Consider the following 72,089-nt stretch of genomic DNA (forward strand, 5'->3'; position numbering starts at 1 on the left):
GCGCCTTGGTCGACTTGGGCGCCTAGGCGGGCGCCTTGTTCGCCTAGTTGGTGTCGCCTTGAATTTTGACCCTCTCCACCGCCTTGGGTCGCCTAACCGCCATGACAACTATGATCTTGACTCTTATATTATTTTTAGAGGCTTACATATATAGAACTCATCATTAAAAGTTAACCTATAAAAAAAAACAGATGCTTAAATCTTTACAAGTCTTTATATCAGACTACTCACATCTGATGTAGAATGGATTGCTTTCATGAAAAGTATTTCGAACCTTTGTGCATAGAGAGCGAAAATTAATAATTAAACTCAATTCACTCATAGCATCAAATCACTATGGATGAAAATATGTTTTCCTACCTATGTACACGTGTGGAAACTTACTTGGCAGCACCCCATGACCTCATGCTTGGGCTCCATTTTGTGAAAATATTTTGGGGAACCGTTCTCTGCATGGGAGCGCAGGGGTCCTGCATACACAACAGCCAATGAAAGCACGTGTTGACACATTGGGAACAAAAATTCTACCATTCATGGGGGTGGGGCGGTCATTTAGGGTCCCAATGTGTCTTTGCGTAGCCCCTGTGTCCCATACAGTGAACTTATCTCCAAATGTTATATGAGGATAGAGACCCATTAATTCGATAGAGATCCATTATGGGACCAGAAACATTATTTGACAGGGATTTCTCTCTTGACTGATTTCTTAAACCACAAATTCTTTTTTCTTTTTAATAAAGGATCACAATTACAATACAACCACAATTACATTGCATGTTTTGTTTTTTGATAAAAACATTACATGTTTTGTCCCATTCAGAGTTAACGCCAAAAAACCGTTGGTGAAGTCATATACCCCTGCCGATAGCTTCTCCCCAAAAAAAAAAAAAAAACTCGGATTAAAATTCTCTGTAATTCTTTCATCTTGCGATGCTTTGCAGTTTGGGCATGAGAGCTCGACACGTGATAAATGCTTCATCCAATGATGCGAGCTTGATTGACTTAGTTTTTTTTTTCTTTTCTTCTTGAGCTCGGCACCATTGGATGTCGTATCTTCCACATGTCGAGCTCTGAGGCAAGAATTGCAAGGCACCGCAAGATTAAGGCACTGTAGAGGATTTTTTTTTTTTTTTAAAACACTCACATTTGTCCATTACAAACATTAATTTAAAGTGGAATTAATGGATCCATTTCAAATACCAATGAGAGTGCATGCTGACATCTCGGGTGGTGAGATTTTCATCTTTCATGGAGGGTAGGGTAGTCATTTTGCCTCCCATTGTGTCTTGGTGTGGTCTGCACCCTCGGCAGAGAACATTTTCCCATATATATAATCCTATCCAGATAAGGTAGGTGTGCTCAGTGCCAACTCGCAACAGCTGTTATTGACATATGTATGTGTTGGAATTTTTTCAATAATTGTGTGGACAGTTTTGGGTCATTCTTTGGTTCAATGTTGGCTTGGTTTTTTGGCTAAGGGACATGTATCTTTAAAGAAACATATCCATTTAGTATAGGTGCATTCATAGCACTTGGATTGGAGTCTTTCAAATCTAATCCATTGAACCAAGAGACACACCTACACCATGGGGTATCTTCAAGAGACACTTACATATAAGTGCTTGGATTAGAATCTTTTAATCCTATCCACTCATGTCAATGGACACACCCATTCCATGATGTGTCTTGAAGGGATACATCAACCACTATAAATAGAGGTGAAATAGACAACTCAAATCATTCAATTTTTGTGGTACGAATTCAGTCAGTCAGGCATTAACAAATTCTCAATTCTCTGATAGTTTCAAGTGATTACTGTCTCTGCAAATCAGTAATCAGTCCAACTTGTTTTATCTTGGGAGGCAGATTTGCTGCAACCTAGTACAATAATAGGGTGCAAATACTGTCTTAAGGACAGAGTGTTCTCGTTCGACTCAAGCTAGCTCTTTGTCCTCTTCTTTTGATATTAGTGTTTTTCTAACAGTATGCTTATTTTAACACATCACATCAATCTTTATTCTTCGAGACCATAACCATTGTTGATTGCTTTGTCAACCAACAACCATTCCAATAGAGAGAGAAGGTCTTGAAGGGTTGCTGAGTGTTTAATTCGATTCATCAAATGCTATTGATTTCACATATAGGAGTAAGGAGTCCCCGTCGTAAAGTGGTTAGTGTCTTATTCACTATATAAGGACTTGTGAAGCTTTAATTGCGTACCTTCCAAACATGTCTTTAGTGAATCAAACTAGGTTGTTGGTCACTAATCTAAGTTGAGGTCCTCTCTTGACTAAGAAGAGAATGGTAGTTGTGGTGAGTAGTTGGGGCTATTTGCTGATTGCGCTCATTATCTTATGTAGGGTAAGAGCTCTTGACTTGGTCGTATGGTCTCTACACAAGCGTCTGAGCTAACGGGTGAGCACACTTGGGTATCGACCCAGGGGGCAGAGGCGTCATCTCACGGTGCCTTGTGAGAGGGCGTAGGAAACACCACCTGGTAGAGATCTTTTTTCTATTATTTTATTATAGCTTCTCTTAAAGAAAAAAAAAAACAAAAAAAACTCCAAATGTTATTCCAATTCTATAAGAATCAAAATATTTGTACTGGCAAATTAGATGGGTTCAATTTTTGTTTTACAGTTTCTGTTAAATTTCATATGGAGTTTATCATGATAAAATAAACTTTGAAAAAACTGAGATGATATGAAAATTTATCGTGCATAGACATACATGGGAGTATTTGATTGAATTTTAATCTGAAGTTCGTCACATGGTCGATCCAAACCATGTTTTCTCTAAGGATGTCAATGGATATTCGAAAATCCGTATTCGATTCGCGTTCATATCCGTTTAGGAGATCCGAATCCGTCCGAAAACTAATCGGATACGAATATGATAATCCCCCTATTCGATCGATTATTATCCGATTCGTTTAGCAATCCGACAGAAATAAAATGTCTGAAATATATCTTTGTGTCCATCTATCGGATTAAGTTTTTTGGTTTTTAAAATTTTATAAGTTAAGATAATGTGATTCTTTTTCTAGATTTTCTATTGATTTATATATATTGTTTTATGCATTGTGATACATGGAATCACATATCTATTAAAATAAATACAAAATAAAATCAATAGTAGAAAACATAAGAAAATCAAAGACTAAGAAAAGTAGAAGAAAGAGTATTTGTTGAACTCTCAAGTTTCAACCCTAATCCTCATCAACAAAAGAATATTATATGAATCCGTCCGAAAACCAATAGGAATTATATATATATATATATTTATTTATTTATTTATTGCATTCATTCATAGAGGTGGTAAACGCCCAGGCAAGGTTGGGGCTTGGTTTTGGGTTGGCGGAGGAGGCATTTTTTTTGGGTTTAGTTTAATGTTTATTTAAATGATAATTTATTTATGCACCAATGAATAGTAGCCCAAAAAAAAGATGAGAAACTAAAGCAATGCGTATGGTAGATGTTGAGAGACGATGCGTACCTGATCGGTTAATTCGAGAGGGAAGGAAGAAGAGTGAGCGAAGAAAGGTTTGAGAGAGAAAGATAATTGGTGTGGAAGGATAGAGCAGAGCAAGTGTTGTTGATGAATTTGAAAGCATTCCTTTTCTTCCCATTCTTACTCTTCTTCAATTGCAAGGGATGAAGGGAAGACAATTTAAGTTACAGCTTTGATTTGTTTTGTTTTGTTTTTGGACATTTCTTGTTCCCCCACCCCACCCACAAAGACACACAGAGAGAGAGAGAGAGAGAGAGAGAGAGAAGAATAGTGTGGCTTGAATTAGAATTATCCGTTAATATTGTTCTTCTAGCGAGAGAGAGAAAGAAGTAACATCATAGGCAAGAGGGAATCTGTTTACAGTTGAAAGTCACTGATTCCCCGAGAATCCCTCAATCTTCCTTTGTTAGCAACCTCCCAACCCTATTGGAGATCTCAACTGCTTTAACAACCCAATCTCTCTCTCTCACCTTTGGAGGATAAAAATTCCATCCAAACACGTGTGGAGTCTATATATTGATCTTCATTCTCATCATCAGTGTATAGAGATGAAAAAGTTTTACTTGTATTTCTCTTAATGTCACCTTTGTAATACAAGGCAATGTTCACTTAGTCAGATGGTGATAGGAAAAAGACAAAGAAAGCACTAGAGAATTGGACAAAAGAGGGAAAGAAAAATAAGTATTTCATTTGTTGAATTAGATTTTTTTTCTTTCTCCCTTTTGTGGAAGGAGGGGAAATATTTTTTTAAATTTTTTTTTTTGAATATGTATATATACAGGTTTTATTTTATAATTTATAAAATATACACCGCAATTTTCTATATTTATTAAACGGGCGATCTACACACAATTTATGTATATTAGGAATAATTATTACCTCCGATTCGTGGGCACCTCCAATTCCTCTAATAGAGGGGAGTGGACTTTACCTTGGGCAATTCTTCTAAAAGATCTCTACTTGGTCGCATAGTCTCTACACAAGTGTCTCGATCAATGGGTGAGCATGCCTAGATATCTACCCAGGGGGGTAGAGGTGTCATCTCACTGTGTCCTGTATAAGGGCATATGAAACACCAACAAAGAGAGATCTTTTTTTCCTAAAATAATAAGATAAACAACCCTCCAACTCCTCGAAAGAAAAAAAATTCTAATTGAACAAGTGGAAGACTTCTTTTTCTTTCCCTCTTTTATCCAATTTTCTTGTACTTTCTTTATAGAGGTACTTTTTCTTCTCCATAAGTGAAGGAGGTTCTTTCGGATCCATTTGTTTAGAGGGGAAGGTGGGATGGAATTGATAAAAAGATACGATTCACCACTCCAAATTAATCAAACAAGATTCTACTGAAATTTTAAAATGTCACATTCAGTATTTTCCCACCCCCCACTTAAATCTCCTCTAAATAAACAAGATTCTACTGAAATTTTAAAATGTCACATTCAGTATTTTCCCACCCCCCACTTAAATCTCCTCTAAATAAACGAGGCCTCATGATGAACTTTAGATTGGTGGATGTTTCTTTCTCCAAACTTTCTCTTTCTTTATATGTCTCTTTCCTATCAACTTTACTTATATCATTGACATGACATTAAGAGAAGTACAAATAGAACTTTTCGTCTCTCAAACAAATTGATATGATAAAGAAGAATAATAGATTCCACAGCTGGCAAGCTTTTCCTGTAACTTATGTGACATGTGGCATATAGATGAAGGTAGGATGGAATTTTAATCCTCCTAAGATCACTTTGGGAGAGAGAGAGAGAGAGAGAGACATTGGGTAAGGGTTGCATATTGGAGAATTGGGATGGAATTGAGAGTGTGAGAAGCCGTGTACTACCAACAGTATATGTGTATACCTCATTTTTTATTACTAAAACACAATTAATCCGAATTTGGTATATACAAAAAAGGATTGAGTTTTCCTCCACTCACGGTGAATGGGATCGAGGTGTAGGAAAAGGCATCGAGAGAATATTTTGAAAACATATTAAAACTCTATTGGGATTTGTGAACTGTTGGATGATATTTTACCCAAAAAAAAAAAAAACTGTAGAATGATAGATAATTTAAAATATATAGAAATAATTGAATACAAGTTTATGATATGATTTAATTTCAAAATATAATTTTAAATATGAATAATTCATGCACGGTTCTAATCACCGATACTGATACTGTGCAGATACCATATCGGTAGTATGGTACGGACAAGGGGTTAAGTGGTCAAAAAACTCATTTTTTAAAGAAAATTTAAAGGTAAATTTATCCGATATAACCGATCCAGGCCAATACCGTATCGATATTGTATCGATTTTACGGGTTACTGATACTCATTTCGATACCATGCACTAAAACCATGAATTCATGAGAACCCTACCTGTATATATTTGAAAAGCAAAAGCCAAAAAAAAAAAAAACAAAAAATAAACAATATTAAGATTTGGACTTTACCACGTCGTATTTTTTTGGTCTATTCTTCAAGTTAGGTATAGAATTTTAACTCGACCCCAGCCGCCGCCCACCACCACCACCACCACCACCACATGCAGCACATGAAAAACGCCACAATATCACAGACAACTAAACTTTTAATTTTGGTTTTTTTGATAAAACAGATAACTAAACCAATACTTCATTATTGAGAGTTTGATTAAAAGGCAATCAAAATTAGGTAATCCTTATGGGTTTGACCAGACATGAATGGTATATAAATATATAAAATGATCCTAGCTTGGAGAAGAAAGTAGAAAGTAGAAAGTAGGTAAGAAGGGAAAGAGAAGAGATCTTTCTTAATTAGTACTTGTTTTAAAGACCATTTCTTTTTGGTGATTCAAACTAAAGCCAAAGGTTTATTGTGGTTATAGCTAGAGATTCTTCATTCAAAAGATCTCTGATTAGAGAAGATCTTATGATCTCAACCTGGTCATTTAACCATTAATTGAACTTCTAATTAATATATATTATATGGGAGAAGAACGCCACCTGATTTCTCTAGACACATCGCCTTGCGCTGTGCGACTGGATGGCGTTCTCTTTCCCATGTTATATACATATATTATAACATATGAATAATTGAAAAATAAATATATGATATTAGGCATAGCCACAAATGAATGTTTATATGGAATTATATATTTTTGTTTATTATTGATATTTATTAGATTTTATTGTTAGATAATTTAATGGGTGGTATTCTTTGTTTTTTTTATTTTTTTATATATTTGTTTAATTAGTTTTTATAAAATGTAATGTTATATACATTTTTTTTTTGGTAGAAACTTTTTTGATAAATATTGGAAAATACTTTATACTTTTTATCACGAAAAATAAGTGAAAATTTCATTAAATTATACTTAGCCACCTTATCCATTTATTCTGCAAAGAATGGGATTGTTGGAAAATATGATAAGGATAAAGAATCTATTTGAAAATTTTAATTATCATATTTGATAAGATTTTAAGATATTTATACGATTATGATTACAAAAATAATTTTTATTATTTCATATCCTTGACTTTATTCACCCATCTCAATCATATGTTCCACCAATGCATAAATATTCCTATTGTATAATTTAAGTTGTATGAATTAAAGTGCAGGGAGTGGAGTTAATAGGTAATGTTTCACTGTTTTGTACATTAAAATTAGGGGAAAAAACTAGGTCCGGGAGTGTGGTCTACACCAGCATTCTCATGAGTCTATCTCTCTCCTCCCCATATGAAAAGACACTTTTGTCCCTTTGTTTTGAGGAGGAGAGAGATAGACACATGGGAGTGTTGACGTAGACCACACTCCCCGACAGAAAATTACTTCCCTTAAAATTAATAGAACCGCATGATCGGATGACCAAATTAATGGAACCCTACCTGATCAGATGGCTAAAATACTCTTAGATCCAAAAATGAATGGATGGCATGGATCACTTTGTGATCCTTAGTTCAAGACCTTGGGCTCTAAGTACTTAGTTCTAATCTTGAGATACCTTGTAGACTTGCCAATCTATAAAAACAACTTCTAAGAAATTGTTGTTAGTTTTAAACATCAATTCTTCTAGCACTGTATATCAGCCTATCTCAGAATGTGGCCCCTGTGTCATCAAGACATAGACCCCAACAAAATGACCATCCCACCTTCCATGAAAGATGAAAATTTTGCCCATGTTGATGCTTCCTCGTGCTTCAATTGACCTTCGCCAGTCTGGCGCACAGAGGACACACTCCCAAACAAAAAACTCTCTCTCTCTCTCATATATATATATATGATAAACAGATTTATCTATGGTTATTGTTATCCATATCAACCACAATAAGGTATCGAGCTAGGAAGGTTCAAGGAATATTCAAGAAGATAGAATGAGGTCAGCCATTAGATCATATTTATGAACTAAATACCAAATGGGTGAAGCATGGAGCATCATTGTCGTCATGAAAGAAAGAAAAAATGTACACAGGGAAGTACCAATGGAACCACAGGAGTCCCATTCTAGCAGCTAGCCCGGCCCCATGAGTCATCCTCAAGAGATAGATACATGTGTATGGCTCAGGTGTCAACACCTGTCTCATTCATTAGAATGAAGAACCACTCCCGGCCCGGATGATCGAGCTCCTCTACCGCACAAGCACAGCATTAGAGCTTGCCACGTGAATGAACTCCCATTTGTATGGTGCCAATCAACATAGAAATTCGGATTTCAAAATTAAGAAATTCTCTTGTCCATCACACGTGCACCATGCTCAGCTGTGCTTCATCAATCCATACCATCTAAATGGAACCACATTCACATGACGAGCTCTGGTGTTACGGCAGAAGATGTCCGGCACACCTCTGCCCCGTCGAGGAGTCCGATCGCTCCTAGGCCATAGTCTTGCGATTTGACATTGCTCAGTCCAAAGGATTGGTCAGTGGATAGACTTTTTTGAAAGTGCCACATAGGTGCTTGGCATATGCACACTTTATTATTTTAAGAAGTATGGCCTTTAAAGCTCCTTTGGATCCGTGGTTCTTCTCTTTAAGATGAGGGTATTTATAAAAAGAAAAAAAGGACAGGTGTTAGTATCTGACCATTCCATGCAGGTGATCGTACTTGCAGAGGAACTAAAATTGCCTTACATAAATAAATGAATGTTTTTACCATTAATGAAGGCATCGGCCTTGGTCTTAATAAGAATAAAGATCAATGTCTGGGTACTTAAAACCTGCAACTTCCAAACTGACTTCCACACAGCTAGGTAGCCATGGATGTTGATGGAGTGGAGTGTGACAATGTTGTAATAGAAGAAAACCATGTGACAGATAATATGATTATGCAACAACCTTTGTAGGTTCTTAACTGGTAGGGCTGCAACAGGGTCGGATTGGGCCAGGCCTTTTAAAAAATCAGCCCAACCCTTAATCCACTTAGCTGGGCCCGAGCCCAGGCCCAACCCGGCTCTGACTCAGGGCCAGAAGTTCCCAATCTTGACCCGCCCTCAAGATCAAGGTATCTCAACCCAGGCCCTATTCAGGATTAGGGCGGGCTCGGGCCGTCAGATCCAAACTTGCACCCTTAGAAGACTTAAGGTTCCCGTCCTAGTTTGTTTAGAACACAGTTTTAAAAATGAAATATCTGATACAGATCCATATCAGCATTAGCAGTGACCGACATCGTTACCTGATTAATATGGAAGTTGTCAATATGATACGGACGAGGTCTTTTTTTATGAAGATCGGTACTGATACAACCGATTGGATTGCATGTGATAGGTATCAAATTACCAAAGAAAAGACCATGTTGGATACTTGGATTGAATTGTTCACCAGACATGCCAACAAATTCATGGCAAAAGAAATTAAACTAGATGGAGTCAAAATTTTGTTTGAAACTGGCACAGTAATTATACAAAAGCTACAAATCCTAACCCAACCCCAACCAAACCAAACACCCCCACCCCCCCCCCCGCCCCCCCCCCCCAAAAAAAAAAAAAAAAAACCACCAAACATTGCCTCTTTTTTACCTCCTAAATTGGGGAGCTGGGAAGGATAAATTACTTGGGTTCTAACATGTAAAATAAGAAAAACAACAAATCATGTTGCCTTCTTGCGAGCAAACCGCTGCAGAGATTTGGGGAGCTGGTTGTCCTCACTTATTCTCTGCTTCTTTAGTTTCTGTTGCTCTTCCCTCATTTGTTGTTCCACAAAAGGCCTCTTGGCTCTTACAACCTCTTCCTGCTTCTTTGTCACCAGTTTACTTGGCTTGTTCCTCCCTTTTGTTTTCTTCTTGAAGGTCTTGCTTTTCACAGCAGCAACGGTTGCTTCCATCTCAGCCTCTCTCTCCTGCTTTGTTGGTTTTTCGTTCTTCCTTGCTCGTCTCACAGTACCTATCTTAGTGGGATCCAACATGATTGTCTCTGGTGGAAGCTTGTCCAGAAGAGAATGCACCTCTTTCTCCCTCCGTTGCTTAGAAGTTTCGAATGGGTTTGCCACCCAGGAATCAAAATTGGGTTCTCCAGATCCTGGGACTAGAATGGATGATATACCCATGGAGTGCCCAATACCCACAACATCCTCATAGGGTCGGAACAACACAGTTCCTATCTGATAACCTTTTACCATTGAATGACTCATGTAACGGCCATAGTCCTGGGCTCCAGATGAGTCTTTCCATATCTGTACGCGTGATCCATTTCCAATAGCAAGTAAGCCTCTCTGACTGAAATCCAATGTCTTGGCATGGCCTGAATACGTGTGGAGAACTTCGAATTTCCTCAAATCCCAAATCTTTATCTTCCTCTCCATGCCCGCTGTAGCCATTAGATGGCCTCCGGGGTGAAAGGCGACTGCAGAGATGGGTCCATGATGGCACAGCATCTTAACAAGAGGAGCAGAACTGGTGGGCTTCCACATGGTGACTTTGCCACAGGAATGACCCAATGTTACAACAGCATTGAAGGGATTCACCTCCATTACATTACAACGGCCAAGACCAGTCCGATAGTTACCCACCATTCCACCCATCGTGACATCCTGGTAATGAAGCTGACCGAATTTGTTTATTGATGCGAGGAGGAAGTGGTTCTTCAGAAACTGAAGTTTTACCGCTGCACCATGTTCCTGAAATAATAGGAGCATCAGTTTCTGATAAGCATGAGTAACTGCAATATAATGAGAAAACAGTAAACCCAAGTAGAATCATGATGGTGGCTGCATGGTGGGGGGGGTAGTTAAGATGAACCCTAAGTTCAGGCTAAACACCCCTCTAACAATATCCCAGTAACCCAAATCAAAAACATTAACATAAGTCAACCCTCTCAGATGAAGATCAAACTTTAACCACACTCACAAACAGTTAGAATAGGTGATCACCAGAATACAGCAATGACCTATGGGTTAGATTAATCACAACCAATCAACATTCAAATCTGAAACACAAGCCAAGAACAGGAGAAATTTAATTGCCGAAAATCATACTCTGATCAGTCTCCAATTCTGGTCAAGTGTCAATCTAGGTTGGCCCTTTCAATCCCAAAAACATAAACTAGATCCAATGCTTAGATCTGGAGAAAATAATTAAACTTCAGGTCAGGTTCAAAAACAGGGCAGATTTAGGAGAAATATCATATAATCAGATCGGTAGATCTGATCAGCACCAAACCTTAGTCGAAGGTGCCTCTTGAGAGGAACTTTGTAACCCCAAAAGAAGGGATGAATCTGATGGACAGATTCCTCACTACAAGGAATCTCGATTCTGATCAAAGGGCATCAAAATCAGAGTATCCGCTAGGTCAAATTAAGATGGTTCTGGCTGTGATATGATTCTCAGTATGAACAATATGTAATCAGCAATTAAAAGAGGTGATAATCCTACACAAACACAGATTAAATAGATAACAAGAAGCTTGAATAGAAACAGATGCAGAAACACTTAATTGAAGGACAGAAAACAGAGTAAAGAGAAGATAAATCACCAATGGTTTCCCACCAACAACCTGGACCAGTATCTCACTGTTCCCTAGGGTTTCCCACCCTCTACTGAAGTACTGAATTGCAAAGCACCATTGAAGCAAAAGCTCAATTTTTTTATTCGTCAAACTCGTGAGGAGCCAAATGGCTCTTACAAGCTATTTATAGAAAAATTTAAAAACAATCCCTTTCCCCTCTTCTATCCTTCTTCCTAGACTACTGTTTTGTACATCTGCGATTTATCCTTGTTATGCTGCTGTTTATTGACTGAAGAAGTACAACATCGAACCACAAGAAGGATCTCATATTGAAGCCATATTCCAACCCTGCGGCACTACTGTTTAGTCTCCTAACTGCAATCTCTTCAAGTCCACAAAACTCCAGATCTGTCCTGCAGTTTCGTCTCAGATTTTGAGGGTGTAATCCCCTACTTGAACTGCTCCTTTGATGTGGAGTTCAGCCCCATCTAAAGGCTGAGTGTTACTGAGAGCCGTGAGTTACTATTTTGAAATTTAACTTACTAATTTTGAAGTCCTTCCACATCTCATAGCCCATCCATCAGAATAGACTGGAAATTTGAAGAGTTGATCCACCTTAAGATTCCCACTCTCGACTGGGCTGGATTTTCCATCAGATTTAGTAAGTTGACATCTTTGAGTCAAGGTGTTTTCCTGAGTTTTAGAGCCCATCCTGCTCTGTGACAGTAGGGGTTATTTGCTGTTTTATTTTATATTTGGGTGTTTATGTCCATACGGTGTTTCAGACTTTTGATTAGCCTAAGTACCTATATACCTTGTCATCAAATTGCTGTTAAGTTGATTACCTACTGTTCTATAGTTGGAACCGTGTGTTAAAAACTCCTGTTGTCAATACCTTGATTCTACTGTGAAATTAGTTCTTAATGATCGAGTTGAGGACTGGTCTTACATTATTAGGTATCAGAGCCTATTGGGGGGTAGCCAACCTCTTCTCAAGATAACATCAAGAGAGATAAAATAGGATTTCCACTGTTTAAAGTCTATCCTCCTAACGCTGCCCCTTTAAATAAGGCATTACAACGTACATAGTTATGATAACTACTAACCCTCAATAACTTCCTCCCACGTTTCAATAACTATCCACTACTTCCTGCTAATTACAACCTCTACTAACTAATGACTAACAACTTCTACTAACAGACCCCGCCCAACTTGCAACCCGTAAGACTCCTCACGTGCATGTAACATTCCCTTCCCCTTGAATTTTGGTCTTGTCCTCAAGACCATTCATTGGAAATTGAATTGCTATGGCATCTAGATCCTCCCATGTTGATTTAGCCTGCCGGTGATCTCTTGGCTTAATTGAGGAAGCCATGACCTCATCTATAGAACCCATTTAAGGGCGAGCCTGATCCCTAGTAACATCCTGTGGTGAACACCTGAGCAGGGACGCCATCCAGTCCTGGAAGGGTCTTCAAAGAGACTGCTTTAATTGCTTTCCAATGGTCTTATGTTTCAGTGTTATGATCTCGTACGGACTCGGAGCGCGCCGCAACCTTTAGGCACTAGCGCAATGCGAGTTACATTCGATGTGGTGTCCTGTAGACTTTGGTCTCGATCCACTCAGTGGATAGATAAGATATAACATCCAATGTAGAGTGCTATGGCTGAAACATGGTTCTGGCTGGAGCACTTTGGTTTTATCACGCCTCTCTCGAATCCTCTGTACTGGTGTAGTCTATACAATTGTATGCGCACCTGAGCGCCTTGACCCGAACCCGTGACAATATTAGTTTACTTAGGTCAGAAGTCACTAAGGGCGAAGCGGGTTACTTTTATCTGCTCGACCACCAGGCGAGGGTGGTAGATGGTGGTCGTAGATCAGGAAAGAAGGCTCTGAAAGACCTATCCTAAAGGAAGAGCAGTCAGTCTTCTTTAAAGATTGAGGCGCATTTACAGACAATTATGCCATTCAGAAGAAGTCTTCTACAGAGGGAAAGCCTGTTACGAGTAAGTGGAGAGGCTTTTTCAAAACCAGAGATTCGTATCTTATTCCATTCCAATGGCTTGACCAGTAACCAATGGCGAAAACTCAAAAAGAACAATATAAAAGAAAGAGTGGCATAGCAATTAATGCAATATTTATATGATTGGATTGTTCCGAAAGCTAAAGCTTTACTAAGCTTGGGTTAACTCGAACGTTAGCTTTTCGTCCCAACGAGTGCCTCCCTTTGGAAACAAGTAAGTTTGCCCAACGAAGAAAGTGTCTTTATTCCGAAGCTCCATTCAGTAATATCCCACTCCCATCCTTCCATTTTTCCAATTAGGGCAAGGAGTGTTAAGGGTTCTTCCATCTATGGTTTAGCTTCGAAAGGCATTCGAATATAAAAGCATAGTTGTCAAGGCGTCACTTAGGCGTCCAGGCGGAAAATTATGGTGGTAGGCCGCCTTATTGGAGTTAAGAAAGGCGACCGCCTTGGTTACCTAGGCAGCTAAGGCAATGCTTTATCACGTTGTGTCCAAGGCGGTCGCTTTTCTGAGTCTATTTTTTTTTTATCTATTTTTTAACTTTATATTTATGTATTTCAAGTTATTCAATTTATTAACTTGTCATTGGCCAGTGTATATGGAGTATCTACACTGAGATACATTGGATCAAGCCTATAAAAGCCCTTTCCCATTTCTCATGTCCAAAACCCTCGATCTCATCTCTCGCGTGCTTGGGAGAAATCCAGAACCCTGGAATCGGTGATTACAACCATTGATTCCGGCTCCAACAAGTGTTCTTATACTACTTTGGCTCCGGCGAGTCTTCTTCCTGCTACTCCGGCTCCAGCAAGTTTAGTAAATTAGTGTACTAGTGTTCTTCTTCTTCTCTGTTTGTCGCCTTTATTTTTCCTCATGCTGCTCCCTGCCCCTACTCTCGTCGTCGTCTTCTTCTCTCTTTTTCGTTTCTTTTTCTTATGCTGCTCCCTGCCCCTGCTCACGTCTTCTTCTTCTTCTTCTCTGTTTTTCGTTTCTGGTTTTTTTCTTATGCTGCTCCCGTCGTCTTCTTCTCTGTTTTTCATTTTTTTTTTCTCTTATCCGGCTCCCAGCCCCTGCTCACGTCTTCGTCTTCTTCTCTGTATTTCTTTGTTTTTTTTCTTATGCTGCTCCCTGCCCCTGTTCACGTCCGCTTCTTCTTCTAGACTTCTACTCTGTTTTTTGTTTTCTCTTTGGTCCCATGCTGCTGCTGCTGCTGCTTCTTATCCTTCTATGTTTGTGTTTTGGTAATGAACTAATGATGCACATTCAAGATTCATCATTCATGCTACCAATGCTGCTTCTTCTACCTTCTTTTTTTTTTTTGGTGTAACACTGTAACGATGCTTCTTCTAGGACTTAGTGAATTACTAAATAAGAGAATGCTGGTCAGTGATATGTGCTAGTTGGATGGCATTATGTCCTCTTTTTTTTTTTTTTTTTTTTGCTGCATTATTGTTTTTAATTCAAGGAAAGTGGGACTTTGATGGAGACATAAATGCGAAGTGGCACGAGATGATGACTTGTATTAAGAGGGTTGCCAAGGATGTGCTAGGGGAAGCGAAGGGTAGTCGTCAGGCCCCTAGGGAGACTTGGTGGTAGAACGATGAGGTCCAAGCAGCTATTAAGACCAAGAAAGGGTGTTTTAAGACTTGGTAAAGGACTAAAGAAACAAAGGATAAAAAGAGGTATAATGAGGCCAGAAACGAAGCAAGGAAGATAGTGGGGATGGCTAGGGCGAAGAAATATGAGGATCTCTATTTCAACCTAAACACTAAAGAAGGGGAAAAAGCTATCTATAAGATAGCTAAGATGAGATAAAGGAAGAGTAGAGATTTCGATCAGGTGAGGTGTATAAAGGGTGTTGATGAAAGAGTTTTGGCAAGATGAGGAAATTGTGAAGAGATGGGATGAGTATATTCGTGACCTACTAAATGGAGATAGGTCGAGTAGAAATGACTTGGACGATTACATTTTTCAACAAGACACTTGTCATAGATATATATATATATATGAAGGATTACTGTGGCAGAAGTTATTGAAGCCTTAAGAAAGATGAAAACAAGCAGCACACCAGGCCCATATGAGATTCCAATTGAAGTATGGAAAATCCTAGGAGGTTGTGGGACTTATTTGTTAACCAATCTGTTTAACATGATTATGGAAACAAGGAAGATGCCAAATGAATGGAGGAGAAGTATTGTAGTCCTGATCTACAAAAATAAAGGTGATATCCAAAACTGTAATAACTGTAGAAGCATAAGGCTAATGAGTCACACTATGAAACTTGGGAGAAGGTTATTGAAGCCTATTTGAGAAGAGAGAGACATCTCGGTGAACCAATTTGGTTTTATGCCAGGTAGATCCACGACAAAAGCTATATACTTATTGAGGAGGCTGATGGACAGATATAGAGATAGTAGGAAGGACCTCCATATGATCTTTATTGACCTGGAAAAAGCCTATGACCGAGTCCCTAGAGATTTAATCCAACATGTTCTAATGAAGAGAGGAGTGTTGAGTAAATATGTAGATGTAATTACAAATATGTATGAAGGCATGGTGACAAGCATAGTTGTCAAAGCGCTAAGCGATCCAAAGCATTCGAGGTCCTGCCTAAGCGGTGCCTAGGCGGCCTAAATCGCATTCCAGTATTATTTTTTAAATATATCAGTTATATGTGTGAAACAATCAAAATAAATATATCAGTTATATGTGTGAAACAATAAAAAAATACATTTTGTTTATATGTTCTTGAAATTGGTTATTTTCAGGTATACCTAGTCTCACATTTGGTTTATATTGTTCTTAGAAAATATGATGGTATCAATAAGTAATTAACATGCTCTCGATTTAGAGAAATGTTCTTGTTCTCTAAGAAATTTGATTGATCAAATGATTTTATTTTTACATGAGACTTTTTGTATTAGGTAGAGCACAAAACCAGCTTTCCAACAAATCCAAGATATGCTTAAATCTGATTTGTATTGAAGGAGTTATGTTCCGATCAAACCTAATTTAGTGTGCTCGAATGCTCTCAAAATCGCTCTAAATGAAAATATTTTTTTAGATATCAAAACAAATGTATATTTTACCGCACTTTTGGTTTTTAGCAATGTATTGAATTTTTAGATTTGAGAAAAACCTCAGCATTCGAAAGTTGAAAATTTCACCTGCCGCCAAAAATCCAGTTTTTGTTCTTGGACTGGGGGTTGATTTTTTATCCTTTTGGAATTTTATTTAACTATTTTTATTGGATTCAAATAGGGGGGCATTTGCTTATTTATGAAAAATATCTTAAGTAAATGTAAAAAAATTACTTAAATGATATTTGGCATAAAAGAGTGCCAGAACCTGGTTCAATACCAATTAAACCAATGCAAGGCACCCTACAATAAGGCGGTAGCCGCCTAGGCACCTAGAAATCCGCCTGGATGCCTAAGCAGCGCCTAGGCGACGCCTTGACAACTATGGTGACAAGTGTGAGATCTATGAGAGGTCAGGGCAAGGAATTCCCAACTACAATTGGATTACATCATGGTTCATCCTTAAGTCTTTATCTTATACGCTTATCATGGACAGGCTAACCAAGAGCATTGGAGGTCAACCTTGGAAACTAGAGGCTTTAAGGTTAGTAGAACGAAGACGGAGTATATGATGTGTAATTTTAGTCACACTATGATAGATATTGATATGGTGCGAATTGAGGAAAGAGAGATACCACAAAGTGACTACTTTAGATATCTGGGGCCAATCATAAATAAAGAAGGTGACATAAAGGATGATGTGTCGTAGAGAATTAAAGTTGGATGGATGAAATGGAGAGGTACGTCCAGAGTGTGTGTGACCGACGTATTCCTTTAAAGCTGAAAGGAAAGTTCTATAGGACTGTTGAATGACCGGCCATGATGTATGGGGCAGGATGTTGGGCAGTTAAGAAGTGTCATATTGATAAGCTTTGTGTAGGAGAAGAGAATCTTAAGATGGATGTGTGTAAAAACAAGAAAGGGTAAAGTATGGAATGAGCGTATAAGAGCAGACTTGGGAGTTGCCCCGATCAGTGACAAGCTCCGAGAAAGTCATTTAAGGTGGTTTGGTCATATTCAACAGAGGCCTACAGAAGCCCTAGTAAGGAGGAGTGATATGATCCCAATTGAAGGAGCTAAAAGAGCACGGGGCAGGCCTAAAATGACCATAGGAGAAGTGATGTGGAAGGACTTGCATAGTCTAGGTCATGTACCAAGTATGACCTCAGACAGAGCCTATTGGAGGGCAAGGATCCATGTTGTAGACCCCATTTAGACGCGATTCTACTGACATGCTGGGTTGTGCGTCTTTCCTCTTATTATCTTTTTTTTTCATCTCTCATTTCTTTCCGGGTTGTGCATCTTTCCTCTTACTGTCTTTTTTTTTCATCGCTCATTTCTTTCCCCAACCGTCTTTTCCCATCTTGTATATTCTTTGTTTAGTTAGAACTTTGTTTTCCTCACTATGTTTTGTTTGGATCCATGTAGCCAACCCCATTAAGTTGGGATAAGGCTGAGTTTGTTGTTGTTGTTGTTGGTAATTTGGTATTCAATTATTTGTTTTAATACTTCAATTAATTTATGATGTTTCTGAATTTTGATGTATCATGTATGGTTTGTCTTTTTGATGACTTGAGATGGCTTAATATAAAATTTTAATGATATAAGGTATGATCTATTGATGTTAGAAAAGGGAGGGGGGGGGGAATTCACACTTGAGGATTTGACCGCCTAGGCGGGCGCCTTACCGCCTAAGCACTTAGACACCCCTACACCGCCTTGGATCGCCTTGTCAACTATGATATAAAGACTTTTCATCAGTCGCTACTCACTTCCCTCAGAGCTATGCTCTAAACGCCGGGTCATTCAACTAACTTGGTATAAGTTCCCATGCCCAAGGTCGAGCGCTAGGTGTATCCTCCTTCACTTGGAACGTGGCAATGATTATAACTCTTTTTCTAAAATATAGTTGGGTCCGATTGATTCGAATGTTTCATAGTGAGATCCAACTATGAGCCGTCATCACAATCTTCGTGGGTCCTGTCTGGAGCTTTGGGGCAACGTGGGAATTTCGAAGCCGATAAATCAGTTGTTTGGGACGACAGGTCTCATTTCCAATCCCTTAATAAGTTGTTCTCAGTTCCTGGATTTGAATTGTGGGAACCCTTGACTTCAAATACAGCTCCCTAACCTAATAATGTATTGGGTTGACTTGCTCACCGGAAGATTCTTTTTAACATGTTCCAACATAACTAAGCATATGGCTGTGAAACCACCCGATTGCATAATGAAGACTAACTACTAAATAAAGCGAGGATTGCAACTGCAACAAGGTCCACTATTGGCCTAACCAACCCGTTGAGATATCAACGTAGTTCGCCCTACTTCAATGACGGCTTTGAGCATGGATAAGCATTCTAAGTGAGGGTCGTTTTATGTTTTTTCGCATTGAACCATAGCGTTGGAGGGGCATTTTTGTTTGGCCCTGGTTTACATTAAAGCTAAACTATCACTAAGGTGGCCGACTCTGATCTCCAAATAGTTGTATAGTAAGACTGGCCATTCATCCGATATGAGAACAGAACATCGTGCTTGTTGGGTTGATATTATTACAAGGAAGATGAAGCCAGAAGTTCCTTACTTTGCTGGACAAATGGATCCATACTTGTTCCTTGAGGAATATTTTGAGTGGAACAACCCAACAAAGGAACGGAAGTTTAGGTTTGTTTACTTGCAATTGACTGGTCGTACTAGAGAATGGTGGATATTGTATGAAGAAAGGCTCAGAGTTTGAAGATGTGAACCTAGCCACCTAGGTCTTGGGAAGAGATGAAGCATGAGTTGGAGAACAAATACCTACCTGAACATATCCAAAGAAAGCTCTCTCTTCGACAAGGTTACCACCAAAATATATTTCCAGTTGAAGAGAACTTGAAACATTTATTAAACCGCATGACCGCTCTTGAGCAGAAGTTTGAAGCCAAATTTGTTCCCCTTTAATGCTCTACCATCCGCCTCCAATGGATGCTACCGTGGCAGCCGTTGAAGTTGTGAAAATGGAAGAGCAACAAGTAGATGGTCTTACCAAAGAGGTCTATGTCAAAGACATCAAAGTAGACACAACTAAAATGGTGATAGATGATGTTGCGGTCAAGAACACTCCACAAGAAATCATCAACAAGCATGTTGTCCTTGAAGAGGGGGTTGAAAAAACAACTGAGGTGAGTATGGACCACAAAGCAGAAGATCCCAAGAAGCTCAACACTACAGTGGAGTTTGAAGAGGTGGAGATCGAGGATACAAGTGAAGAAGACTCAATGAACATGACATTGAATGATGCAGCTCCAAGAAGGAAGAAGAAGAAGAAGAAACCCTGAAGGAAGAAGAAGAGCAGCCTTGACTAGGCTGAATTTCGTTGGAGCCTTTTAGAGTTTTTTAGTTTTTTTAGTAAGGGCAAAACAGTCTTTTTATTATGTTTTATTTCTCTTAGTTCCCCTCCACGATTTTAGAGGGATAGGTATATTATAAATAGTAGGATCGTAGGAGGCTCCCCAACATATTGATATTTGAAAAAAGACTGTTATTGCTGCTGGCCGATTGCTGCTGCTACTGCTCCTTGCTCTTCAAGAGTGTTTGCATCCTTGTGGATACATCAAGGTGGAAGGGTGGGTGGAATCCTGTGACTCCTTACGCCGTGACGGCTGGGAGGGTTTCTCTCTGAAGGTGGCTTCATCCTTCTTCAAATCAAGCTGTTGCTGGTGGAATCTAGTAGTAAGTTTGCTCTTTAATTTCTGTTTTTCCATTCAGTCTCCCTCCCTATCGATTTCCCTTAAACCCTAGATCATCTAGGTTATTTTTAATACTCCTCCCCCATCTGAATTCAATCAGATTCAGACCATAGCCCCATCACACCCCTGCCTATACTTGATCTCAGTTGCTGCCCCTTCCCATCACTCTAAACCCTAATTCCCCATTAATCACCATAAACCTAGGAAACCCTAATTTCTTGTGACATACCACATGGACACCTCGTAACTCATCATCATCAAGATAATTAGCCACATCATACTCATCATCAGGAGGGAGTGGGTGAATACAATTTGTGCCTCAGTCGTCGTCTTCACCTTGAACTTCTTCCTTTTCAGCCACGTTGATGGGCTTCTTCTTATGTGGGCAGTCCCTAGCAATGTGTCCTTTGTCTTGACAGTAGTAACAAGTGAAGGGGTCATTTCGGCCCTTAAGAGCCTTGCCCTTATCATCCACACGTGGGGGAACAGCAGGGTGAGAGGTACTGCCTATGGAGGAACCTTGTTTTGAGGTGCTATTGTTGATGTAGGCCGGCTTGGAAGTAGAACCTGGCTGTTTACTTGAAGCTAATAGTTCCTCTGCCTTCAAGGCTTTCTCAAAACAATCTCGAACGTCTGCAACGTCAACCACTCCAATTGTCCTGTTGATCTCACTTGATAGACCCAACCTGAACCTGGAAAGCATTTGGATGCCCTCCTCCCTAATGCCAGTACGAGAAGAAAGAGCATCGAATTGCCTCATGTACTCAGTTACAGTCATGGTTCCTTGGCGGAGGGAGTTGAATTTATCCTGCAATTGAGACCTGAAGTGCCTTGGTAAGTATTGCTTGCTTAGGTCATATTTCATGTCTTCCCAAGTGCAAGGTGCAGTACCATTAAAGTCCATCTCTCGTTCAGCAGTTCTCCACCACTCACATGCAAGTCCGACAAGTTTAGCGCGGACTAACTTCATTTTCCCTTCTTCAGATAGATCATACCAGTCGAAATAATCTTCTATTGCAGCAAGCCAATCATAAAATACCTGGGGGTCAGAGTTACCATCGAATTCTTTCAAATCAAGCTTCACTTTTTGGTTGCCTGTATAGCGTCGATTAGTACCCTGGTCTCTAGTGAAGTAGGACCTCATATACTCCTCAAAAGTAGGCTGCCGACCTCTGTCTCTGTCCCGGTCTTCTCTATCTCTATCTCTGTAGCCTCGGTGGTGATCTCTGTGTTCCCGAGAAGGTTCACGGGCATATCTAGGTCTGTCCCGACGATCTCTATAATAATCTCTATCACTCCTGTCATCTCGGTCAATCCTGAATCTGTCCCTGTTACCTAAGTGTCCATCTCTATAACCCCTGTAATCATCTCTAGGGCTCCCATCTCTGTCAGGCAGTCTCTGTATCACTGAATGGGGCTGGTACCTGTCTTCTTCTATGGGCAGGTTGTTGTCCCTATCAGGAGGGATTCTCTGTCCTTCCAACTGTTGCAATCTAGTCATAATTGCATCAGTTGTAATCTTCTGATCTGCAGTAAGTTTTTGGAACATCTCTAACACTGCTGCCATAGGGTCGGGTGGTTGTGGCAGCACCGGATTGCCATGTTCATCCATGGCTCTGATACCAAATTAATGTAGTCCTAGAATAGGTGATAATCCTACTAGGAGCCAATGGGAATCAAGCTTTGGTCAAGCCTGCTGTTTAGGGCTGATTAGGGGCTGTTTTAGGGCAAAATTAGGGTTTAGGATGGGAATTTGGGAATGGGGTTTATATGGCTGTAATATGCAGGTTTAGGGGGTCATTATGGTATAAAAATATCTGAATTTGAATCAGTTTTGAATTCCTGCAGAAATTAGGGTTAGGGTTTTGGGTTTTAGAATTAGGAAAAACAACAAAAACTAGGGTTTAAAGTAGGATTCAGGGGCTGAGGTTTAGATTGAGTGCTAGGGGGATTAGGGGGAAGGTTCGGCTGCAATATGGGGAATTTCTGATGGCTGAATGGGCCTAAACAGAAATTAGGGTTTCTTAGGTTTATGGTGATTAATGGGGAATTAGGGTTTAGAGTGATGGGAAGAGGCAGCAACTGAGATCGAGTATAGGCAGGGGTGTGATGGGGCTATGGTCTGAATCTAATTGAATTCAGATGGGAGAGGAGTATTAAAAATAACCTAGATGATCTAGGGTTTAAGGGAAATCGATAGGGACGGAGAATGAATGGAAAAACAGAAATTAAAGAGCAAACTTACTACTAGATTCCACCAGCAGCAGCTTGATTTGAAGAAGGATGAAGCCACCTTCAGAGAGAAACCCTCCCAGCTGTCACGGCATAAGGAGTTGCAGGATTCCACCTACCCTTCCACCTTGATGTACCCACAAGGATGCAAACACTCTTGAAGAGCAAGGAGCAGCAGCAGTAGCAATCGGCCAGCAGCAATAACCGTCTTTTTTCAAATATCAATGTGGGGGAGCCTCCCACAATCCTACTGTTTATAATATACCTATCCCTCTAAAATCATGGAGGGGAACTAAGAGAAATAAAACATAATAAAAAGACTGTTTTGCCCTTACTAAAAAAACTAAAAAACTCTTAAAGGCTCCAACGAAATTCAGCCTAGTCAAGGCTGCTCTTCTTCTTCCTTCAGGGTTTCTTCTTCTTCTTCTTCCTTCTTGGAGCTGCATCATTGAAGTTGATCACATAAAGTTTGTGATCTCCCACCTGAGTTTTTAGAAGAGAAGGAGCCACGACTCCAAGACTTCATTCCTAACTTCAAGGAGCTACCGGGATTCCGCTATGGGCAGAAAAAGATTCAGATTTGATATATATAATCATTCCACGATAGTATAATAACCATCAACAGCATCTACCAGCAAAGGAGAACCTCATACGTAGATAATAAGAACAGCAGTAACAACAGCAAGAAGATCAAAACAGCACAACATCAACACTCAACACGCAGGGAAGAATTGAAATAAACAAACACAAGAAACCCTAGTTTTTAATTCATACTTATCCAACTAGGGTTTCACCAAGCACAAAACAATAAAGAATGTAGAAGCAAAATAGAACAGCATCCACAGGAGATCTTTTTTGTTTTCTTCTTCATCACTCTGATATCATGTGACAAATCTGATCTTGATAACTAGGATCAGTGATGAAAAGAAAAGCCCGTGGTTAGACTTCTTGTTCTAACTGTAGGGTAGTATGTTTTATTTTATAATAAGGTGAAATTACAACTCCAAAAGACTCCTTGACAAATGACACCTCAACATAATCTAAACATAACTAATCTTCACCACAAATTAGAAACATCACCATGACTCATAAACACATATTTAACCACTATCATAAATTATAAACGTCACCATGACTACTAAAACATCACCATAATTACTTAACACCATCATAACTTCAAGACATGGTATGGAACTCTGTAGGAAAAAAAAAAAGAGCGGACGGCACAAATGCAACATATCCTGGTGCAGAATGCTAACCTTAAGACAGTGAAGTTCTGTACCATCCCTGTTATATATATATGGATACCTGACAAAGTCAAAAGTACCAAGTGAACTAATTCAGATTGAGATGCACAAATTTAAATGGGGAAACTCATAATATTGATAGAAGCAAAAATAAATCTCAATATCTTTTACAGGATGATGGATACATGATGATGCTGCCCGTAAAGCAACACTTCTAAGCAGTTTAACTAAATTTATGATGAAGTAAAACCTAAATGGTAGCTCCAAAAAGTTACACTAATGTCTCAGAACTAAGTAGCATCATTTGATGCTTTGTGACTTATATCTAATAATTTGTATTACAACATAATTCAATGACAACACACGTTATTATGTATAAAAAATGCATAATTTAGCTTCAGCTTGTATGTCATGCCTAGGGGTATCAAACAGTTGGTTCAGTCTGGTTAAGATTTTTCAGGTTTTTGCATATCAATCAAACCAAAAACGGACCGACAAGGTGTTCGGTCTACAAAAACCAAAATGAAATAGATAACAATCGGTTTCTTTACAGACTATTATCGTTCATTTTTTCACATATATAAAAGAAACAATGATAAAAAAGAATATTGAATTTTATAGTTTTTTCTGGCTTCATTTCAAAAGGTCTGTTTCGGTGTCTTATCTGCCGAGTTCGGCCGATTGATTCAGGTTGGTTCAATCAGATAGATCTGATTTTTGGCACCCCTAGCCAGGCCCTAATACAAGAAATTAAAAATAAATGTTAAGAACACATAATGGGTTGCACAACAACCATAGGACGCATGCCCAAGGAAAAACGACAGCACCCCCTACAATAAAGCACAGCTATAAAATATGCATCCTGAACAGTCATAACCACCAGGAAACATCACTTTTTTCAGACTCAGATGGTGCAAAGCCTCATTAAAAGTTCCTATTGGAGAATTGTAGTCAACAGTGTTTAAATAGGATAGAAATTCAAAGCTCTCATCTAGTGGAGTATCCTGTACGGGAGAATTATTGTTTGGCAGCTGCTGTGGTTGCAAAGCTCTATAACAGGCTCAACCGCTCAACAAGTCGAACTTGCTCAGCCATTACTTGGTTGCATCAGCCCCCAAACAAGTTTTTGCTTTCTTGCTGGATGCTTTCTGATTAGTAGAATCGGATGAGGAATCAACCAAAAGCCGCACTAATTCTCTCATCTTGGGTAGGGAAGGGAATGTTGGGCTGATGAGTTTCAGAAGCCTAAGGGATTAGATTAAGAAACAATTGAAAACTAGAATCACAGTGACAGGATTAGAAACTAGAATTAAAAATAAATTTAATAACAGCAAATAAATGATTCATACATGGTCCAAAAGCTGGTCGAAGGTCAATTATATGGAGAAAAATGATTTGCCAAAATCTGGCTCAAATCTGATAGACAGATGTGAAGTTATAGGTTACTCCTACTTGGGGTAGGAAGGTTCAAAACAGTTATAGAAACCAGTATATTCAGGAAACTTCAGACAACACGGTGGATAAACAGTGACTAGGAACTGTAACAGAAAACATTAACCATGAATTGAAAATCAGCCATGAAATTAAAGAATTCAGAAAATCCTAGTGAGAGAAGGATTTATGGAATCTGTGTAAATATAGGATCTTTAAGTTCAGAACAGGGGCACAGTTTAAACAGACTTGTGAACAAGAATCAGCATGCCAGAACTCCAAAAAGCAGTAAAATGCAACAATCTAAACATGAACAGAAAATAGAAGTCTTCAAAATACTGACCTGATAATGTAGTTCTAGATAGGGTACAGCCCTACTAGAAGTCAATTAAACCAGAACCAATAACAAGGAACTAAGGGGCTGTTGGTTCTGTAGTTTCAGTAGGACAGAATTGCAGTTTTAGGTCAAATCTAGGGTTTCGGTTAGAATAATGGAAGGCGAGCTTAGGAGGTATGGCTAGGTAGGTTTATAGGACTCTAATAATGTAGGTATTATAGAGTTTTAAGTGTTTTGAAAATTCTGTAAAACTGGGCAGTAAGTCTGGATCGACTATGGTTTTGGGGAAATTAATGAAGGATGAGGGGATTAGGGTTTTAATGGACAAATATGGCTGAGCAGCAAGATCTAGAGTTTAATGGAATTAGGGTTTAATGGAATTCAAACAAAAATAAAGGGGGATCAATTGGGGAAGGGAGTAGAGGATTAGAAGAAGAAATTAATGAACAAGTTACAGCAGAAATCCACTAACAGCAGCTTGGACAGAAGTGAAGGATAGAACCACCTTCGAATTGGGATCCTCCCAGCCGTCACGGCGCAAGGAGTCGATCGGATTCCACCAATCCCTTTCCACCTTGATAGAACCACAAGAATGCACACTCACAAGAAGCACAAGAGCAGCAACAATGGCAGCCAACAAGCAAAAGCTGAGTTTTTATTAATCAAATTCGTGTCCAAGGCTTTGCCCCCTTACAATCTTATATAAAAGACTAAAAATAGACTTCTACTCTAAAAAGGAAAGACCTAACCCAATCTTTAACCTATTAGGTAACTTAAACTGACTAGGAAACTAAAATACTAAAAAAAATAGACTCAAAACCTGGCTGGACTTATATAATCCTAATCCAGCCTAACTTACATCACATGACCACTTAAACAAGTCACATGATCACTTAAGTGATCACATGACCACTAATTACATAAAAATCAAAACTAAGGAATTAAAACAGCTAATCCCGTATGCAACCTAATTACCCATATTTTAGGCCCATAAAAGTAGCCTATTACATAGAAAACCCATGGGATCAAAGGCCCAACATACATATAACCCAACCCTAGACTTATTTCTAAAGAAATAAGCCCATTTCGATGATGAATCTGCATCACCTGAACTGATGGATGGATAAAAGAACAAGAATGGAAGGAAGATGGAAGGATATGGACCAAGCATCTCACCTGGAACTAGATAGGACTCCCACCAATCCTACCTTAGCATCTCACCAAGGGTTGCATTGCATCTCATAAAACTATTCTCAATCACACAAAACATAGGAAAAAAGCCAACTTTATTCATCATAAAATTTGTATGCCTTATTGGTTGGTTACAAAATTATTTAGATTTTAGACTCCAAAACTATGACTCATAACATAACTAGAAATAACCTAAACCAACTAGTAATCAAACTGGCTCCTCAATTGACCAATAAAAGATAAAACAACTCCTAAATTGGCTCAAGAACCAACAACTGTATTTGGAGTCCTAAACCATCTAGGACTTGACATAATGAAAGAAAATCAACTCATTACATGAATAGAGTTATAGATTCCTAACCCAAGCCTAAACTAGGACATAAACATAATCAAGATAGGAAAAGAAACTAATAACAGAACTCTACTAAAATAGAACTCCATAGTAGAGTAGGAATACGATTTCCAATGAGACTAGGATTCATCGAGAAACTAGGAATTCTGAAGTTCCTGAAACCACAAGTTCTTCTCTTGGCATTGCTGCCGGTGCCCAAATATTGCATCATAGGTATCTTGAGCTTAAAATTTTTGCTCAGCCTTGGATTTGACTCTAGTCCATTTTGTTGTTATTTAGGGCTATCAAACAATTGTAGTCAGTCTTAGGTTGAGTTGTTTATATTTTATTTCAAGAGGTTAAGATTGAGATGTGCAAATTACTTCCATCACTTCTTCTTTCTTCAAGATAAATTTTCAATGAATGGGTAGAGTTTCATTGTATTTGGGCCCCATCCTATGGATTTGCCCCATATCTTGCTGTTTAGGCCTCCAGCTTTCTGTTGTTATTGTAGTTTCTTAAATCTTGAACTCTATCATGTATTTCTCCTTTTTGTTCTTAATAAGATTTTTCTGTTATCTAACAAAAAAAATTCAATGATCAAAATTTATTCATTTGCATGAAGTAGGCAAAATTATTGCATCTAGAAGACTTTTGATGTTATTCTCGTCAGAAACTAGTCAAATTCTGAGAGATGAAAATTGTGATCCGAGTATGATTCCGAAAACACTTGAACCAAAAATATCTTGATTAGAAATATCTACAACACTAAGGCAATCAAGGACATTCCAGATGAAGCTCTAGTTATTGTTTAATTGGTTTCAAATCCAAGAGATGATCAAAGCAAAACCAGATTTTGGCCATCACAACAACGTGATGATTTCACCATCCCAAACAAATACTACGATGAATTTATGAAGCTGCATGTGTCATATGATCAGTCATATAGTATTCATGCTAATTTAAATCACATTCCAAGAGTTTTTTCGGCAACAAAATTCAACTGGTTTGTTTTTGAAGATCCATGATGAAAAAAAAGTAATAAAATGTGTGGAGCAAGATCACCGTGGATTGAAGAGCATTAAAAAAAAAGGGAGGGAGTAGGAGGGGGGAGAAGATGGGCAACAAGTCTTCTTCGGTATTTCCACCTTAGGATAATGATGTCAATTTTTTCTGTTCTATTAGTTTGGGTACCAAAGGTCTTGTGTGATTTGGGGCATACTAATTTTGTGCATTTGGATTCAGTGAAAGTCAATTTAATTGTGGATGTGTGACATCAGTTTAATCCTTGGACTTAGTTTTGGTTGCCTTGTACTGTATATTGAGAATTTGAATTGTCTGTCTGCATACTCTTTCCATCATTTCTCCCCCAGGCCAATTTACTATTGTCAAGACCATAGTTAAAACGTGTTTTAAATGCTGTTTTTTTTGCCACCCTCTGATATATATATATATATATATATATTCCTGTTTTCCATATTGATCCTAAAAATACGGCAAAAAATGCAAAAAAAAAAAAAAAGAAAAACAAATAAAATTTGTTTATTTGTTTTTTTGTAAGTAAATTGAATCTTCTTTTTTTTGCTACTCTAAATAGAATCTATTTTAAACACATTTAAAATGCAACTTAGGTTTTTTTTCAGTGCAAAAAAATGGCACTTAAAACCAAAAAAAAACTGAAATCTTGATTCTCATTAAAAAAATAATTTAAAATACATAGGCCTATGGCACATACATCAAATATTAATAGTTAACTAATAAGACATGAGTTGGCCTCACATTTATGTATATTATATTTATTTTGGTCCCGTATTTTCCAAATCTAAACGTTTAAAACTCTTACGGTCCCTTTCTTTTCCATTCTCTGAATGTTTGACTGCATTTTTTACCGTCCCGTTCAATTCTGAGCCATTTTAAACAAGCTGTACCAAACAAGTTTTTTTTCCATTCCCGTTTTAACAATGGTCAAGACTGATAAATTTTGGGTGATTTTGATGTTTGGTGTCATCTGAAGGTTCTTTTCAGCCAACAATAACTAATGATGCCAACACCTCATAAATTCAAACTGATTTGAAAGAATTACATCCAAACACCAAAACGGTATCAGTTTATAACTGGATTTTTGTCTACTACAGTTTTAGTTTAGGTCAACTGGATTTTATCCTTTTAAGTTACAGTTTAGGTAGAATCCAACATAATGTCACTAAGCAAGTATTACAGCTAAATGGATATCCCATCCCCTATTATTTAAACATTTATTTAAAAAAGGATGCACCATCAGTTAAGAGGGGGGAAATTAGTTTCTGAGGAGCTCTCAGATTTTGAAGGTGGACTACTATTATTGTTCGTGATGTATCCTTGGAATTTTTGTGGATAACATGACCTCTACAGGTTAATTCCTATGAAAATCAATCACCATTTTTTCTTCTTTTCCCACTTCATTCTTGTATATCTCATTATCTCGTGATTTCTATTATTCTCAACCCTACTGTGCTCATTGTTTTGCCTTCAGAGTTTTTGGAATCCAATTTCCTTCCCCGAATTACAAACCTAATTTCCTATCCCATTTCTTGTCCCAAACCTTCAAACTATTTTTGCTAAATCATAGTTTAAATTTCCTTAATTCTTTACTTACAAGTATCTTGAATCAAGTTAGACAACCCATGGATGCCTGAATCAACACGGAAACTAACTTGTTAACTCTTTAGGATTCAACAAGTATTGGGATGATTATCAGTAACATGATATGGTCAAGTAATTATTGGGAAAGCTTAGCAACTACATGCATAGTTGTCAAGGCGCCTTGGTCACCTAGGCGACACCTTGGCGTCCAGGTGCCTTGACAACTAATGTTGCCTAGGCAGGTGCCTTGTTGGTGCGCCATGCGTTCAGGCCCCCTCAACGTCTTGGACCACCTGGACGCCGTGACAACTGACAACTATGACTAAATGTGTTTATCTTTACTTTTATACTCAAGGGAGACAGCACATTTCTAACCAGAAAGTACTGAAGATTTCTATGAGGATCAGTACACTCAGTCAAAATAAAGGGTCAATGTCATCTAGTGAAGAAAGACAGTCCCACCAACCATCCTTGCTATCTAACCAATGACATAAATTCTGTTAGCCAATATGTTGAACTCTTCAATACAACAGTCATACCATGCCCAATACATAACATTCTCAACTGCGTTCTGACTACAGGGTAGAATGTAACATGAGGTTATTATTTACCAAATCATGTGGTGGGACTTATGTCTGCTCATGTGGATCGCACCCATTGACAATCTTTTGACACTAACATTTTCTCTTATTGTCATAGAACTATTATTTGCAAGCAAACAATGATCTATATGGTCTAAGAACCTCTTCCACTATTAACAGAGAAGGACCTTACTTTTTCTGCGCGGCAGCAAAGAATAGCTCATTGTGCAAGAAAACAATATCACGAACTGTTTCCCTAACCTGAAAGAACCCAATGCATAAGAAAGTATAAGATCCATCATCAACTCATACGTGGGGTTTATAGAATACATCTAAGAACCCTTAGTGAAAGGAACTGAATAATAATAATGAACACAACTAAATATAGTCCTTAAGAAACTCTTCTTTTCCTTCTAATTGCATTTACTTCATTTACACATCCAGCCCAACTCAAAAAACCTTGCCTCAACTTCTTGGGGTTGGCTTATGTTTCACACACAATATCTCTCTTTCTCTCTCCCTCCCCCTCCCTCTCTTTCTCTAGAAAAGAGAGAATTCTGCATCAGGCAAAGGGAAAATCTTGGTTTTCTTAAGGATCATAAAAACTCTAGATCTTGCCTCCACCAGAAATGAGACACTACATTCATGAATCATGATGATAGGTGTAACAATAATGAATATCCAACAATATATAGAATGAATTAAACAAAGTTCAGGTATAAAACGCCATATTTCTACATAGATACCCAGAAAGAAGTAATTTAAGTCTAACATGCTTGTTGCAGTAACCAACTTCAACATTAAACTCAAGATTCAATTCATGGTTTTTCAACATAGCAATTGTAATTATTGAGGAATTCTAGCTTTCACAAACAAGAAATGCATGGGGAAATTTAAAACCCATGAGCATATAAGAATTTTTGGTAGAACAGAGATTCCTGTAGAGAACAAGCTCAGTTGGCAGTCTGCTCCGTTGTTCATAAGGAACACAGAACCTTTTCAGTGTCTTCAAAGGTCAAACTTCAAAGAATAGTGATTGGACGCAGCATTATGACAGTGGTAAGGGCCATGCAACAGCACACTATTGAGTAATAATGAGTCAATGACCCAGTCCACTGCTTCCAATGATCATCAATCAGGTATCAGACTCTGATGTCAAACAATTTGGACTCAGGTGAAGACCAAGCCCAAGAACTATTTAACAGACAACAGAATGCAACTTACGGAAGGTTAGATTATCAGGAGCATTTGAAAAGGATGGGGACAATCCATGGACCATCAATATTTTATTTAAGTTTCAGAAAGCATATTTCATGCGTGTTTTGCAATAACTGAATTACTTATATGAATGACCCATTAAAAATTTAACAGACTATTGATTTAGTATAGTACATCTTTTCCAACCATAACTGGTATTAATTTTTGAAAAAAAAATATCATGAAGGAGCTCTGCTCATATCTCTAGGACAAAATCAAACCTGAAACTCTTTAATTAGGCCCATGTTTTTCATATCTATGATTGCCAGGTGGCCCTTGCGTCCAGCAACTGCCATGTAACGACCACTTGAGGTATAGTCCAGTGTGTATGGGCCTAGCTCTGCACACATAACAAAAGAATAGATGTTGGATACTTGCAAATTCTTGAACCCAATTATAATTCAAAATGATACATGATATTTTTAAGGTAGCAGAAAATACTAATTACTATACTACCACAGTGTCTTGGTACTAGATTAAACCCTTCTCCACCCCACCACCAGCATGGACGAGTGGTTTTCATTATCTGAGTGAGAATGTGATACTAAAACAATTCTTAGACAAAAATCTTAAATGAGACAAAACCAACTCATCATAAAAATGGACTAGAGGCTTGACCCTGGTGGCTCTGCAGCATTCTAATTGTTTCATTTGAACCATGATTCAATAAACAAAAAAGTATTGCATATGTAATAAGCAGAACCTAAAACAACAAGGTAAACAACCTGGAGATGTGTTTCTCACTTCAGATCCAAGAGAACGTGGGTTTAAGTCTCAAATCAACCACTTGGTTCCAAGTCATCTTGGGTAAGGATCCTCAACATGTTCTAAAAAGTCTGGCAAAACACGCTGGAAACCATGAGGATGGAAAACAGCAACTAATTAAGGATTTTTCTTCTATTTTTCTTTTCCTCAAAGTACACAATAATAAAAGTAATAAAGTTAAGGGAAAAAGATCTCTGTCCGGGAGTGTGGCCTACGCCAGCACTCCCATGAGTCTATCTCTCTCCCATGTGAAAAGACACCTCTGCCCCCTTGTTTTAAGGAGGAGAGAGATACACATGGGAGTGCTGGCGTAGGCCACACTCCCGTACAGAAAACTGTTTCCTTAAAGTTAATTAGCCACCATGAATTTTTCCACATGCCCACAGAATAGATTGTGCAAGGAAAAGAAAATGCAAATGTGAAAAACTCCCCACTGCCATGAAGGATGATGCAGCACCAAATAGAGGATACTACACTGATTTCTTACCCACGAAAAGTAGCGGAAACTACGGTTGGCTGCTTAAGTATGGGCAGACAACAAGGACCTGAATCACATAATTGATGTAGCCCAAACTAGACATATCCAAAGATGTATATAAAGATAAATATGGGCCCGAACAGAAAGGAAAATGGATCAAAAATAAAGTTTGGGTATACAGGTAGACCAGCTGCTAAAGGGGATAAAATGGGAGCTTGAACAGACCTTGGACCAAATTCTGCCTGAATTCTTGACGGACATTCAAGCATGGAATCCCACTAGCAAAGAAACTGTACACTGTTCTCTCTTTTTTTAACTAATTTTGATAAGAAACTATCCGAAATTCTTTTGAATAGCCTAGGCTTGACAACATAGCCTTAAATAGAGTTAAACAGCAGAACAGAATCATGTAGCTGGACCCTATTTAGTTGGGAAAAGACTTAGTTGAGTGGGGAGCTTCAGTAAGATCTTCGCTCTATAATTCATAATTCAGGCTTTCAAATAATGTAAAACCATTCAATTGAGAATTGTTATCTGATGAATAAATTTGTGAAAAAAGTTACAAATTGGTAGGCATAATAGAGAAAATAAAAATCCAAATCAACCTGGTAAAACCATATCAAATGGCTTCCTTGAGCTCAATAGATCTACTTCACGAACAATTGATTCTTGTTTGATCCTCCATGTCTTCTCTAGACCTTCAGCCTCCAAGTAGCCTTCCTCACTTGGCATAAGCCACTACAAGCATGTTCACAACTTATTAAATCAAAAGGAAAAAACTCAAGTTGGAGAAATGGATCAAGCTTACAACAACAACAACAACTCAACCTTATGCCAACTAAATGAGGTCGGCTACATGGATCCTTGCAAAGACAAAAGATTAATAAAAATAGTAGAAAGAAAGAAAAAAAAACATAACAACAACAACAACAACTCAGCATTATTCCAACTAAATAGGGTCGACTACATGGATCTTTTCCCTCCAATCAGCTCTATTCGAGGTCATACTTGAAATAAGACCTAAGCTATGCAAGTCTTTCCTCACCACTTCTCCGAGGGTCATTTTACAGCTGCCCCTAGCTCTTTTAGTACATTCAATCTGAATCAAGTCACTCCTCCAAACTATAGCATGCGAAGGCCTCCGTTGAACAAGGCCATGCCACCTCAAACGACTTTCTCGTAGCTTATCTTGAAATGGGGCAACTCATAAATCAGTTCTAATATGATCATTCCTTATTTTATCCTTCCTAGTTTTGCCATGCATCCATCTCAACATCCTCATCTCCGCTACACTTAGCTTATCTATATGACGCTTCTTAACTACTCAACATTCTATGCCATACATCATAGCTGGTCGTATGATTGTCCTATAAAATTTTCCTTTAAGCTTTAAAGAAATCCGTCGATCAGACAACACTCCAGATGCACCTCTCCACTTCATTCATCTTACTTTAATTCTCTGTGAAACATCATCTTCTATATCACCTTTCTTACAGATGATTGATCCCAGATACCTAAAATAATCATTTTGCGGAATCTCCCTCTCATCAACTTTCACCCCTAATTATCTGTCCTGGAGTTACTAAAGTTAAACACCATATACTCCATCATTGTTCTATTATCTTCAAACCTTTTGATTCCAAGGTTGATCCCCATAACTCCAGCTTGGAGTTAATTCCTGCTTTTGTCTAATACACCAAATGTCATCAGCAAAAAGCACGCACCAAGGAACCTCGTCTTTTGGTTAACTCATCCATGATGAGAGCAAACAAAGAGCTTAAAGTTGATCCTTTTGTTGCAACCCTATTGTAATTGAGAATTCACTACCTTGACTTCCCACGGTTCTTACACTAGTCACCATATCATTTTACATATTTTTAATTATGTCCATATATTTACTGGAAACAATTCTCTTCCCTAGTACATGCCTGATTAAATCTTTAGGGACTCTGTCACAAGCTTTTTCTAAGTCAATAAAGACCATATGGAGATCCTTCTTGCTCTCTCTAAATCTTTCCATGAGTCACCTAAGTAGGTGGATAGTTTTTGTTATGGATCTTCCTAGCGTAAAACCAAAATGGTTCTCCAAAATAGTGGTCTCTTTTCTCATAAATGGATCAAGCTTACTAGAAGCTTAAATCAGGTACTAAATCCAGAATAAGGATCAAAATTAAGTACATTAAGATTAATACAGTAGTAACAAATGTAGGCTTAGATTGGCATGCAACATCCAGTTCCTGAGTGAACAATAACCTACAAGTTGTTTGACATTATACACATGCAAATAATTTAGTTAATGCACTCCAGAATGACATTCTGATTACTTTTATTCAAGTAGAGATTCTGAATATGTGGAATCCACTATATTCTTGTAATGTACCTAACAATCCATACCATGTCTCAATTCAGCAATGTTGACATGATCAGCAAACTCCAATGATTCTATTTGTGTCAGTCATATTAATCCTTTCTACAACACCACTTGATCCAGGTCCAATTTGCTGCTATTATGTAACCTCCAAACTATTTTTAGTAATGTATAGCATCTTGACTCTATCCTTTGCAAGTAAAGGAAAATGAAGGGAAGGGGAAGCGGGATTAGATTGAAAAAGAGAATGGAAACTTTGGTAATCATGATTGCATAATTAACTTAAAATCTCACAAAATATGGTAATTAAACTTTTCATGTGGATTCTTTATTTTCCTATTCAAGTTCAAGGAATTAAGTTGAAAACTGAAGTAAAATTTAGTTGAGCAAGATACAAGGACCACGGGTAACCTATCTAGCCAACCTCCCCCCCCCCCCCCATTGCAATGCACCACATGGTATTCAACTCTATCTCATGGCCTCTTTTTAAGGAATTTTTATCCCTATTTGCAATCAAGACATGCATTGAAATATATTACGTGCAATTATATATTGAAAAAAGAAATTACGTGCAATCGAGGCCATAGATGACATCCATGAGGAGTGGGTTAGCACAGGTTCAATTGATATTTGCACATAGTATATTTCAATATGAATGATGAATCTGTGAATCATCCACTTGTGCACATTCAAATGCTGCTCCCACATTCGCAAGAACCAAAGCAAAATGAAAACCCAAAACCATTATGCAGTTCAGTAATTCAGTACAACAACTCAGCCTTATCCCAACTAAATGGGGTCGGCACATGGATCCTTGCACTCCAATCAGCTCTATTCGAGGTCATACTTGATACTTGGCCTAAGCTATGCATGTAGTTCAGCACTCCAGTAATTGACTAATTTTGTTATACACATTTCTTTTTTAAGAAAGTGCAAAATGTAGGAGCTGAAGGAGACATTAACCTGGAAAACAAAGAATAGTGCAAGTTACAAGAGTAATTAGTGAGTAGCATAACAGATACCTAAGGTGAGACAGCTCAATTTTTTCTCCCCACCCCCACCGATTCCCCCTTTTTAAAAAAATGCTTAACAGTATTGCAGCTATGAGGCATCAGGCTTGCATTCCTAAGTTAAAAAATTTGAGGATCAAATACAAGAAATAGTGGGCTGGAAGCTTCATTTAATCTATCATAGCATACTTAAACTAGGAGAAGAGAAAGTTATTGTTCATTGGCCTAGATATCATGCCCGGATGTTTTTCAATTCGGCTGTTTTGGTATTAGCTGTGCTATTAAGTAGCACTGAGTTGCTTCTTGTAAGAGTCATGTGCCTATTTATTGTACTTCTTTCTTCTTTCCAATAAACTGATTATTAATCCAAGACACGAAAACTGTGCCTATTTATTGTACTTCTTTCTTCTTTCCAATAAATTGATTATTAATCCAAGACACAAAAAACTGTTGTGCACACAATGTATGCCACGTATCCTCACTTTTACCAACACAATTGAGAATTGAGGTAGTGAGGGACGGTTCTTGAAACTAATGCTTTGGCAGAAATTGAGCTAAATAGAATTGATGATGGACTGTGGTCAAACACATAAAGTTCGCCGCCTTTTATAGATAAACCATATTTAATAAATTAATTAATAAAAGAATATGTTATATAGATTTCAGAATACAATCAACTCTTCTAATGCTCCATTTGAGATACTCAGAGAGAAGTTAAGGGTAGACTGGGTAGCCACAAAAAAATGATCAATTACATATTAACAATTCTAACTGATGCCATTGCAGTGACCAAGTTTATACATGCAAATTATTACAACTGTGATGCAGGGAAGAAGGAGTATCTTACAAAATCCCCCAAGAAAAAAAGAGGCCAGCAGGGCCAGCTGAAGGCCTAGCTCTCGGCTAGGTGTTCCAGCCCATAAGTGGGCTCATTAGTTAGTTACTTAAGTTTTAATGTAAGTTGTTAATTTTCCTAGTTAAACTATGTTTTCTTTTTAAGTTATGATTGTAATTAGCAATAGGAATATTTCATAGTTAGACTTTCCTAGTCAGATTAGGAATAGACTTATTTCTTTTCCATTTAAATTTTGTAGAGCCAAGGGCTCTTCACAATTTATTGAATTGAAGTTTGAAGTTTTGCAATACTGCTGTGAGAATCAGTCAGTCATGGTGGGAAGCTAGGACAGAGGGAATCTGATCCTGTGGGTGGGAAACCCGTGTTATCTCTTTATTTTCCTTCTTACTCTGTTTTACTCCAAACAGGTACTGTTTTATCTTCTATCAATTACTATTTCTGTTCTGAGATTCATACTTTGAATTGCTTTAGTTTTCATCCTCAGATCTGATTATTAATACTGGTGATCAATCCCAGATATTACTAACCTCATTCACTACTTGTTTTATTACTTGCGGCACCCCTGTTTTAACCCCATTCTCTGTCAGTTTTATTTTCTCACCTGAGTTGGATTTAGTGATCAGATTAAGTTGAAATTTGGAGGCAATCCTATCATTGAACTTCAACCAGAGTTCCATCCTGATCTGAGCACTTGCTTTGAAGTTATGAAAAATCCATTTCTGTAACTATTCTATTTCAGGTTCGAAGATTCCAAAATTACTTTCTATCCAACCATTGGATCTGATTTATATTTTGGGCATAGTTTAACCATACTAAGACTAAGACTCGGTTGGAGTTTTACCCTGATTTGATTTAATTTAAGAATCTCTACCTGCTGGAATTTCTTCCCAGATTTCATAACTCTTAAATTACTTTAAAATCTGACTGCTGGATCACTCTGATCTTGTGAAGGACATCCCTACTACTTGCTTGTGATTGAATCCTAATTTTGACTTTCTTCTGAGAAGGTAGACTTTTCTGTTTACTTCCTGATTTGGGTTTGCTTTGGATCTTGTCCGGGAGGTGTTTAGTCTGAACCTAGGGTTTATCTTATATACCCCACCCCCTCCGCAGATGCAGAACTGAAGTCCTACATCCGCAAGAAGAAGAAGAACAAAAAGTAGTCCAAGTGTTAAGAGTATAGTTTAGTAGAGATGCCTATGTATGGTAGACTCTCATACTTAGTTTTTTTCATGCTTTTTTCATGCTTAGTTTTTATTTTATGACTTAAATTGAACCAGTCCAAAGCTGGTTGAACCAGTGGGTAAATTTAAGTGCTTTTAGAATAAGTATATTTTGTTTTAAGTTGTATTTAGGACTTCACCCCTCTCCAAGATTTTAGAGAGGGTGTGCTATATTTTTTTCAGAGTCAGCCTAGGATTCCAACTCCTAGGCTGCATAGGAAAAAGGCCTTAGGCGACTATATATACAATAAAATCAGCTAGGATTCCAACTCCTAAGTAATTTTAGAATAAGTATCTTTTGCTTTAAGTTGTATTTAAGACTTCACCCCTCTCCACGATTTTTAGAGAGGGTGTGCTATGTTTTTTTTTAGATCAGCCTAGGATTCCAACTCCTAGGCTGCATAGGAAAAAGGCCTTAGGCCACTATATATACAATAAAATTCGTCAGAGGCTATTTACCTCACACTTTGATAATTTTAAGTTCAAGCTGCTCTGCAACTTTCCATTGAAGAATTGCTTTGTGTCTGATCAAGACTGGTGAGATTGGTGTTTGCTCCAATCGATACCTTGCGGTGTGAAGCCCCGGTGGTTCTTTGAAGATCTCCTTCAAATTCTGCTTCAGGACTCAATTTTTATTAAAGTTTCAACTTCAAACAAGCTGCTGCCAAGGTTTCTCTGCAACAACAGTGAGTTAGAAGAATTACCCATCCCCACCACTCTTCTCCTACCCTTCTACAGCCCCAACCCTAACTTTTTCCCTTTTTGTTTTGAGTTTTCCAAGACCTAAAACCTCCACGGACCTAACCAGCCATTAGAACCACACCATAACCAGCTCGAGTTGTCCATTCCTAACAAGGAACACTCAGTCCAAACCTCTGTCCAAGATTCCCCTCTTAAACCCTAGATTCCACCAATATTCCATTTTCAAAAACCCAAAAAACCTAACCCTTAAACCTGCTGCCGATTCTGGTTAGCTAACCTAAACCCATTAGAACTAAACAGGACCTTCACTGATAGACTCCCCTACCTCAACTTGACATAACCCACACATCAAACCCTAACCCTAATTTCACCAAAAACCCTATTTTTGGCCTACCCGATTGGTGTTCATAATAGATCCTGGTTGTATGGCTCCTAGTTTGACAACCTAGGACTACATTACCCCCCCCCCTCTTTATCAAACTGCCACCCATGAAGTAATCCTAGTAGTCAAAACGTAGTATGGGAGAGTTGATCCATTACGCTGAATGCCAGCCACCAATCAGGAACATATCAAGGAATTCATCCAAGTGGTCAGTGCATAGGGCTAGAGTTCTGAGGAAGTTAGTTTTATTCCAGCTTGCCCAACAATGTAAAAACCAATACATGAAAGAAGAAAAGAAAAAGATTCAGTGGGGTTATTATATTGACATAACAATGATGATAACAACATTACGTAGCCATACATAATTCTAGGGATTTGAGATTTAGCAACATGAAAAATTTCTCTCTTGATAAATAAGAAATTTAATTCAGGAAGGAGATGATACACCCGAAAAAGGATGTAGAAACAGTCCCAATTTGCTTCTATTTAAACAGTTACAAATCTCACTGACAACTGTCTGGGAAAATATTTGAGGATTGCAAACATATTGGGAAAAAAATAGACACCATTTGCATCTTAAATGTCAATGAGAGGTTAGATGAGCATATAGAACTACACCTTTTCAGCATTGGCAGCAGCTTTCGCAGATTTTCCATACAGTTCTTCTCTAAGTGCAAGTTGTCCTTTCAGTTTTTTATCTTGCAAAACCTGAAAAGTATTTAGAGATTCTACAAATTAGCAAGATATATATGGTACCGTATAAGGATGAAATCCCTCCATATCCTGCCAAATACCTCCAAATTAGCACCCTCGCCACGAAGATACTTCTTTACTTTCAAATCCAAGTCGGCAGAAATATCCTGCAAACAAAGAATTAATATCAAAGTTTTGGTATGCAGATGTAATAAAAATTAAAAGGAAAACACTGAGTCCTATACAAGTGTAAACTAAGTATTTTGATATTCTCGATCCAACATATCTGCATACAACCCTTACTTTAATCATCAAACAATATCAGTAAAAGTTCAAAGAATTCTTCTGCCATTTTTTTTTCACCAACAGGTCTAATAAAACAAAAGGAAAAAGGAAGTAAGCCATCATGAAAGAAGGTGGGATTAAGGGAATAAACTTGTTAGATTTATTCATGCATTCTAATGCATAAGAAATGAAAATATGGACACGATTATGGTACGCTACAACCCATTTTCAGCATAGGACACGAACTTGATAATCACCTTCTCAACTGGAGGCATTAGTTCGTCAGAAGTGCCGTGCCCTTGTTCCACCCCCATCTGGCCGGTTGATGATTCAAAATACAGATACTGCAGCATATAAAGATAGTACAACGTTAATCTAAGAAAATAGCATCTCATCTCTAGGACAGCCCAAAAAAAAATCATCTCTTAAGAACTAAAAGGCTATGAATAATGCAAAAGATGAATGACTAATGCCAATTATATGATTTTTTCCAAGTTCGTCTTCACCCACGTTTAGGTGCCCATCTGTTGGACGACAAAAAATAATGGAATTAACAGTTAAGAACATTTAATCATTTTTATTAAAGTTCTGCCATTCAGATGAATAGATGCCAGAATAGTTGTCACAGCACCTAGGCGACCAAAGGCGTTGGAGGGCCACCTAAGCGCTTAGGCATCCTTTTTTTTTTTTAATCTTGTAGAACAATGATAAATTATGCCTATATGCTACATCAAGAATCAACACTTTAAGCCACATCAATAGACAAGAATCATTTGGGTTGATTGGATTTATTCGAGGATTCTTCGGCAAGACTCCATCTGGACTGCTTCCGTCTCTACTGATGCTTCTTGGGTTTGGCGTAAGATCCTGGAGTCCCGCCACCTTGCTCTCCCCTATATCCACTCCCGCATTGGAGATGGCCTCTCTACCTCCCTTTGGCTGGATCACTGGCACCCTAAAGGGATCCTTTTGCACCTTGTCACACCAAGGACGATCTATGCTTCAGGCCTTCACAGAATGGCTCTTGTTGCGGACATCCTTCATCTCAATGAGTGGGCTCCTCCCCCTTCCTCCTCCCAGTCTCTCTCTCCTCTTTGGAATGACCTTCTGTCAATCCAAAGAAGACTGCCTTCTAGAGGTGACTGTGTCTCCTGGACAGCTGATGGTTCGCTGAATTTCTCCTCCAAGGCAGCTTGGAATCTGATCCGATCCAAAGGCCCTTTGGTTGGTTGGAGGACGCTCCTCTGGTTCAAGCATCATATTCCGCGCCATTCCTTCACTGCTTGGAGAGTCTTCAACAACTGTCTTCCTACCCTTGCTTTCCTCCGCAGGCGTCACATACAAGTTCCCAATGCTTGCTACCTTTGTTGGAACAACTTGGAAGACTCGGATCATCTTTTCTTTGAATGCCCAACCTCCAAAGCCATTTGGAAAGGTATTCTAGCTAAGTGCTGGCCCACCCAGAGAAGAATTCTCCCTTTCTCTAGAGAATGGATTTGGATAGATATGACTTTCGGAGGGGCTTCTATTTGTAACACTGTGGGGAAGATGGCTTTCTGTACTGCGCTAAATCACATTTGGATGGAGCGAAATATTAGGAAATGAACCTCCAATTCTCGTTCTTATCAACAGATTTGGGACTCCATTTCCTTTGAAATCTCCTCCAAACTATTGTCAGCTCCTCCCTCCTTTTGTTCTGACACCCCAAGGAACAAGCTAATTGTTGTCTCCTGGGGTGTCCCAAATGTTTCTTTCTCTTCTTCAGCTGGCCCTAGCTGATTTTCTTTAGCCGTTGGCTGTTGTTTTCCCCCTAAGGGGGCCCTTGTTTCTCTTTTCCTTGGTAATGAATTCTTTTATTCACCCAAAAATAAATAAATAAATAAACAAGAATCAACATAAAAGCCATATCAATGCAAAATGATATAATTAAGCTAAATTGCTAATAATAACTTAAAACGAGAAAATCAAAGAATAAAGAACAAAGTATAGGATATAAAGAAACATACTCATCAAAAAATCAAACAATAAACAAAAGAGCACAATAACATATAATTAAGAAGCAGAATAATAATGCATGCAAATATGTAAGTGTGTAGTATATTATTCTTACATCTTTGATCCCAAAACAAGTTCCTCCAAGCCCTCCACAATACTAAATTTTCAACCCCCTGTCAGTCAATACATAGTGTAAGTACTTCTTACTTTTTAAAGTCAAAGACAAGCATTTTAAATTAATAACTAAATAAATATGCAAATATTAAGGAATGAGTAACTCTTTATTAATCCGTTGTTCCTCAGTAACTCAGTGGTAGAGCGGTCGTAGGTTTGAATCCCACCTGGGGAGATTCATTTTAAACTCTTAATGGAAAACATAAAAATCAAAGATGAAATGTTCAGAGCCCAACACTTAAAAGGGGCATGAAAATAAGCATACCAGAATGAGTAAACGGTTTTGTGCCTGCAAGTAATGCTTTATTGCAGGGGGGGAGAGGAGGAAGAAGAAAAAACATAGGGGCGGAACCAGAGAAGAAGAAGAAGAAGAGAACAAACACACACAAACGGGATATGGCGCTTAAATTAGCCACTATATGTAAAATGCTAATATAAATTACGTTACATACTCTGAAAAAAAAATAAGAACAATAGTGATTAGCCCTGTATGAAGTTGGCTATGGCGTGTTCAACCACTGGTACACGAAAATAACAACCAAGGTTATAAAGGAATTGGCACACACGAAAAAGATAAACAAAACATTGGATGCAAAAGCAGCCCTAAACCTATGCGCCTTCTTCCTCTAAAATACCATAACAGAACAATTTATTAATCATCAGGAACTAGTTGGAGAGTGATGTCGAGGTTTACAGGTTCAGCAGCTTCAGTAGGACCAGTAGAGAAGACTGCAAGAATTGGGATTTTGCTTTCGCCGTGAAGGCGTCAGGGTTCTGCGAAGCTCCAGCCAATTCCAGCACAACTCTTCCTTGTTCTTCTTCGGGAAGGAGACGCCTCCGGTTCAAACTTCGACCGCCTACTGAAGTAGGTTTTCTTTGTTTGTTTGTTTAACATTTTTCTAAAGGGCACAATTTGTAAATTCACTTCTTAGAGAATCCGATTGAGAATCAGCATAGAGGGTAAAATAGGGATATAGCAGCACTGTCCGTGGTGGAACCTTAGTTAGTAAGTTCGGGAACGGCAATTGAACGGGAACGGATACATATGACAATTAAATGGACTAGACGGCAATAATACTTTTAAAAAATCTGACGTAATAAAACGCATACGGCAATAATACGATACACGTTTAATACGTGTTTAATACGACCACTCTATAAGTAAAAATACGGGCATATATTCACTATGTAACAGACATTCACCACCTAATAAACAAAATAATAGCATATACACAATGATTTTAGTGTGTGGTTCCTTTAGAATCTTTAACCAAAATCAGAAACGATCGTCGTATCTCCAAGATAATTGAAGCATTGGGGAACCAGAATTTTCTATCATTCTCTGTTCTCAACTTGTGTTACTTTCACTAATTACAGCCTTAATCAGAGAGCTAAGCTTAAATCTTCAGATTAACATTCAACGTACTTGAAAAAAAAAAAAAGCAAATCGAACCAATGCAAGTACACCTTTATTCTGGGTTAAAGTGGGTGGTTCTTTTAGAATCTTTGTCCTGTAGCATAGCTTAGCAGGGTTATTTGTTCTATATAAATCTTCAAATCTGCAATTGCCATTTCCAAATCTCTAAAGCAATGGTGCTTGATTTGAGTATAATTGATTAAAAATTAGTCAAAACACTCAGGCCACCACCACCTATTCCCATTACTTAAGCTTCAAATACTTCCAAAACGGAAAGCTGTTTTAAGATTGAAGAACTTATTGGGTTTGAAATGATGATCAGAACTTGGGTTCTTTCATTAATTCACATCTGGGTTTCGAATTGAAAAATACAAAAGATGTTATATTGACTAACACAACAATGGAACCAAGAGAAAAAGAGGGGGGTTGAGGAGTAAAGAAATAAGAAGCGGCAGAAAGACATGGTTACATGAGACCAAAAAAAAAAATCACAAAGGGCTTAACATTCAATAATGTTATTTACATTCTCAGCAGATAGTATAACTTACAGGAGCGAGAGGAGAAGAAAGGGGCAAAGAATGGAAGAGGAACAGAGCTTGTCCGCCACTCCACCGCTGCAATTAACCTTGAACGGAGACGGAGAATAGGAAGGGAGCAGAGGCTAGGGGGTGTTGAACTTTATATGAAGTCTCGCCGGCCGCCGTTGAACGGAGACGGAGACGAAGCCGGTGATCGAGCAGCACTGCAGCAGAGGGCTAGGGTTCGAAGAGTGAAGAGAAGACCAGAGCTTTTTTCCCTTTTTGCGAACTGAAGGGGTTTTGCGTGTTTTCTCACTTTACCTTTAGTTATTTCCAAATATCCCCCTGAAAATGGCCAAATTTATAGTTGCCCCCCTGAACTTTTACTAATTTCACGTGCACCCCTGCTTTCGAAACTAAATACCACTATAGTCCCTCCCGTTAGACAGAGACGTTATGTTCTAACATCTGACATTTTTTGTACATAGTTAGACCATTCTACCCTTGATAGAGTGGAATGACAAAAATGCCCTTACTTTAAAAAATTAAAGAATAAAAAAATAATAATAAAAAAAACTGCAACCCATCTTCCCCAAATCGATTGGGGAAGATGAGTTGCAGGTATCCTTCAACCCCCATTCCCTTGTTTCTGCGAATTAGCCAAGCTTTGACAAATCGCCTGAAGCTTTACATCCACAGAGGACTGCAAGGGCTTGTAATCGCCGAACTCTCCTCCATTAATTTGGTGTCTGAGATCAGGAAAGTTAAGCCTCGTGAATTCTACTCTGAGCTTGTAAGCAGCCCTATCGTAGGCCAAAGCAGCCTCCTCAGCGGTGTCGAAAGTGCCGAGCCATAGCCGAGTACGGTTCTTTGGTAAACGGATCTCTGCAACCCATTTCCCCCAATGCCACTGTCTCACCCCTCTGTAGAGCTTCGTGGGTTTTGCTAATGAACCCACTTGCTTCATCGGGGTTGCTTTCGGACCGAGGAAATTCAGGAAATGTGGTTGTTGTTGCTACAACTGAGGCTGCTGAGCCTGCGGTTTTGGATGGAAGGCTGACCATGGCGCCATGTGTTCTTTGTTGATGTTGGAGCTGGATCTGGACTTGAATCTGCTGAACCTGAGAAGGGCTGAGTTGATTTAGCCCTATTGATGAACCTGATTGCTCGAGACCAAATTGGCCTTGGATCGAGAACCTTGGAGAAAAGGAATAGTTTTTCTATTCTTCTATCAGCTTTTTTGAAGTCATATTGAATCAAAGCTCGAAGAAGTTTCAAAGAAGATGGAACATTGTAGAACCAGAGTTCTAAGGTAAGAAACTTCTTAATCTTTTATAAATGGTTTTTGTGGATTCTGCTTCTTCATAATAATAATCATTTAGGGTTTGATTCAAAAACTCATCTTCCCCAAACCCTAAATGATTTGGGGAAGATGAGTTGCAGGGGTTTTTTTTTTTTTTTTTGGGGTCATTTTGGTCATTTTACCCTATCCAGGGGCAGAATGGTCCATCGAAGTTTAAAAACTGGGATCCATTATGTTATAACGTCTCTGTCTAACGGCAGGGACTATAGTGGTACTTAGTTTGGAAAGCAAGGGTGCACATGGAATTAGTGAAAGTTTAGGGGGCCAACTATAAGTTTAACCATTTTAGGGGGGCATTTGGAAATAACCCTTTTTTTTAACATATTATATGCGATTAATATGTATTTATACGGGTATAAAACGGCAACACTCAAAAAATGCGTTTTTTAGCAAATATACGGATATATATATGGCATAATACGTTTTTTTGAAGCAAAAGTTCGGATACGTGTATAATAAGCGAACTTACTAACTAAGGTCAAACCCTGTCTTGGCGTTTGGCCCAAAATACGGTCGGTGCCCGAACTTCCCGGGTGGGTATACCCAAATAACGGTCGGAACCCACGGATTTGACCGACACCTAACCCCCTGTCGGTAAGGGTCATAGTGCTGGGTAAACAATTACCCTAGCCAGCATTCATCTATTGTATTAGTGAGGTACGCATGTGCATAGGCCAGAGGCCGAATCCATAGATACCGAAATACAGTCGGCCGGCTATCCTCTCGCCCCTCTAGCCTATACGTACACATACAAGTACGGGATGTGAATATCAAAGGCGGTCGGCCGGTCACCATCCCGTTTCCTCCTAATGCAACTACAAGTACAGCAATCCCAAGCCCATCACCCACCGGCACTTGGATCCCGTTTCTAAAGCCCTAGATCTACATGCCATGAGTGAATCCACATTATGGAAACCCCAGGTCCAACACCAACCGGCACCTAAGTCCCATAACTAAATCTAATACTATTCACACTATAGTGCAATAGAATAAATAATATCGCAAGATAAGAATGTAAAGTCCTATAACATCTAAACATGTATATCATCCTACATCTTAACAATAATTATATAATATAGCACACATGCATAAATGACATTCACACGACACGACACACAAACATTCCATAAGTTAAGACGTTTGCTTAACTCACTCACCTTGATTCTCGGTCAGTTGTCAATACCGAGTTATTCAAATCAGCAATCGATGCCAAGCACACCGTCCCAAGTACTAATACGCCCCTAAGCCAGGTAAGTCAACCTAAAGAAGGTGTACAATGTGGGGTGAGGTTAGTGTCTTAGGGCCAAAAGAGTTGAGCCCCACAAGTTATCAAACATGGCTGAAAACAGGGGACCAGCACATACAGCAAGGCCAGGATCGGCAAATGGCATCTGCCTGTCCATGTGTCTGTCCCTGGCAGTAGCCCACCGACACTTGCAACATCTCAGGGACCGGCACTTGCATGTGCCTGTCCATGTGCCAGTCTTGCTGTTCATACCATTTCGAGAATGGTTTTGTAACCCCAAGGTCTTGGACTAAAATGGGGTATTCCTAGGGTTATTTAGGGTTTCTTGGCTATGGTTTACACTCCATTAAAGGGTTAAGATTCCAACCCTATAATGGGTTGCGATCCAAGGGTGCTTCTATGGTTTTGGCATCAAGACTTGGAGGGTCCAAAAGGGAGGGTCATTAGAGTTGTGGAAACAAACATAAGGCTCTCCATGAGCCTCCATCCAAGTTCTATGAACATCACCCCCTTCTAGCTAGGTAAATCTCCAAACCATTGATATCAAAATTAGGGTTTACCCATAGAAGTTGGGGTTTCAAGCAAGGAGGAGTAGAGTGAAACTTTAGGGCTTATATAATCCACACTTACTGTCATAAATTCTCTTCCATTAATGGTTCCACCCTAAGGTTGGTGAGACCATTAATGGTAGGAGATTCATAATCAAACCCCCCATTAAATGAGTGAACAAGGGGAGGAAGTAAAAGGGTTTAGAGAGAGAGAGAGAGTGTGTGTGTGCTCACCAAGAATGTAGGTTGGGCTTCACCTCCCCCCTTCCTTCTCCTTCCTTATTCTTCTTCTTTTTCTCCTTTCTTTCTTTCTCTCCATTCCTCTCCACGATTTGAGTTGTAATGTGAGGTGAATAGGGATTTAGGTTTTCTAATAACTCATCTAGGCATTAGGTCTTGTTTGGATTAGTCTTAGGTCTTTAGGTCCATTTTGCTAGGACTTGTTTAGGGTAGAGGTTATCCTTAGGGCAAGTTTTAAGTTATTGGGCCCATTATACTACTAGGCCCAATAATATTATTAAAAGAATTATAAAGTCCTAAGCCCATTCTAGTATTTATACTTATCAATTATTAGGATACCGACTTACTCCCAATCATCTATAAGTGGGAACGGGTACACCAGGCGCGGGCCGTGCGGACCTTTGGAATGAGAAAATTCTAGGAATGCACCCTTGAAGATAAACTTTCTCCTATCTCTGTCAATGTACCTATCCTGGACGACTTCCCCCTAGCTGTGATCGATAATCTTGTGGGATGGCTTAAGTATCATGGCCCCCAGTTCACGAGCGTACTCCGCTCCTGGTTCTACATAAAATGTTCAAACCAAACCAGGTTTTAAACCAGGTTTTGGGCACAGATTTAACATCCTCCCCACCTTATAAGAATTTCATCCTCAAAATTAAGACGTACCTATCATGTTGAATAGATGGGGATGCGTTGCTCGAATCTCGCTCTCGTGCTCCCAAGATACCTCTTCGTCAGAATGGTTTCTCATCGTACCTTAACATAAAAGATGACACGATTTCAGAGATTATGCTCATTCATCTCCAGAATCTTCACAGGCTCCTCGACTTAAGTCAGGTCCTCGGAGAGCTCAGGTAGTTCTTGGGTCAACACGTGGGCTGGATCTACAATGTACTTCCTCAACATAGATACGTGAAATACATCATAAACACCGACTAATGATGGGGACAGTGCCAGCCTGTATGCCACTGGTCCAATCCTTGCCAGGATTTCATATGGTCTGATGTACCTAAGGCTCAGTTTCCCTTTCTTACTGAATCGCAGCACACCTTTCGTTGGCAATACCCGAAGGAACACCTTGTCACCCACAGTGAACTGAAGGTCCTTTCTCTTTAAGTTAGCATAGCTTTTCTGCCTTGACTGCGCCGCCTTGATTCTATCTCTAATCAAATCTACCTTTCACATGTGGCTTGTACCAATTTGGGCCCCAAAATCATTCGCTCACCGACCTCGTTCCAGTACAGTGGTGTCTTACACTTTATGCCATATTGTGCTTCGAACGATGCCATACCAATGGTAGCTTGGTAACTGTTGTTGTAAGCAAATTCAATAAGTGAAATATGTTCATCCCAGCTACCCTTCAAATCAATGGCACATGCCCTGAGCATGTCTTCCAGTGTCTATATGGTCCTCTCTGACTGACCATCTATCACACCCCGGCTCGGTTTATAAGGGCCAAGTGTGACTGGCTGTCTCTCACATCTAACCAACCCACCAGGATCGCAAGTGTTGTACTCTATTCGTAATCTCATTCACAAATATTTTTGAATGTAGCGGAAGCAATTAAATATATGAATAAGACAGTAAATATGGAAGAACTAGTAATAACAGTTGTATATATATTCAAGTGAAATTGAGTTACATGGTAAGTTCACAAAAGTAACCCAAAACCTAAAAAGACTTATATACAATAGTCTATACAAAAGTGTTATACAAAAAGAGAAAGGAAAGAAGTAGCCTATCAGCCAGGCGGCTCAAGAGAAAGCACAGTCGTCGCAAGAGCACGAAGCATCGTGCTCCACCAAGAGAGGAGTGTCAACTCCGAGAGCTGAAGGAGCGTCCTGAGTAGAGGAGACTCCCACAGAAGCACCAGAAGCAGTAGAAGAAACATCATCTGAAAAATAAGATTAACCACGGGGGTCAGCTCCACTGAGCCCAGTAAGGAAATGCATACAAACATATCACAACAGTTCATAATGAATGTCCTAAGTAAGTATGCTCCTAACATGGATACTAAGTCGCATGAGGTATAAGTACTACTGTAATAGAATACTAGCCTCGGTCCCAAAAATACATAACCAGACGTCAGTCACCCAAGCGAAAGCATTCTACTACGATGGAGAACTGGCAGCTCAGGCATCATACATCTGACGCTAACGGAGCCCCAGTGACTAACCCTACTGTTTGTTCCCACAGCGGAGCGGATCGCTAACATGGGACAGTGAATGACATTCCGAAATTTACCCTTCGGACCTACCACGGGTTATCCAACACCTCTTCCCCTGTTGGTAAGGGACGTAGTACTAGGTTATGAAGCATCCTAACCAAATGCAATCTAGTCATGATAGCATATGTATGTATAGATCAATTATAAAGTAACAGTGCATCATTAACATCAATTGTATAGTATCAAGTAATATCAATGCAATGCGGTATGCCAATGCAACCTAAATCCAATGCAGTCTAATGCAAAGAATTTAAAACTAGAAAACTACATGATTTGAACAGTAATAATGATGCATGGCATGGCATGTTGAACAAGAAGAAATTAAGATAATAAACACTCATAAATTAAGTCAAATTCTCTTACCTGGCGATGATAGAATAGCCTATGATGGTATAACTCCAGCAACCCAGACAGAAACAGTCAAAGACAGGCAAAACTGACCTAAATAACCCAAAATGTCACACATTAGGGCCAGGAATAAGCTCAGGTCAATACCCAAGCATTAAGGGGCATTTTGGTAAAAAAAAATTGGACCGGATTCAGGGGGAGATGAACCGATCGATCGGTTCAAACCCTGGTTTTTTTCATTCCATTGAAAGGGCAGATTTTGGGGTTTTGCTCTAAATGCATGGATCTTCACATGCATGGGTCCAATTTCATGTTTTAGACCTATTCTAAGGTGGGTCATGCCTCTTTGATGATTTAATTTCAAAAGTCAAGTCCAATTTTGGGGATTTAATCAACAAACCCCAATTTGACAATTCTAGGGTTTAGAAATTAATCAATAAAACCAGAAATTGGATTCCTATGGGGCAGCTTCAGGTCACAGCCATATCTGAACCACTAATTGGTTCAAAACAAAGTTTATATATGCTGAAAGCAGTTAATTAAGCTTGATTCCCTAAGCTTTAATGGCTAAAATGGGTTTAGGGCATAGTTAGGGCTGAGAATTGGAGGAAAAGAAAATGGGAAGAGCTGGATTTAGGGCTTACCTAAATTCAGCAGTAGTGAGAGATGAAGGCAGTCTCAATCTTGTGCAGCAAGAACTCCCAAGAAGGCTTAAAAGCTTCAAGATCAAGTAGAGATGCAAAGCCCCCTCAAGCAGCCCTCTTGTCCCCTCTTCTTCTTCTCCTTTCTCCTTCTTTTCTATTTCTTCTCTAAGCTCTAAGTCTGAATTCGGTTTTTTATTCCTTTCGCTAAGGGAATAGTGAAATAGTTGTATTTATATAGTTGTAATGACTAAGGCATGTTTGGCTTAGTAAAGTTAAAATCAGTTTTTTAGAAACTAATTCCTAAATCAGATTTTTTAATAGAATTTCGTACCTATTGGTTAATTCTAATTGTATAATGATGTCATGTGACATCAGGGATAATCTGGGTTCGGGTAACTATTGGAAATAGGATTCCCCACTGGGGATGTGGGTCCCATAGAGGTAAATTTACCAAAATACCCCTATAACTCTAATTGATCAGTTCAACACATTATAAATTACAAGTAATTCATACTTACAATGGGTTTTAGTTGATGGAGAGGTTCTGCATGCTATCCAGGCAGCAGATCAGACACAGGTAGCTCAGGTGCGGGGTTCCATCGAGGTCCTCTGACTCCAGAAGGACAAGTTGGGAAGAATCCCTGGAATCCTCCATAGGTGTGTCGAGTGATTCATCTGTATCCTTGACCGATGCAGCCCATAGCATCGAAGCAACCATGGCCTCAGAACTGGAACCTGAAATCATACAAGTTCCAAAGTTTAATTTTACTGCGGTTTTCACACCATCGGTCTATGGGTGGAAGAGGTGGAAGGCCATACTAAAGTTCAATAGTGTGCCCATAGCCTTCTGGAAACCACCCCAAAATCTAGATGTGAACCTAGGATCACGATTGGAGATGATGCTTATTGGAACCCCATACAAGCGAACAACATTGTCCATGTACAGTTTTGCTTGCTTTTCCATAGGGTAAGTTACCCTAATTGGAATGAAGTGTGCAGTCTTGGTGAGCCGATCCACAATCACCCATGTGGCATCAACACCCCTAACTGTGCAGGGTAACCCTATGACAAAGTCCATGGTGATGTGCTCCCACTTCCACTCTGGGATGGGAAGTGACTGTAGTAATCCGTAGGGTCGATGTCTCTCCGCCTTAACCTTCTAATAGGTGAGGCACTTCGATACAAATGTTACCACATCAGCTTTCATACCTATCCACCAAAAGTGTAGCTTCAAATCCTTATACATCTTGGTGCTGCCGGGATGTACTGAGTATGGAGAACAATGGGCTTCACTCATAATTTCTTCCCTCAACTTCTCATCATTGGGTACACACAACCTACCCCTGAATCAAAGGTTGTCATTTCTGGACAAAGTAAAATCTGATTCCTCCTACATCTCTTTCCGAATGCCATCCATCAATTTTTAAAATTCTGCATTAGTAGGTTGGGCTGCTTTGATCTTCTCTACTAACGAGGGTTATACTGTCAACGCAGCGAGTAACATAGTAGCATCATCAATCAACACTTCCAACTCCATTCTTCTGGCTTCCTCTATAAACCGCTCATTGACTGTTAAAGCTGCTAAGGAAAGGGTTTATGATTTCCTACTAAGTGCACCTGCCACCACATTGGCTTTACCTGAATGGTATTGGATAGTACAGTCGTAATTGTTTATCAGTTCTAACCATCGCCTCTGCCTCATATTTAACTCCTTCTGAGTGAAGAAGTACTTCAGGCTTTTGTGATCACTGAAGATTTCACTTTTCTCGTTATATAGGTAATGACGCCAAATTTTTAGTGCGAATACTACTGCTGCCAACTCAAGATCATGAGTGGGGTAGTTCTTCTCGTAGTCCTTCAATTGTCTAGAAGCGTACACCACTACCTTGCCATTCTGCATTAAGACACAGCCAAGCCCTAGCCTCGATGCATCACTGTACACTCATACCACTGGTACCCGATGGGAGTGTCAAAACTGGGGCAGTGACAAGTTTGTGTTTCAGCTCTTGAAAGATCTTTTCACATTCCTCAGACCATTCATACTTCACGCCCTTCTGGGTCAACTTATTCATCGGGGCTGACATACGAAAAAAGTTCTCAATGAACCTTCAATAGTATCTTACCAACCCTAGGAAGCTTCAAATTTTGCCAACATTCTTTGGCGCTTCCTATTGTAGTACAACCTTCACTTTACCAGGGTCCACTTCAATGCCTTTCTCTGAAACTATATGCCCCAGAAATGCCACCTGTGGGAGCCAAAACTCACATTTATAGCTTCTTTTGTCTTAATCTCTGTAGTACCATCCTCAGGTGTTGGGAGTGTTCCTTTGCATTTTTGGAATAAATCAAAATGTCATCAATGAAGACAATGACAAACTTGTCCAATACGTCTTTGTCCAATACGTCTTGAAACACTCGATTTATTAATTCCATAAAGGCAGCTGGAGCATTGGTCAGTCCGAACGACATTACTAAGAACTCGTAATGTCCATATCGGGACCTAAAAGCCGTCTTACTTATGTCACTTTCCCTGATCTTGAGCTGGTGATAACCCGATCTCAAATCAATCTTGGAGAAGACCTTTGCACCTTGCAGCTGGTTAAACAGGTCATCTATCCTTGGCAGCGGATACCGATTCTTGATGGTTAGCTTATTAAGCTCTTGGTAGTCTATACGCATCCTCATGCTGCCATCCTTCTTCTTAACAGAAAGGACAGGTGCACCCCAAGGGGACACGCTGGGTTGATAAAACCCTTCTTTAATAAGTCCTGCAACTGGGTTTACAGCTCCTTTAAATCCGTAGGAGCCATCCTGTATGGAGCCCTAGACACAGGTGTTGCCCCCGAGGTTAGATCTATCATGAACTCTGTTTCTTGATCAGGAGGTAGCTCTGTTAGATCCTTTGGGAACACATCTGGATACTCCCTTACCACCACAATTTCGGTCAAAGGCCTGATCTTAGCTTTTGTATCCAATACCGATGCAAGGTAGCCCTGATAGCCCGAGTTCATCAATTTTCGTGCTTGGAGAGTGGAAATGATTGTTTTCTTATGCCTCTCTTGGTGCCTGACAAATGTGAATTTCTTCTCTCCTTTGGGTTTGAAAACTATATGCTTCTTGGCACACACCACATTTGCTTGGTACTCCGCCAACCAATCCATACTGAGGATAACATTGAAGTCAGTCATATCAAGTTCGATGAGACGTGCCATTTTTTTTGACCATATACTTCCACCGTACAGGGTTCGTAAACTATGTCTAGTTGCACAACACTGCTTGTAGGTGTATTAACTCCTAGCCTTTAAGTTAGATTCTTTGGGGAGACGTGCATCTCCTTTGCAAAAGCAGGGGATACAAACTAGTGGGATGCCCCCGAATCAAACAACATATGTGTGGGTGAATTAGAAATTGTTAAAGTACCTAACACATGATACGATTTACTTCATGGCATGCATGTATGCTTAGAGAAAAGACAAGTAAAAGCTATTATTGATGAGATAGCTATCATACCTGTTACCACTCTTGGTGCGCTTTTCGCATCTTCCTTGGTGACATCATACACCCATCCGGGTAATCTATTGCCTGTGTAAGGCTGAATTGCATGGCTGACATGACGGGGCATAGGTGGTCGAGCTGGAGGATGTGACAACTCCGATTTCTTGCTCGGACAAGACTTAGAGAAATGACCATACTGGTTGCAGTTGTAAAAACGAGCACTAGGTATAGATGGCTGGGGTGCAAATGAAGCTTGTACAGATTTGGTGGGCTGAGTTGCCTCTGGCTTCCTGTACTGAAATGGTGCAGGGTTGACATAATATGGCCGAGGATATTTGCTAGGCCCTTGAGTGCTCTGCGAAGACGCAGACCGCTTTCTGGTACTGGACTGTGGGTGAGAAGTTTCATTCTATCGGTCCTCGACGGACTTCGTCATTTGAACCACTTCGGCGTACCGCTGGAGGTTATGAGTCAACACTATGGCCCCAACAGTGTTTCTCAAGCCTCTCTCAAATCTGCTCACGTTCCCTTGGTCATCTCTAAGGTAAGGAGGAGCGAAGTACTGTAATTCCTCATATTTCTGTTGGTACTCTTGTACCGACTTCGACCCCTGAACAAGTGACATAAACTCAGCTTCCTTCTTTTATCGGAAGTTCCTAGAGAAGTAGTTCTCGTAGAAGGCGGTCTTGAATTGGCCCCAAGTGAAGTTGGGATGAAGACCTGGGTCGAGTACTTTTCCACCAAGCCTCGGCGTCACCTTTAAGTTGAAAGCCGGCACAAGCTATTCTTTGTTCGTCCGTGCAGCCCAGGAAATCAAAAGATCTTTTCCATTTGTTGAACCCACTTAGAGGGAAGGAGTAAATCATCGTTGAGTCAGTCGAAGGTGCAAGGTTTGAGCTTTTGGAATCGCTCAACTATTGGAATCATCAGATTCACAAAAGGTAGAGTCTGCGGCCCTAGGGGAGGTGGGTGATATACCAAGGGAGATGGTATACCAACCCCTGCGTGAACCACAGGTGATGGAGGAGCAGCTCGGACTTGAGGTGCTTGACAGACAACGGCAGTCTAAAACTAGGCCCCAATTCAGGCCAAGAGACGCTCTTGACCCTGCTCTGATTGCGTCATCATGGCCTCCATATATTGCCTTTGTTCCTTCGGAAGTCTCTAAGAATGTCACCCACAAGTGTGGTGACCTCGTGAACCGAGACTCCCGACCATGGAGGAGGAGGAATGGAAGTGCCTGAAGTTCTGATAGCCTGGCTGGCAGCTTGAGGTAGAGGAGGGGGTGAATCGGTCGGGTCGGGGTTTGCAACTATCTCATAATTTGGCACAACGGGATCCTCGGCTTGTCGTTGCCGAGTTTTGAACCATCTCGAATCCCTAAGAATAAAAATAATTTTGACATTATTAGAATAATACATGAAATCAATTAAATTCATCATATTGCATGCATTAAATTGTGTGCGAGTAAAAACACAAGATATGCGTACATGTCATGATACAAGGAGGTGGGTCCCATAAGGTTAAAACCTAAAAAATAAAATAAGAATAAAAATAAAAGTATATTGCATTTTATTACATTTACACATATATATACCCATTCTATTTTATTGTATATATATGCATATAAATTGCTATTAAACGTATTATTACCCATATTATTATTATTATTATTATTATTCTTATTCTTATTCTTATTTTATTTTATTTATTCATTATTATTATTTTTTTGACCGGTAGAAAGGTCATGGCCATGACCTGCAGGAAGGTGTCCAGGTGTTTCTGCCGGTCACTCTCAAAAATTTCCACCGACATGATTAGATTCTCAGGGACAGGCACTTACATGTGCTGGTCCCCCTGGGTTTGTTCCTGTCGGTCACACCTTTTTAAATTAAAACCCATATGGGTTTTATTTGTTTCATTTCAAGAACACTCCAATCTCGGGAGAGGCTCTCATCCACGACCAAAGGAGGTGTCCCTAGCTAGTTCAAGCCACTCCAAGACTCATTCATCCAACCCAACTCGATCCAGGTAAGTCTTTCCATCAAATTTTGATTTTTTATTGCAAGGGTTAGAAGGTGTTCTTGGGTATTCAGTTCTCCACCCTACACTCTCTCTTTTCTAGTTTTAATCTTGCATAAGGTATACGTTTATCACTTTCAACGATCCCTAAGCATAATAGGTACACTCAACACCACACACATGCATTACATTTTAAACCCTTCCTATGCCCTCATCGATTTGTTCATTATGGGGTTTGGGATTTGGGATTTGGGATTTTTGTATTGCGTGATGAGCATGTTTGGTCAGTGCTTGCAAACATGCTGAAATTGAAACTGTATGCAACAAAGACGTTTATCAAATACTAAAATATAATGAGTTATATTTAATACAACTTCTATGCTTAATGTGTAATTACTGTCCATGTACATGTGTACAATTCTGTGTAGTTATATAAAAATAAAACGATACATAATTTAAATGACAGTATGCATAGAATAAATAAATGCAAGTGATGCGTATTTGGTGAAAGAAAACAATGCAATGTTGTTCTGTAGGATTATCCATAGGGTCAAGTCAGGTAGGGTAATGCACTTAGATTTTGGGTTGATTTTTACCCAAAAACCCACATATTTGACTTCAAACTAGATAGCTCTATTTCATGTATGCAAGGTGTTTGTAGAAAGGTTTAAATGGGTAATTCTTTCTGTTATTCACCTTTTTTTTTTTTTTAATTGTAACATCTTTCAATGTAAATGGTTATTTTTCCTATACATTTTTTTTCCGATCTATATTGCTTGATCATGTGATAGCATCCACCTTATATATGCATAAACCCCTTCCCTTGACTTCATCAGCACTAATTTGAAATGGTGCACATGAGGTGCTTGAAGGAAGGTCCAAATGGGTTTGTTCATTCTTTTTTTTTTTTTTTGTTCATGTAGTCTTCATGCCAATCCCACCTTAATTAGCTCCTACACGTAGAGCATACAACCCACATCCATTCACCCACTTCTTGAATATATATATATATATATATATATATATATATATATATATATATTTATTTTATTTTATTTTTTTTATGGTGAATATGTTGAAGCAATGCTTGCTGTTTTTTTGTTGTTCTAATTCTACCTCATATTGTGGTCCTCTGTGACGAGGTTTCCGCTGTCTTATTGGTGACTGGCTATTGGTTTTGTTTGCGGGGTACCATTTTGACACATCATCATAGGGTTGGGAGTTATGCACCATAAAATATATAAAAAAATAATAATAAGTTGCCACCTAGGATTAGGGCCCAGGACCCAATTGGTGTAGCCATATCTGTTATGAACGGAAACGGGCTACTGAGCTCCCTATGGTCTGGTCAGAGATTCAGGTAAGGGGTCAGGTTGCAAGCATGGGAAGGTGTTAGGCACCCATCTTGCCCGACAAAAATCGGTCTTTCTGTTATAGATGCTAGAATGACGAATATTCTCTCTCTGCGTGATGATGAGGCTATATAACATATATTACGCTTATATTTACAATATGTACATTAAAGAGGTAAAACATTAAGGACTACATTGTAACAATAAAAATGCAATAATTATACCTCTATGAGGGTATACCTCATATCTTAGTAGTCCCTTGGCTTAGGGGAGACGGACGAATGGAGCAACACCGGCTTCTTCGAACAGAATAATGGCTCCTTTTGACGGCTTTTGTTATTGGCAAACGGACAGAATAGCGGTTGTAATGGGGGATTCTGCTTGTTATCCGTGCACAGACGGGATAACAAACTCGAAGGAAGGGAATTGTGGGTAATCGAGGGATCCACCCACACCTGAGAACCTTGCTTTAACAGACACTCTCAAGTAGGAAAATCGGCATAAGGAGGGATGTATCTCACACTAGGAGGGTCTCCCTACCCTGAAAATCCATGAAATGAGGGGAGGGGGACCCTCTTATTTATAGGGGGTTACCCCACAGCTCTGGCCTGGATAGGTCTTCTACGGCGCTGTGGAGGCCAACCATGGCATCGTGGGGGGCTTTTCCACGGCGCTATGGATGATGTCAGTAGGCTAACGTCGAAAACCCCTGCGGCGGCGTGGCTCCGTACACCATTGTCGTGGGGGACCTCCACAGGGCCGTGGGACACTGTTCACGGTGCTGTGGACAGTGTGGTCCCCCTCATCTCATTTTTTGGGCCCAAATGGGCCATTTTTGGGTTCTAGGAGGTGTTTGGGCCCATGGGCTAGGTCTTTTGGGTTCTAGGAAGGGAAAAGATGCGTCGCCCATTGTCCGTGTCCCGTCGTCATCCTCGCCAAGGGTGGTGACAAAATTCCAGTGTCTACAATTCCATTTAGCTAAATTTCTTTATACACAACCTAACTTGTCGTTCATGTTTCTCTCTTATGGCATGTAGGTCATTAGCATGCTACCAAGGGCAGCAAGGAGCAGGGCTCAAGTCCAACAAGATCAAGGGAGAGACCAAGGTGGGGGCAGCACAGGTAGAGGCGGAGGTAGGGGTAGGGGGTAGAGGTAGAGGTGCACAGCCCCATGAATTCAACAATGTCATGTTCTGTACCGTAGTGCATGCCGATCGTTAGAACTCCCTCGCGGATAAGTCGATCCTTCGTGAGTGGAAGGTTGATGAGGACGAGCTTTGTTCCTTCAAGATAGCACAACGATTCTCACCCCAGGGTTGGACCAGCAAGCTTCACCCTCATGACACGGTGTACCCCCACTTTGTTAGGCAATTCTACAGCAATCTCACTGCCAAGGAGCATGTTAGAAGGGGATTCCGGATATCTAGCCGGGTCAAGAGTCAAGACTTCTCTTTTAGTGCGGCTAAGTTGGCGGCCATCATTGGTGTTCCCAACGAAGGGGAGATCCTGTACTTCCCTAGTAAAACCAACCCGCTAAAGTACTTGACTAAGGATGAGAACTCCGATCTTCGGAAGCGTTTGAGGAGAGATGGTACGAGCAAGGTTTTATTGATTTCGAAGTTCCACCCCACCTTCAAGGTATTGGGTCGAATAGCGTAGCAAAAATCTCGTCCCCATAGCTGGTCACCTACATCAGGCTTCCTTGATGCATTCCTACATCGCTCTATGCCTATATGAGGAGCGACCACTCAAACTGCCCAACATTATCATGCGCAACATGGCCCACAAGGGATATAGACCCACAGAGAGCGACCTGCCCTACGGAAGGCTATTGACAAAAGTCTTCCATCATGTTGGCATTGAGTTCGACGAGGAGGATTGGCCTGAGATGGGGGAGTCGTGGTTCGACCTCACTTTCATCCGGAAGATGCGCATGAAGGGAGATGAGGGTAGTGGAGATGACCCAGAGCCTACAGTGAGACGAGCCGACAGAAATTATGATGATGATGAGAGTGAGGAGGAAGTAAATGAGGATGAGGTAGGTGAGGAGCAAGAAGGTGATGTGCAGGCTCAGGGTAGTCAACACAGTCGAGAGCCTTCTCCCCCAACTATGTGTCGCGGCAGACACACCCGACTTGCCGATAGGCATGATGCCGAGGTCTCATCTTCAGGTGCAACAGAGCCTAGTTTGGGGTTCATTGCTGCACAACTTGCTACCTTGACAGAGGTTGTGTAGAGAAATGCCACCAGCATCAAAGAGCTTCAGAGTAGCATCGCTGCCATCAAAGAGCTTCAGAGTCTGTATGGAGCTATCTATGACAGGATGGTTCGCATGGAGAGTCGTTTGAGGCATCCTGGTTCTCCCGACACACCACCACTGCCAGCAGATCAGTGATGACAGCCTAGGAGTTGTTCCCCATTTTGTTGCTTATATGGCTTTTGTATCGGGAACATAATTTAAGACTTTATGTATTTCCTAGGTTTCTTTTGGCATGTACTTTGTTCTCTTTATTTCAACTAGTTTATGTTCTATGAAAATTCTCTACCTCTTTTGTACATGTCATCGACGTATCAACACTATTAAGTAAGTTCTATCTTTTCATTTGATTACTTACATCTTATGTGTTGATAAGGCTTTTATTACACAATCCTAATAAAGAGTAAATCAGGTCATGTAAATTAGGTCGTATGGTAGAGCATCACGCTCTGATACCAAGTGTTACGCCCCATTCTTGAACCACGGGGAATGCAACCAGAGCGTACCAATATGCTCCCAAACTGCCAAGATCGCAGATACAGTACATGGAATTAACTCATACACACGACAATAGAAGATCAAAGTAGGTTAAAATAATAATAACAGAGTTTACAGAACCTATGTGATAACTTGTATAATATTTGTTACAGATCATTCCAATCAGGACCTATGTATTACCTATTGTATAAATAATACATTTATCATGAAAGGAATCAAAAGAATACACTTGTAAATAAAAAAAGAATAAATCAAGCGTATCAAAAGATGGCCACAGGCCATAGATCACTGTCCCACCGAGGAACACACATCACGATAGCACTCCGGTCCATGCTCCACGATCTCCGGAGTCCACCAATCAACGAAACCAGCATCAGGAGTCTTGTACTCTGCGCCACCCTGCTCGAATGTACCTGCTCATCTAAAAATATGTTTCCTCGAGGAGTGAGCTCCACTGAGCCCAATGAGTGGCTAAACCACACAAGTATACACAAATAGTAATGAATGGGGTTGACTGTAAACCGTACATGATGGACGGATACCAAGGTGTCCTATACCATAAAGGTAGACCGTACATCACGTATAATTTACAATCATGCTACATGAATGAATGATGATGTATAATTTTATTGTTATCCACCTAATAACTCAACTAAGTCAGGTATAGTACTATAGCAACACCTTAGGTAGCATCCCCGACATTAGTACCATAAACGGATGGTATACTGGCGATGACAAACCCGAGTTATGCTATACTGGTCTCCACTAAGAGATATATGCAAACCCCCAAGTCAAACCCTGTCCTGGCGTTCGGCCCAAAATACGATCTATACCCGAACTTCCCGGGTGGGTGTACCTGAATAACGGTCGGAACCCACGAATTTGATCGAAACCTAATCCCCTGTCAGTAAGGGTCATAGTACTGGGTAAACAATTATCGTAGCCATCATTCATCTATTGTATGAGTGAGGTACGCATGTACATAGGCCAGAGGCCGAGTCCATAGATACCAAAATACGGTTGGTCGGCTATCTTTTCGCCCTTCTAGCCTATACGTATACATACAAGTACGGGATGTGAATACCAAAGGCGGTCGATCGGTCACCATCCCGTTTCCACCTAATGCAATGGACAACTCTAATGCAACTGTAAGTACGGCAATCCCAAGCCCAGTACCCACCGACACTTGGATCCCATTTCCGAATCCCTAGATCTACATGTCATGAATGAATCCACATTATAGAAACCCTAGGTCCAACACCAATCGGCACCCGAGTCCCATAACTAAATCCAATACCATTCGCACCATAGTGCAAGAGAATAAATAATATCGCAAGATAAGAATGTAAAGTCCTATCAACATCAAAACATGTATATCATCCTACATCTTAACAATAATTATATAATATAGCACACATGCATGAATGACATTCACAAGACACGACACACAAACATTCCATAAATTAAGATGTTTGCTTAACTCACTCACCTTGATGCTCGGTTAGTCGTCAATATCAAGTTCTTCAAATCAGCAATCGATGCCAAGCACACCATCCCACGTACTAATACGCCCCTAAGCCGGGTGAGTCAACCTAAAGAGGGTGTACAATGCGGGGGGAGGTTAGTGTCTTAGGGCCAGAAGAGTTGGGCCCCACAAGTTATCAAACAAGGCTGAAAATAGGGGACCGACACATATAGCAAGGCCAGGACCGGCAGATGGCATCTGCCTGTCCATGTGCTTGTCCCTGGCAGTAGCCCACCGGCACTTGCAACATCTCAAGGACCGGCACTTGCATGTGCCTGTCCATGTGCCAGTCTTGCTGTTCATACCATTTCGAGAATGGCTTTGTAATCCCAATGTCTTAGGCTAAAATGGGGTATTCCTAGGGTTATTTAGGGCTTCTTGGCTATGGTTTACACTCCATTAAAGGGTTAAGATTCCAACCCTATAATAGGTTACGATCTAAGGGTGCTTCTATGGTTTTGGCATCAAGACTTGGAGGGTCCAAAAGGGAGGGTCATTAGAGTTGTGGAAACAAACATAAGGCTCTCCATGAGCCTCCATCCAAGTTGTATGAACATCACCCCCTTCTAGCTAGGTAGATCTCCAAACCATTGGTCTCAAATTTAGGGTTTACCCATAAAAGTTGGGGTTTCAAGCAAGGAGGAGTAGAGTGAAACTTTAGGGCTTATATAATCCACACTTACTGTCATAAATTTTCTTTCATTAATGGTTCCACCCTAAGGTTGATGAGACCATTAATGGTAGGAGATTCATAATCAAACCCCCCATTAAATGAGTAAACAAGGGAAGAAAGTAATAGGGTTTAGAGAGAGAGAGAGAGAGAGAGTATGCTCACCAAGAATGTAGGTTGGGCTTCACCTCCCCCCTTCCTTCTCCTTTTTTTCTTTCTCTCTACTCCTCTCCACGATTTGAGTTGTAATGTGAGGTGAATAGGGATTTAGGTTTTCTAATAACCCATCTAGGCATTAGGTCTTGTTTGGATTAGTCTTAGGTCTTTAGGTCCATTTTGCTAGGACTTGTTTAGGGTAGAGATTATCCTTAGGTCAAGTTTTAAGTTATTGGTCCCATTATACTACTAGGCCAAATAATATTATTAGAAGAATTATAAAGTCCTAAGCCCATTCTAGTATTTATACTTATCAATTATTAGGATACCGACTTACTCCCAATCATCTATAAGTGGGAACGGGTACACCGAGCATGGGCTGTGCGGACCTTCGGAATGAGGAAATTCTAGGAATGCACCCTTGAAGATAAATTTTCCCCTATCTCTGTTGATGTGCCTATCCTCGACGATTTCCTCCGTGCTACGATCGACAATCTTGTGGGATGGCTTGAGTATCATGGCCCACAGTTCACGAGCGTACTTCCCTCCCGGTTCTACACAAAATGTTCAAACCAGATCGGTGGTCAGACCGAGTTTTCAACCGGGTTTTGGGCACGGATTTAACACCCTCCCTTTAGTTTAAATAGTTTAGAGCCCCTCTAGTATTCCTAGTGAGAGTCTGACTCTCTCTCTCTCTCTCCCTCTCCAACAAGTTGACTTGAATCCCAACATCCATTCCTAGTACGCTTATAATTGGTGAAAAAACAGAATTTTAAAGAGAAAGTAAATAACAAATTATTTAATTTGAATGGATAATTAAATAATTGCATCATATTCATTAAATTAAATAAATAAATTATTTAATTAACAAATCTAAAAAATACCCTTACATAATAACATTTTATCATATACCAACTCTCCACTAATCAACATCGCCATTATGGAATCTAAGGCATGTATTTAAATACTACCAAACCTCATTCCATAGTACATGTCCATATTAGAGTGTCTGTGTATGTGATCGGATCTGCACAACCGATTAAACAATTTAATTAAAACATACATATAAGTATCATTTTATGTGAAAATATGTTTACAAACCATTTCTAAAATAATATTGGATCCAGATTCTGATCCGACCATTCATAGATCAAAATATCTGGGAGGATGAATTCCTACAAATAAGGGATATAAATGACTACCCCTTGCCCAGTGAATCCGTCAATGCATATGCTTTCAGATCTTATTGATGAGACCAATCTCTGTTAGAGGATGGAAATTATGGAAGGGTTGTTTAATGCAAGTGACATTAGGGAAATAACAAAAATCAATTATCACTTTTTCCACAAAATGATAAACTTGAATGGTGCCCTGCTAGGAATGGGATTTTCTTAGTTAAAACTTCTTATCATCATCTCACCAATATTCAGGCAGAAAAGAAGTCTTTAGCACCTTCATACTATACTACTCATTGTTGGTCTGCGATTCCAAGTGATATATGGAAGAAGATTTGGAATTGTTACTCTTTGCCAAAGGTGAAGCGGTTCTTATGGCGTGCTTGTGTCACTGGACTTGCTACTTCTGATGCTCTATGCCGAAGGCGGATTGGTGTTGACCTTGGTTGTTGTAGGTGTGCATATATAGAACCTATTTCACATTTTCTCTTTGACTGTCATTTTGCAAGGGCAGTTTGGTATGAAAGTGAATTATGCTACAAGGTATCATCTGATACTACTCCATCTATTGTTCATTTGATTAAATACTTGGGTAATTTATCAAGTTTTGGAAGTCCAGGGCAAAATAATTAATCTCATTAGGTACCTTTATATGCTGGTACTTATGGATAGCCTGAAATGATGAGGTATTAGGTAGGAGGTTGTGGACGCCTGAGGATATTATAAGAGTATCTCGTTGGGTTTTCGGGGAATTTCACAATGCTCAATGTGGTGAACCAGCGGGCGACTCTTCTTCTTCTAATGTCCCCAATGTTGTTTTACAACATTCATCTTCTATTTCCCATGAAATGGTGCATTTGACAGTTACAATAGGTACTTGGACGCCACTTGATTCTAATTGCATCAACTTCAACTGTGATGCAAGTTTGGTACCAGGTATAATCAAAGAGGAGGGATTGGTTTTATTGCACGGAATTGCCATGACCAGTGTTTGATTGTTGTTGCCAGTCCTCAACAATTCAAAGACCCTGCTGTTGGTAAAGCATTATGTATTAGAGCGGGCATGTTGGAGGCCATCTCTAAAGACTACAGGTGCATCACTTTAGAAAGTGATTGTAAGAGTATTGTAAATCTGTTACAGAATCATAACTTAGCCTCACCCCTGTTTGTACGTCCCATTTTGGCCGGACATTCACTACACCTGTCTTCCTTATTTGTATCTTGTGTTTTCACCCATGTACCAAGGGAGATTAACAATATTGCTGACTCCCTGGTAAGGAGGGCGCTGTTGGTAACAAATATGACAGTTTGGCCCAACTCTGATATATGGATTGTGGAGATGTGTGTAATCCTTTCCATAAGCACTTCTCGTTGAATGATAAATAAATTTCCCCCTCCCCTACACTAGGGGTTGGGGGGAGGCTTTCACAAAAAAAAAAAAAAGATGAATCTTAGGTATCGATATCGATTAGTATCACCATGTGACCGAGATCGGATACTGGATACCGGTGCCGATATCATATACTAAAACCACGGAGGAAAATTTGCAAGGTGACCACTAGGGGTGCCAAATGGTCAGGTCGGCTCGATTTTGGTCGGGCTGAATCGGTTTCAGTCTCGGAATGGTGAGACCAAAACCAAGTCATTAGGAAACTTCGGTTTTCGATCGATTCAGTTTCGGTCCGGTGTGGTTTTGGTTTATTTCAAAATTTTCAATATTGGGTTAATACCGGTTTAGATCGGTTTGTTTTTAGTTTTGAGCTACAATGAAATCTTACATTCATAATTTGTAGTGAGGAAAGATTCGATAAAAACATTTTAATTCACCTTCCTCAAGTTAAAACGAGTATACAACCAAAATTAGGAAAATTGATTTGATATGTTCATGTTGTAATTCGAACAAAGAAGAATAAATTATAAGGGGAAGAATGGAAGATAACTAATATTTAAATCAATGGATAAATAGAGTTTGTAGCGAAATCATTGTTACAAACCATATAATTATTCATCATTAATTGTAAGGAGAAGATAATTAAAATTGAAATCAATGAATAGTTACTGAGAAGATAACTAATACTGAAATTACAAAATAAACTTTGCTATCAAATCATTTATTTAACAATCCAACTAACATTGTGTAGTGAACAAGGAGATCAATGGAAGAAGCATAGTTACAAACCAATTTCCCTATTCATAACTTCATACTCATTGATTTGTATCAATTCCCCTTACAACGAGAAATTTGCTCACTATTATTGAAATCAATAGATAATCAATTCACTTATTTATAACTTTATACTCAATGATTTATTATCGGTTTCATTCAGTTCAGTTTTCAGTTTGGGTATTGATCTATTTGATACGGTCTGATTTTCAACCTGTCCCATCATACCCTAGTCCAAAGCCAATCCAATAAAAATCAGTTTGATTCAGTCCAAGTTTTATTGATCAGTTTCCATCGATCTTAACGGTTTGGATTAAATTTTGACACCGTTAGTACTGACCACCTCTTGAATCTACCAATGGAGTGCATCCACGCGATCAGTCACACTTCATACTTTCTTTACTTGATTACTTCCAAATTATCCAATGATTCTAAGCCTATCGTGAGATCCCAAACTTCCCAGATCCAAAGGATCCGAAAAATGGGCCTATCACTAGTTCCCAAACTTCCCAGATCCAATGGTTCAGATCTGTAAAAGGCCAATCCACATTGTGATTAAAAAAAAAAGAAGCCAATCCTCAGGTTGGGCAACGATGGTTGAATCCTATGGGTCCGCGTACTACCACGTGGTTATCTCAGTACTGATCAGCGACCATCTTAACTTAAATTTTTTTTTTTTACTATCAATGCATGCATGTATGACACGAGTACAGAATTGAGAAGAAAGGACGACCTTAATCCTCCTCGTAAGAATCGTCAGAAACCGTGAAACAAGGTTGGACCCTTTTTATATGAGGTGACACATAGACTTGATTAAAGGTCACTATGCATTGCCTTGTCAGCAAAATTTCTTGCATCGTTGACACGTGTAGCATCACCTACTATCAGGTGGGGTCCATTAGAAGGTTTAAACCGACAAGTAGCCTTAGACCTAGAAACTATTCCGACACGCGTCCATTTACATCAACTATGAACTCGCACGTGTCATCTAATGGAATCTCTACCCTTTCCTTATCTCTTCATATATATTAACCCCTAAGCAGCTGAGCTAACACAAATCACAGATCAAGTTTTAGTGAGTGAGAGAAAGGAAAGCGAAGATGTCGTCCAAACAAACAACGAAGGAAGAACGAGAAGAAGCTGCTGCGAGGGTGGCCGGTTCCGATCTCAATGAAGTTAACCGGGAACGTCGTCAGTACGAAGAAGCACAACATCCGACCGGCGTGATAGAAACCATTCAAGAAGGCACCAAGTCCATCTTGAAAGCCGTTAAAGAAGCTGCCACTGGAAAAGCTCATGACCCTACCAATACGACCAGAGAAGGTTTTTACGCCGCCGGTGACCGTGACAGAGATTCCATAATCGACAAGACCAGTGAAGCCAAAAACGCTGCTGCCGATAAGATGGGAGAGTACAACGACTATACGGTTGGCAAGGCAAAGCAAAGCAAAGACTCCACCGTGGAGAAGGTGGGGGAGTACAAGAACTATGCGGTGGAGAAAGCGAAGCAAACCAAAGACGAGACCATGGAGAAGGTGGAGGAGTTTAAGGACTACGCTGCTGAGAAGGCGAAGCAAACTAAGGATTCTACGGCTGACAAGGCGGAGCAAGCCAAGGAGAAGGTTGGGGAGTACAAGGACTATGCGGGTGAGAAGGCGAAGCAAACTAAGGATACTACGGCTGACAAGGCGGAGCAAGCAAAGGAGAAGGTGGGAGAGTACAAGGACTACGCTGCTGACAAAGGAGAGCAAGGGAAAGACACAACTATGGAGAAGATGGAGGAAAACAAGGATTATACTGCCGAGAAAGCAAAGGAAGGAAAGGATTCTGCCGTTCCGAAGCTAACTGAACTCAAGGAATCGGCTGCGGAAGCTGCGCGACGAGCAATAGAGACGTTGACTGGCAAGAAAGAAGAGACCAAACGGAAGGCTGCTGAGACAGGAGAGGCAGCCAAGGTCAGTAGATTACTAAAAGTAATTGAATTTAAATTTAAAATTACCTAAATGGAAAAGAAATGCCTCCTGATCGTATGCTAGCTCTAGCCGTCTAGATATCTAGACTCGCGTGAAATGACTGACCGTTGAATGAAATTTTGCTGCTACACTAGTAGCAGGAACAAGGCTGTCATGCAAGGAAATGGGATCTTAAGGAATGTTTTAGAAAATACTAAAATTTAGGAGGGTATTTATGAATCCAAAGGGGAAGTGAATTATTCCATTTTCTTGGCTGCTACTCTTGCAGCAGGAACATTCCTGCTATACCCATAGCAGCAAAATTTTTTCCATCCTGCTCCCATGGAAAGACAATTCGACTCCTCTACTTCTGCTTGCCCCTATTGTCGCGTGCACCCCACACTTAGGTAAGGTGGAATGTATTGTCTTACCCCTACTCAAGCACCTTGCCTGAGGGGGGTAAGGCGGTACTTTTCGTTGCGCTTATGTGTGGGGGTGCATAGCAGTACCGGGTAGGTGGAAGTAAAGGAGTTGAATGGGAATAAGTAGCATCGAGCTCCTCTTTGAGGTGAAAAATTGGATTTAGATCCCGTGGCAGCTGGAGGTTCCAGCCTAGCAAAACAAGGGGGCTTTTGATCGTTTCACAGGCTTGACCCAAATGGGTGGGCTCATGGTTAGCCAAAAAGATCCTGTCAATCTGGGTAGCATGCAGCCGTGTGTAGTGCTTGAGATGAGGTGGGTGCATTGACCGCCTTACCCTTGCTCGGGCAAGGCGTTAGGCAAGGGGTAAGACAGTAAATGCACACCGCCTCATCTCAGGTGCTGCACATGCAACACTGTTGCCCGGATTGACAGGAGCCGAATCCCATGGTTAGAGGAGAGCCAAAAATTTTGTTGCTACACTTTATTGCAAGAATGTTCCGTTACAAGCCTAACAAGGCTAACATGGAATAATTCACTTTCCCTTTGGGTTCATAAATACTTTCCTAGTTTTAATGTAGCAACAAGATTTCGAGACCAACTCCCAAGAGCCCGGGGGATCCAGATCTTCTACGGCACGAGCTGTCTGTCCTATCGTGCTGTGTAGACACAAGGCAGTGTGCATTGACCGCCTTATCCCTGCCTGAATGCCTTGCCCGAGCTGGGGTAAGGTGGTCATTATGCGTGGCCCTATATCTGTGCATCACAAGCAGAACAGGGCAGCGTGCCGTAGAAGATCTGTGTTGGGGCATAGGAGCATCCAACTATTAGGCTGTGCACCACACATCCTGCGCGCAGAATAATAAGACTTATTGTTACTTTGGCACTCTTTCTTTAATGGCTGAGTTATACCTAAATTCTTAACAAGTAAAACGTATTAAAATGGGTATACATATATATTGGAACTTATAGGGGAAGATGGGTGAGACCGAGGAAGCGGCGAGACAAAAGTTGGAAGAGCTGAAATTGAAAGGGAGAGAGTACAAGGACGAAGCTGGACAGAGGGCTGGAGAGGTGAAGGATACAGCGACTGAAAGGTTTGTGATTGAATCTGCATTTGAACATTCTAAATAAACTGTACGTTACATGATTTTGGATTTTAATATGTGGTTGTGCATGTAAATGTAGAATTGGAAACAGGCAGGGAGAAGGGGGGAAGGGGAGCATATTTGATGCGATCAAGGAGAAGCCAATGGGTTCAAGTGACGAGACGGAGCAGAAAAGGGAGCAAACTGATCAGTGTCACAACAGAGGTGGTCGTCAAGATGATGATGACACAGCGAAAATCCCAGTTAGAGGGGAAGTAGTGGTGGAAGGTCTCCATGAGACCGTGGATTCTCCCATCAAGGCATCGGCGGTTATTTTTAAGGCTTCCGATCAGATGTTCGGTCAGACTTTCAATGATGTTGGAAAGATGGAATAAGAGGAGACCGGTCGTAGGGATCGTGATGCTCATGGCTAGATATGATAACACAATATGTGTGTTTTCTTGCTCTGTGCTTGCATTGCATGGAGGGTGGTGCTTTGTCTCTTGTTTCTTGTGTTCATAAAGATCAGAGACCTGTCTCTTGTCCCTCTTTTTTTTTTTGTTAAAAAAGAACAAAGTTTAAATATCATACTCTTTGTTTTAATTTTTAACCATGCAAATTAGGGTTCTTAGCTGCTCCTTAGTACAACCGCAACATACCGGACGGAAGAGGTAGATTGAAAGAACTAGAGATTTTTAGACAACAAAATTTTTTTTTGATTCATTTATTTCTGATTATTCGGAAATTATCAAACAAAATAAACAAGGATCCAGATCCTCTATGGCGCGTTGCCCGTAGCAGCCTGTGCGGCATAGACTAGGTCATGCACACAATTACCGCCTTACCCCCGCTCGGGCAAAGCGTTTGGGCAGGGGTAAGGCGGTCTTTGCATGTGCGGTCCAATTTGCACCGCACAAGCCGCTACGGGCAGGTGCGCCGTACAAGATCTGAATTGAATAAACAAACAAAAAGATGTTATTTAATTTTATCCACCGGAGGAATGAGAAAAAAACCTACGAATTAAGGATCTAGATCCTCTATTGCTGAGCTGCCCGTCTTACCCCCACTCGGGCAAGGCGTTTGGGCAGGGTAAGGCGGACATTGTGTGCAACACTGTGTCTGGATTGGGCAGCACAGTCCTGCCGGGCAGTAGAGAATCCAAATTGCCGAATTAAAGAGTTTTAAGGCTTTTGATGTTTGAACATCATTAGTTCAGTTAATCTCGGAATTCCTTCTCTTCATGCACGCAACACTAATTTCACCTAGTCTCGATCCTCTCCCCTTGTGGTGACCCTTCTCACATGGGATTCTATCCTCCATGAGGTATTAGAGGATTTGGCTCCTATTTTGTAGTGGCGGGAGCTGGAGCGTCCAACCCATGGAAACCACCTAAAAACAGGGGGTGGGGTGGTCATTTCACATGTGGGACCTAGGTGGGACCCGCCAATGAAATGACCACCCCACCCCTGTTTTTGCTGTCGTTTAGCTGGGCTGAACGCTCCAGCTCCCGCCACTGCAGGACAGGAGTCAAATCCGGTATTAGACCACTAGTCAATGGTTCATTAATTGACTCGTGGTTTGGATTACCTTTTAAGTGGTGAGATCCCATGTGGAGAGGGTAACTCCTCTCCCCATGTGGGGAGCTGATTAGGCCTCCTCCACCTCTATCCCTCCCAATTTTCCGATCATCCTATTGCATAAAAGTATCCTGCTACGGTCTGTGGTCTCCTTCTATCGACAAGCTTCCCCTTTGACCTTAAATGCATATGCCAAATGTAGCCTAAAGCATAGATGGAGGTCCAACAAAAATTTGCAAACCAAAACATAGCCAAAAGAAATATGCAAACCAAAATGTAGCTTTAGCATATATAGATGGGATCCAAAAGATATTTGGTCAATTGGTTTTGTCAGTTAATTTCTATTTTGAATCATCTGATGGATTTTTTATTTTTAAAAAATTAGATGATTTAATATAGGGAAAATTTCTTGTACACCCCTTATACTATGACCGATTGCTTGATAACCCCAACTTTCAAACAATTACTTGAACACCTTCCGCATTTTAAGATTTCTTACAAGTAATAGCCATGTCCGTTAGTCAGTCACCGTTTAGCGATGATGTCATGGGTTAGAAAAATCTTAAATGTCCAAACTACCCTTTTAAGGTAGTAAATGACCCTTTTACCCTCCTCCTTCTTCTTCTTCCTACAACCCCACTGCCCCTACCCCATACTACAACCCAACCCACCACCATGCCCCACCCTCCCCATCACCCCCACCCCTCGACTCCATTTGGCCACACAGCCTCCTTCCATGACCCTGCCCTGCGAGGAGTTTT

The 72,089-nt window shown here is 39.9% G+C and overlaps 3 protein-coding genes across 3 annotated transcripts; 1 reads left to right on the forward strand and 2 right to left on the reverse strand.

The window, feature by feature from the left end:
• Nucleotides 1-9,503: 9,503 nt before the first annotated feature.
• LOC122651824 (probable U3 small nucleolar RNA-associated protein 7) lies at nt 9,504-40,660 on the reverse strand. Its single transcript, XM_043845375.1, has 8 exons — nt 40,512-40,660; nt 40,071-40,136; nt 39,895-39,984; nt 33,341-33,473; nt 31,714-31,832; nt 30,429-30,496; nt 23,755-23,803; nt 9,504-10,600 (listed from the first exon to the last, which is right to left on the reverse strand). Exons 1-8 carry the CDS (start codon nt 40,647-40,649, stop codon nt 9,575-9,577), a joined length of 1,689 nt encoding a protein of 562 aa, XP_043701310.1. The 5' UTR covers nt 40,650-40,660; the 3' UTR covers nt 9,504-9,574.
• A 4,326-nt stretch (nt 40,661-44,986) lies between these two features.
• Nucleotides 44,987-45,325, reverse strand: LOC122650524 (ethylene-responsive transcription factor RAP2-4-like). The gene has a single exon (XM_043843929.1). It carries the CDS (start codon nt 45,323-45,325, stop codon nt 44,987-44,989), a length of 339 nt encoding a protein of 112 aa, XP_043699864.1.
• Nucleotides 45,326-67,391: 22,066 nt separating this feature from the next.
• On the forward strand, nt 67,392-70,262 carry LOC122650525 (late embryogenesis abundant protein ECP63-like). Its single transcript, XM_043843930.1, has 3 exons — nt 67,392-68,246; nt 69,636-69,760; nt 69,852-70,262. Exons 1-3 carry the CDS (start codon nt 67,392-67,394, stop codon nt 70,144-70,146), a joined length of 1,275 nt encoding a protein of 424 aa, XP_043699865.1. The 3' UTR covers nt 70,147-70,262.
• The last annotated feature ends 1,827 nt before the right edge of the window (nt 70,263-72,089 follow it).

This window comes from Telopea speciosissima, chromosome 2, assembly GCF_018873765.1.
Source record: "Telopea speciosissima isolate NSW1024214 ecotype Mountain lineage chromosome 2, Tspe_v1, whole genome shotgun sequence".
NCBI lineage: Eukaryota > Viridiplantae > Streptophyta > Magnoliopsida > Proteales > Proteaceae > Telopea > Telopea speciosissima.

Bases quoted from the DNA above. Each gene is read 5' to 3' on its own strand.
- LOC122650525 (XM_043843930.1), top strand. From the start codon at position 67,392: ATGTCGTCCAAACAAACAACGAAGGAAGAACGAGAAGAAGCTGCTGCG. The intron at 68,247-69,635 runs GTCAGTAGATTA...TGGAACTTATAG, and splicing joins AGACAGGAGAGGCAGCCAAG to GGGAAGATGGGTGAGACCGA. The intron at 69,761-69,851 runs GTTTGTGATTGA...ATGTAAATGTAG, and splicing joins AAGGATACAGCGACTGAAAG to AATTGGAAACAGGCAGGGAG.
- LOC122651824 (XM_043845375.1), bottom strand. From the start codon at position 40,649: ATGAGATGCTATTTTCTTAGATTAACGTTGTACTATCTTTATATGCTG. The intron at 39,985-40,070 runs GTATTTGGCAGG...AATACTTTTCAG, and splicing joins GCGAGGGTGCTAATTTGGAG to GTTTTGCAAGATAAAAAACT. The intron at 33,474-39,894 runs GTGTAGTTCTAT...ACATGCTTGTAG, and splicing joins CTGCTGCCAATGCTGAAAAG to TGGCTTATGCCAAGTGAGGA.
- LOC122650524 (XM_043843929.1), bottom strand. From the start codon at position 45,325: ATGAAGCAAGTGGGTTCATTAGCAAAACCCACGAAGCTCTACAGAGGG.